Consider the following 72089-nt stretch of genomic DNA (forward strand, 5'->3'; position numbering starts at 1 on the left):
CTATTTCTTGGTCTCTGTACAGTAGGTTATCTGAAGGTTGGGGACTCTGATGATGGAGGACTCCTCATGAAGACCTACTTGTCCTCTTATTCAATATTTTCTCGTATAGTCATTTGTTCAAGCTATAGGACACAAACAGTTGTGAGACATTGTTCTCAGGCCCCAGGCCCCCAGCTACATTATCAGTAAGTCAGGGGCCTTAACAATGTGTTTCTTTGAATTAAAACAAAACAAAATTTGAAAAACTAATTTAATAAGTAATTCTGAAATGAATGTGATTAACTGTTACTCATTTGTGTCCTATACTTGATCACTATTTTGTATATTTTGTATGTCCTGATGTTTAAGATTCATACAGTATATATGCAAACATGTTGGGTTTGTGTTTACTATTGCTTGTTCCAATCACCACTCATTATTATAGCCAATCATAGTGGAAGCTAGTCTTTATAATGGTACACAGCCATTTCGCTGTATACTATTCCTAAAGAAGATCCAAATGGATCGAAACGTTGAAGCAATAAAACAGAGCTGAGTGTTGCGGACTCTATTCTTCTCCTTTTGATTCCTGACCGTCATTTAGCTGGGGACCCCTTGGTCTTCAAGGGTCCCTGGGGGTCCTCAAACCCCACTTTGAGAACCAATGACCTAGATGACCTTGTAAACAGGACCAAAGCAGGTTCAAGTCCAGCCTCTGTACAGAAGGAAGCGTGTTAATTAATGCCCTACTTCATCATATAAGAGTCATATAAAAGTAATGAAAATAACATTATATCTACAAGCTTGCAGCTCCATTGTGAGCTTATAGATCAGCTATTGTTACAATTTAAAACAATTTTGCACTTTTATTTTGGACATACAAGGTTTCCAGCTGACAGAAGGATATCCACTGCTACACGTGGACACCAGGGCTTCTCAAAGTGGGTGCCATGACACAAGTCCAGGGGTGCCTCAGAATACTTCGATGATATTTGTAGCTCATGTATTAACTCATTTGCGATGCCCGTAGCGCCCGTAAATTTTCCGCTGTACGGCCCTGCCATGCCCGTAAATCCCGTAAATGTGCTTTTAAATTATGTAATGCTAAATTACACTCTTCCCCAGCCCCTGAAAAAGTTTGGGCCTTCTATTATATACGGAACCCAAAATATCACACATCAAAGTTAGTGTGTTTGAAAACAAGAGTGTAATAAATGTATAAATCTCAATAAAAGTGTCTAATTCTCCCCATAACCTACAGTGAAGGTACAGTGAAGGCATATCGCACATACGCTGCAGCCTCCAGCACACAGAATGCGTCTTTTTTTTCCAAGCGTTTTTTTTTTTTTTTTTTTTTTTTTTTCAGGCGCTCACTCCAACATGCATGCCATTCACACACACCCCCATTCCAACACCAATGCCCTTGCCCTACTATGTTAGTGTCGCCAGAAGTCAATCTGAATGGCAGCACGTCAGAAGTTTTTTTTTTTTTTTTCAGGCGTGCATCCCCTCACTCCAACATGCATGCCATTCACACACACCCCCATTCCAACACCAATGCCCTTGCCCTACTATGCAAGTGTCGCCTGAAGTCAATCTGAATGACAGCATGTCAGAAGCCCCCCAAGCAGAGGCTAGCCTAACAGTTCAGCTCGATGAGACCGTTCTTCATAAATCAAACAAAATCCCGTGACATTTTCACTTCAAAAGCCATAATCTGCTATGTGCCTACACAAGACAAAGTCTCCACAACAAACTATTGTCCAGATTTGCAGCCAACAACCAAAATAAACCATCACAAACACAATATATAACACATCTAAACCTCACCTCACGTCAGCGGGGGTCCCCTCGACCAAATCCCGATCATAAGGCACTGCTCGCGGGAGAGAGTAGATGTCCCCGACTCCCCCCGTGCCCTGGTCAAGCGACCAATGTCCTCTGTGTCGTGTCCGGAGGCTGACCACAAACTCCTCCATTCTCCATTCGCGTCGGTAAAACTTATAAGACATCCTCGTCGTCAAGCGTTAGCCTTGTCTTCTCGGTGTCTGCTCCAGCTTTCCGAAACAAGTGGATCCCACCGGGAACAGTGGAGTAAGACTAAAGTTTTGTTTTCAACCATTCCATTCCTAAAGTTGTCCTTCCCCACACACAGCATGTCGGCTTATGTGCATGCAAGCGCAATCACGCACGCAACGCATGTGCATGTGTATGTGCACAGACTGAAAAGAAAGTGAATATCGATCCATCGCGCGCCTGCATCTCCCCATGTGTTGTGTGTTGTGATCAGCATGTTCGATCAGCTGTCTTGCGGATACCCAAACTTGTACAAGTTCCTGTCCCCCCCGAGCCCCCTGTGATTGGCTGAACCGGAGGTAGGGAGCGCTCCATTTTAGTCACTTGGACTCAGTGAGTAACGTGATCCCAAACGATTCAATTCGGTGGAGCTTTATTGGCATGAGAAAACGCAAAGTACAAAAGAACTGTTTGCTGGGTTCTCGCCAAAGCAAGTGTCACAAATAAAATAAAAACTGTTGAAAATGGGTAACATATAGGTCTAGATACAGTTGCTTTTACTACTTAGCAATATATATAGACCTATATTTAGACATATATATATATATATATATATATATATATATATATATAGATCTGCTATTATGTACATGTGTGTGTGTGTATAGCCTACAGTATAGTGTGTGTGTGTGTGTGTGTGTGTGTGTGTGTGTGTGTGTGTGTGTGTGTGTGTGTGTGTGTGTGTGTGTGTGTGTGTGTGTGTGTCCTTTTAGTAGACCTTGTACCAGTGAACTGTACCGTCATGAAACTGTACCTTTTCCTATGCAATCTTCTAATAAAGTCTTCAATCAATCAATCAATCAATCAATTAATCAATCAAATGTGTGTGTGTGTGTGTGTGTGTGTGTGTGTGTGTGTGTGTGTGTGTGTGTGTGTGTGTGTGTGTGTGTGTGTGTGTGTGTGTGTGAGGAGGTACTGCAGAGTAGACCATCGTGGGCCCGTCGGAGTCCAATATAAAAAGCGTATTTCTCTTAGTGTGAAGTAAGACGCCCTAAGGGCAAGAGGTGACCTATTACAGCACTATTACACAATTCCAGTTATACACAATTACACTTATTACACTCATCTGATAAGGCCTGAGGTCATAAAGACAGATATCAAGTGACTTATCTGCTTGAAAATAGACCATTCACAAAAACCTAAATAACTCCATTTCATTTGATTTTCAAGCTCGGAAAATCAAAAAACAAGGGTTTTGAAATGGCTATAACTATAGAATGGTACATCGTAAATACAAAATTATATTTTTTGGGTGAAACTAGAGCTTGTCTTCTTTCATTTTCATTACTGTATGACATTGTCATGCAAAAACAGAATTTAGGAAAAATGTAAATATAAAGAAAAATATCCATTATACAAAATGGCAGAAAAGCCTTACAGTACAATGTTAAAATGGCAGCAAATGAGTTAATATCACTTCAGTTCAACCACTTAAACCCTCTAGACCTGAGTTGCACTGTACTTGGTGTGATCTTTTTCAGCCTACAGTACACTAGGAGCTATATTTTTGTCCATGCCTTACCCCTTATCCCTAAACTTATTTGCCTTTTTTACTATTTTGAAAAACATTTGAAAATACTTCTAATAGCCGATCTACATCGACACATTGTGAGCTTGTAGATCAGCGATTTGAACTATTTAAATTTGTTTTTCGAAAAAAAAAAGAAAAAAAAAGAAGTGCAAAAGAGTTTAAGGGCATGGACGAAAGTGAAGTCTCTTCACCTATAAGCTACAAGCTCAAACGCGACCATGTAGATCGGCTATTTTTGGTGAATGTTCCCCCAAATAGGGATGCTGGGGTTCAAGTTTTTTAAACACCAAGTATAAAAGTTATTTTCTGTCCTATAATGGAAACAGATATTCTCTCCAGTTTTCCTTGTGACACATATGTTAGAGGGAAATATTGGTGTTTAAGATGTTGGACTTTCCTGCGGGAGACCTGAATATAAGATGAACATACCAAACAATTTGAGTTAATTAAAAAAAAACATTTAGTAGATGTTTGAATCCAGAGTGATTGACAAAGTCCAAGCATAGAGTCAATGACATGACATCTAGTCAACCAACAACATGCTCACAGTAGTATAGCAGACATGAAGTCTAGTCAACCAACAACATGCTCACAGTAGTATAGCAGACATGAGGTCTAGTCAATCAACAACATGCTCACAGCAGTAGGAGAGCAGAGAGTGAACACATCGAACTTACAGTCACTATTCTGTGTCATAATAGATGAGAATCCACTGAAAATAGCAGATGTACAAGCTCAAAATCACTGTTCATTTTGTCAACTAAAACTAGGACAGAAAAGTGTTCATCGACAACCTTTTTTCACTGATGATAGCTCAATAACAACTAGTATGACTAAATATATTGACAATTTTGTAAATAAGAACTTGACTAAAATGTCAAGGAGGGACTAGTGGAGAAGAGATCCAGTAGAACTGAAAGACAAGTCATTTTATGATTGGTTGGGGTTGGGGGCTATTTTCGGCACACAGCTAAGGATAAATCAGGCATTACGATGCCATTACAGCCGTCAACTGTAGATTTAATTGTTTAAAATCTACTAACTAAAACTAGACTAAAGCATTTCAGAATTACTCAAATGTGACACAAATGTTCTGTAGAAATTAGCACTGCTCACAATATGCTTTGTGACGTGTAGCTTAGCTTTTAGATAGCTTGTAGATCTGCTATTTTCACCCTATTTGATCCAGTCAATAAAGTATATGGGGTTCAAGTGGTTCAGTATAAAGGTTTATATACAAGAAACAATATTGATGCTGTGACAATTACATGATCAGAATACAGTTTTCCTCTGCCTGTTGTGTGAAAATATCAAAAATAGAATAATACAGTTTGTATCATCATCATCATTGATGGACAGTATTTATGATACATATTTATAAATGTGTGGAGTAAAGTAATCCGAGTAAATGTAATCCAAGCATGTCCTGTTTATCACGATAATGGTTTCTTTCAGTCAGGACTGTTTTTAAACAATTGCGGGCCGCAGTGATTTTGTAACGGCCGGTAGAAAAGGCTGCGTTTTGAACATGAAGGTGATTTAAAAAGCTAGATTAGGAGAAAAATGCACTTTTCTGCAGCAGCGTAACATGCATGTCTATGAGGGAGACAGCACTTCCCGGTCACGTGATCTCGCGCTGCATTTTGGGAAATGGAGTGTTTTTCGTCACCGCGGTAGCCTGGTACAGTGGCTACAGTACAGTATAGTTTACTGTACAACGCGTCGACCGCGTCAATGGGCCCCCAGAGACATCAAAGAGATTGGCGCGTTGCCACGTCGTGGACCTCTAATGAGTTAATAGCACCAAACTCAGTGTAACCACTTTATCCATATATTACTTTGGTATTGGAAAATACCAGATCGCACTGTGGGTATGTGAAAGTGAAATCATCATTTATATTAATAATTGCTTTATAATTTGTAACATTTTTAACTGCACAAATCTTGTCCTGGGACAAAGGTCAAACACATGGGGGTGTTGTCATGACAACGTCAGAGAAACACTGAATCTACAGGAGCTGTAATGTGTGATTGTCACTGTGCTGCTGATTACATCATCATGATGTCACTGTGATTCACTCATGCCCAAATATGTCCATGAGTCCATGAGTCAGTCCTGGCTAGTCTCAAAGTACCCTGGCAGCGGCGGTAACCATGACAACCTGCACTCACTCAAACATGTTGAGTGACTGTGGCAACCTCATGTCAACCTCAAATAGAGACTATCTCTGCTCACACAGACACACTGAAGAGGTGTCCTCGAATAACCAGAACCCAGCATAGAGAGGTTTAGTGAAGGTGTACTGGAAGGTGTACAGGTGTGTCAGTGAGTCAGAGGACACTGTGTAGAAGGACAGAGTCCCAGCAGGACAGTCCACATACACTGCTACTCTGTTGGAGCCCCTAGAGGCCCCGACAGGGAGGTCATTCCGCTTATTATTGTGTCTGACACTGTAATTGGTACCATCACGACCATCACAGAACAGACTCCAGGACATTTTATTGAATCCAAGCACACGGTCATCACCACTTTCTTTCCTGCTGATTCCTGTGTAAGTCAATGCTATCGCAACCCTTCCACTGCACTCTACCTCCCAGTAACTGCGCCCAGTCAGACCCTCTGTGCACAGAACCTGATGATATACCTCAAACCTGTCACGGTGTTCAGGATATGATTGAACCTTTCTCTCATATGTCACCTTCCTGTTGTTCTCAGACAGAGAGAGGTTTCTGTGTGCCGTGTTTGTGTCCAGAATGAGACACTGGAAATCTGATGAGAAAACAACACAGTAAACGTTAAATACATCATTCACTGACTGACACACAACACACACACACACACACACACACACACACACACACACACACACACACACACACACACACGCACATACACGCACACACACGCACACGCACACTTCAAATAACACCTGGAAGCACTTTAACTATTATGTTATGCTTTAACTATTGACAAATAGCAGATCTAGAAGCTCACAGCTTGTAGGTCTGCTATTTATTATTTTATTATTATTACCCTTACCCTAATACATCTTTTTAATAAAAGGACTGGAACAAGATATTTTGAGATGGGGGTCAACGGCCAAACACGTGTCATTTTGGGGGTCCTTGACTTGATAAAGTTTGGAAGACATTTATAGAATGGGGTGAAAATATTCACACCCTTTCAGGATTTTTCAAAACGAGCAGATCTACAAGCTTGCAGCGCACCGTGAGCTTGTGCGTCTGCTATTTTGGCCCCTGTGGGTGAAGCGGATGGATGGGGTTCCTCGCACCCTAGTCTGGCACCCAGTGACCAAATGACTCGCTCTGAGCTTGTAGATCTGTATTTTAAAATAGCCAATAGAGAGCAATATGGTTAAAGTGCAAAAAATGTGGCGTCAACTAGTTTAATGGGGACCCCCTGGTAAGCCCCCAAGGACCCCTGTGGGGTCCCCGGACGGGTATAAATCGCCACCCACTAGTCTGGCACCCAGTGACCAAATGACGCACTATGAGGTTGTAGATCTGCTATTTTTGAATAGCCAATAGAGAGCAATATGGCTAAAATGCATTAAATGTGGCGTGAACTAGTTTACTGGGGACCCCTTGGTAAGCCCCCAAGGACCCCTGTGGGGTCCCCGGACAGGTGAAGTTCGTCGCCCACTACTCTGGCACCCAGAGTAGCACCCAGTGACCAAATGACGCGCTATGAGCTTGTAGATCTGCTATTTTTTTAAAAGCTATGAACATTTGTGCAAAACTTGCATGGTGTATTTTTCAAAGCAACTTTGCTTCCGGGGGTTCCTGGAACAACACATTTTAAGATAGGGGTCCAAATCCATGTAATTTTTGGGGGTCCGTGACATGAAAAGGTTCGAGGACCACTGATTTGGAAGAACGGTTTAGAATGGAATAGGGTCAAAAATATACAAAGACCTGCACACATTTTTCAAAAATAGCAGATCTAGGGGGCACGGTGGCGCAGTGGTTAGCACTTCGCCTCACAGCTAGAAGGTCCTGGCTTCGATTCCCGCCGGGGGATGCTGTGGGCGCTGGGGGCGTGTTCCTCCACCCGCGTCATCAGTGCCCACACCCTAGGTGGGGTTGGCGATAGGGCCTTTCTGTTTGGAGTTTGTATGTTCTCCCCGTGTCTCCTTGGGTATATGCCCTCACAAAAACATGCAGTAGTCCTGGTTTCTATACTACCTCCCCCTAGCCAGCCAGGTGCTCCCCAACCTCCCTGGCGTGGCAGGGGGAGAGCGAGGGAACCAGGACTACAGGTTAGGTAGTTGGCACCGGGTGAGAAAAATGGGTTGCAAAAACCGTGGGATAAAAAAAAAGAAAAAAAAAAGAAAATAGCAGATCTACTCGCAGCGCGGCACCGCAAGCTTGTTGATCTGCTATTTTTCACACATGAATACGAATCCGTATTTTACAAGACGTGTGGAAACCATACTTGTAAACATCTTTTACAAGTTTATTTTAAATATAAATTGTCTTCAAGCTCACAACACGTTATGTGCTACACGTTGTGTGCTTTTAGATCGAGTACTTTTCAGACATCAAATTCAGAACCCGTCAGGATGTTACACATGGTGAGCTTGTAGATCAGCCAATCTACAAGCTAGAGCTGGGATCGGGCCCATTTTTTCTGTCCGTTCCGAACCCGTGTCCGACTGTTTTTTGTCCGACCCGAGTCGACGTCCGACCATTAATCATTAAAATGCGTCCGACCCGCGCCGAGGCCCAAACCTTATGTTTCCAACGCTTTTTCGCCTCGTTTCTTTTTCTTTGAGGAAGCCACTGATTTACACTCACTAGCAGCAAACTTGTTCTAATAATGTGCAGTGCATGCAGCGTGCCTGCTTGTTACCCTTAATGTGAATATTAAGCCACACTGTGGCTTGTGAAAGTTTCAATAGTAGGCTACGTTGATTATTAAATAATAAAAAATAATAACGTGCGCTGCGCTGAGCTGGACGTCTGACACAGTGACTCGATCGCTGCACACTCATTCATTCTGCAAGTTTCTGCGCCTGGAAAATAGCAGATCTACAAGCTCACAACGTGTCGCGGATGCGAAGCATTGTGAGCTTGTAGATCAAACACTTTTGTCACAGAACACGTGTTGAAGTGGCGTGCTGCTGAATGGAACTCCTAGCTTGTGTTTCCAGTACTGTCCCTTGCATTGGATGTTTATTTTTTATTATATAACAACGCGTTTACCTCAGCGTAGGACTTTTCTCCATGCTCAGTTGTCTCCGTTGCTGCAGCAGTGTTTAGCGCGAGCAGCACAGAGCACACACAAAGTGCGGAGTTGTACGCTGCGTGCAGCAGCATCAGAAAGAGTGCATGATGCATGTCAAAGGTAGGCAGAGGCTATATCAACGATTATGTCCTACCCGAATCGACGTCCGACAATTAATTATGAAAATGCGTCCAACCCAAGCCCGAGCCCGTCGGGCTTGTCGGGCCCGTGGGTTTTCAGTCGGGTATCCCAGCTCTACTACAAGCCATCTGGTCCATATAACTGAATCTCTGCGATCCTGGATTCCAGCATCAACATGTCAACTCAGTCAAATGTGAGCATTCTTTAAAAGAAAACATGTTTTATTAGCCGGGGACGGGCCTCCATTCCGAAACACCACCATTCCGAAACCCCACCATTCCGAAACACCACCATTCCGAAACACCTCCATTCCGAAACCCCACCATTCCGAAGATTGACTTCCATTATTCCGAATGGTGGGGTTTCCCATTGTTCTATAAGACCCCACCATTCCGAAAAGTGGGTGGAGGTGTGTGAAATTGGGTAGAGGTGGCTGGGTTAAAGTTGGTGGAGGTGGGTGAAATTGGGTAGAGGTGGCTAGGTTAAAGTTGGTGGAGGTGGGTGGGTGGAGGTGAGAGAAAGTGGGAGGAGGTGGGTGGGGGGTGAACGTGGTTGAGGTAAAGTGGGTGGAGGTGGGTGAAAGTTAAAATAATTAAAATTTCGGAATGGTGGGGTTTCGGAATGGAGGTGTTTCGGAATGGTGGTGTTTCGGAATGGTGGGGTTTCGGAATGGTGGTGTTTCGGAATGGAGGCCCGTCCCCCTGTGGACGCGTGCGTGTGTCAAAAGTGCCGACACGAAAAGCCGTCTCCTCTCCAGCGCCCGCTAGAGTCGGAAAACTGCGCCATTTGAGGACTTTTTTTGGCACCTGGCCCCACTGGACGGCCAGCAAATTTTGCAATGCCGTCTCTCCCGCTTAGCGGAGAGTGTGGTGCCGCCGTAACAAGAAATCTGGTGAAATAAAATGCCGTCAACCAATCATCAAGGACGATGATACACGAAAGAAGAAGTATTTCTATTTATTACTATTTCAGTCCTTGGGTGACATCATTCACCTCTAAGGCCCGCTATTTCACAGTGGCAGGCACATGCACACGTAGACATCAAAGGGGGCTTGAGCCCCTGCCCTTTTTATCCGTCTGTAAAAAGTGCCCTCTCCAGACCATGAATGCAGTTTTTACTACGGTGAAAGAAATGCAAACGCCCCCTCTTTCCATGCCATACCTGAAAGCAGCATTCAATAGTTGGTTCAGTGTGTGGTTATCAAGTACCCAATATAGCCGACCTCTAAGCTCACAACGCGTCGCAGCGTGACGCGGTGTGAGCTTGGAGGTCTGTGAGCTTTGAGCTTGGAGGTCTGGGACCTCTGTTGTTCCTAATATACGTGAACGACATGGCATCTGCTTGTGACTGCAACCTGTTCCTGTTCGCGGATGACTCGGCTCTCCTAGTCTCGGGCAAGGACCACTTGCAGGTTGAAAAGACACTTAACTCTGAACTAAGTAAGATCTGCACATGGCTTAATGACAACAAATTATCAATTCACCTGGGAAAAACTGAGTCCATCCTCTTTGGATCAAATCATAACCTCAAAAAAGTCGATAACTTCACAATCAAAGTGGGTGACAAGGTCATAACACGAAAAAACGAAATATCTTACTTGTATGTATCCTTGAAGCTAATCTTTCCAGTGAAAAGATGACTTCCAAAGTAATAAATAAAATCAACCAACGAACTCGTTTCCTACAGAGGATCGCCCCAATGGTCAATTTCAACACACTGAAGACCATAGCTGGTGCAATAATCCAGCCCCTCTTTGACTACGGAGTCCACGTATGGTATCGTGACGCCCCACAAGCCCTGAAAACTAAACTCCAAACAGCCCAAAATAAACTAATTAGGGTCCTGCTTAACCTTCCCTGTCAGACTCACCTCACCGCTACTCACCAGTTAAGAGTGGGGTGGCTCAGAGTAGATGACAGAGTACAGCAACTTGCAATGGGCCTGGTGTACAAGATACACTACACCACTATGATACCCAAATACCTGTCAAAATACTATATAAACAATAGTATTTATATAAACAATTAAGGATGTCCATAATTACAACACCAGAGGCAGCGCCACAGATCACTTTCAACCCAGAGTCAAAACCAACAAAGGGTCAAACTCTTTTTTCTGCTATACCACCAAAATGTGGAAAGCCTTACCGAAGGCCATAAAGGAGTGTGGATCACTAGCATCCTTTAAAATTGAAAAACCACTTACAGGCAGCAGCCGTTCGCAACTGGTAAAAAAAACTAACCTAGCCCAACCCTACCCTCCCCTGCCCCTTCTTTGTATATACTTACTTACTTACTGTTTAGACTCTTTTTTTTGTTCTCTCATTTTTCTTTTCTTTACATATCTACTGCATAGTACTGTGTTCTATTCGTCTGTCATTCAATGTTATATGAGATACTTAAATGGTTTCCTGTGGAAATAAGCTTAGTATTTTCATGGATCTCCTTTTAGTAGACCTTGTACCAGTGAACTGTACCGTCATGAAACTGTACCTTTTCCTATGCAAACTTCTAATAAAGTCTTCAATCAATCAATCAATGCCATTTCCGTTATTTTCACCAAAAGGCCCTTTTAGAAATGTCAGCCCCTGGGCTCTATTATGATCCAGGTCTTATGCCTTATCTTCTTTGCCTTTTTTACTATTTTGAAAAACATTTTTAAATACTTCAAATGCTGATCTACATCTGCACGTTGTGAGCTTGCAGATCAGCTATTTGAAATATTTAAAGTTGAAGTTAAGGCATAAGGCATAAGACCTGGGTCATAATAGAGCCCCCTGCCTCTCTAACATTCTCTGCACGTCCCTGTGGGCATGCACAACCTAGTCACCTAGCTCAGTAATAATAAAGTTCACATTTTTTCCTTAGTTTTTTGTGTGGAAAATATTTTATTAAAATATTTTTTTAAAGGTCCAAGGCACCAGTCTGTCGAAGACACAACAATAATAATGTACAAACGAGGACAAGGCAGCAGAAACTGCATCAGCATTTCTTTTTTTTTCTTCATTTAGGTGTTTCAGAGAGAGATGACAAACTCCAGTTATTATAACAGATAAAAAGACCCTGCATTTTTTTCAGAGCAATAATGTTCATGAATGATCAATAAATGGATGAATGAAGAAATACATTTGAACATACTGCAAGTGAAAGAGCAAAAACAGAAATCCATTAAAACTGAATCAATGTCAATTTCCACTCATTCATAATGACTGTCCTGCTGAGAAATCAGCTTCCCTGCCAGAAGATATCATACAATGTTTCGTATCAAAATATACTGGGTTTGAATTATACATCATTTAAAAAGAAATTTTCGTGGTCAACAGGATAGTGAATAATGTATGAAAAATGTACACACTTTGACATGATGACATTATAACAGGGACTAGGGTTGCTACCCGTTCTGTAAAATAAGGATTCGTCCCGTATTTGAGAATGAACCCTAACCCTAACCCTAACCCGGAAGACAGTTTGTTCCGTATTTCCCAAATGCCCCATGACGTCTGTCACACAAACACTGAATTTAACAATAATGAACAAAATAAAACACAGGAAATATTAAAGATGGGAGCGTTCGCTGTTTCTACATGTCATCTTTTCCACACCCAACCTTAACCCTTACCCTAACCCTAACCTCCGTGGGGTGAGTCGGCGTCGCCAACCCTCCCGGCGCTCCGCTGTCGAAATGTTGCGTTGTCGAAAGAGAGAGATTTCCCGATTAAAGCCAGCTCTGGCTGGACTCGCGGGAGGCAAACAGTCCATGGATGGAGTCCACTCACAGCCCGGCCGCTGCCTGTCAGTAGCGACCTTAAGCAACGCTACGGCAACGGCAGATGACAACGGTAACCGGAAATGATCCGCGCTCGATAGATAAACCTGCCGTCGCCGCAGCCGTCTCTACTACGGCAGAAGGTCCTTTCCCACGTAGCGCCTATACTCCGTCTGCTGCGTGTACGCGTCGCCATGGGAACCAAAGCGTTCAGTGAAACGGGTGGGAACCGGTCGCCGCAGAGGCTTTGCTTAACCATTTTGACTGCTATGGCGATTACGTCATAGCAGCCATAGTCCGCCTGGCATTGCCGTCCTGAAAATCATCGAGCTTAAGGTCGCTATTTACGCTGCGTTGTGGTGAGCATCTCATTTACCCCACTAGCGAGCCGCTCTACAAGCTCGAGTGTTTAGTATTTAAAAAACAACACTCATAGTTCACAGAAAAGATGTGTAAATTCAATAGGAGACGTTTAAAAACAGGCACAAGCACACCAAACTCTCTGCGTGCGCCTTTGTCAGGTTGGGTCCTGACACGGGAGTGGATTTTCACTCCTGTCCCGTCCCACTCCCGCAGAAAAAATCCTGTCCCATCCCAATCCTGGGCCAGAGTGAAAAAAATAAATCCCGTCCTGTCCCACTCCTGTACAATGACTCCTGGTCCCATCCCGCTCCTAGTCAAAATCACTCCCGTTCACATCCCGCTCCCGAAAATAAAAATAAATATAAAATCGCGCAGATGTTTTTCTATTTTGATCCATATTATATTTGATATCATGTTTATTATTATATAATGTATCATTTTATATTGTTCGCAGTATAAAAACCTCACTTTCCTGTGCAATTTATTTCTGCGATTTGATGAACTGGTCTGGGATGATTCCCACTCCTGCCCACTCCTGTTGATTTTCATTCCTGTCCCGTCCCAATCCTGGCATTAATACAAATGTGACTCCTGTCCTGCGGGAATCCCACGGGACCCACGGGAATTCCTGTCAAATGTCATCCTCTAGGAGGAACCAGCAGCCAGCAGCAACCCCTCTACCAGGTCAAGATAAGATACACTAAGGTGACATGAGATGAGATAAACCTCTATTGATCCCGGGAAGGAAATTCAGCTTTCATTCAGAAGTAGGACAACATAACACAGGAGAGGTATTTATAAGCTGGAAACATAAGCTGATAAACAGCCATAAAGGCCATGCACATCCAGAGCCATATAGGCTGGGTGCTAGACTAAAGGTAATCAACAATAAAAAGAGAAAAAAAGTCTGCACACCAATTTCGCTGTTCCCAGTATATGGTTTTTATTTTGGTAAAGTAAAAAACATATACTGGGAACAGCAAAATTGGTGTGCAGACTTTTTTCTCTTTATATTTCTCTTTTTATTGAGGTATTATAAGCTCACAACGTGTTGCAATGCGACACGTTGTGAGCTTGTAGATCTGCCATTCTTTGAATTTGAACATTTTATTTTTGAAACATTTTAGCAACATTTTAGCAACAAATCTTTAATGATCAGGAAAATATATATAAATGAGAAAAAAGTGCCGCTTCGGAGCACAGGTCTCCGCCAGGTCAGGTAGGATATTCATACAATTACATTTTCCATATTTTGGAAACAATTGCCGATTTCAAACTGCAAAACAGACATTGCTTACCCAATATTGTGTGTTAGTTATAACTATAACTATTGTATTTCAAGGGTTCGGGACACAAACGTATGGGGCACACAATTGACAGGTGCTTGTGATTGACGTGGGGTGATTAATCACACCACCTGCGTGATTGTGTGCCCCGTACATTTGTCCTTCTCAAAGGAAGTTTTGATATATTCAGTCCAGCAGATCATTCCGGGCCCCTCGCCCGGTCGGAAAGTCATCCGTGTTGGTTCGTGGATAAGTGGAGATATTTGACTAAATACACGTTTTCAGGCAGAACTTTCAAAGGGATATGACACTACAGGACAATATCTTTCTCCCAGGCTGAGGAATAAATTATTGGGTGAGTACACAAGTAACGCGCATCACTGCTAACAGCCGCGCAGATTAGCTGCTAACCGCCGCGCAATGGGGGCGTTCTATGGCTGTGATACAGGAATATTGACAAAGTCTATATGAATGATCACAGACATTCTAGGGCTAAAGTCAACTCATTCAATTCAACAATAAAAGTTAAATTATAATGCAGCGTTTAGATTATTCAATTGCTTTAAATAGCAAATGTAAACCAATCCATTTAACTGCAACATATTTCAACAACATTGCTTCAACAGTGTCTAAAGTTGCATTCAAATAAACATTTACCTGCCATGCAGCTTTCAAACAAATGGCTCTTCCTGCTCTCACTGTGGCCTTATGGGAAGTTAGTGGGCGTCAACTCTCCACTAGTCTTCTTCTTCTTCTTTTTGGTTTTTAACGGCGGCTGGCATCCAGTATATCCGGTGCATTACCGCCGCCTTCTGATCCAAATGGATCAGACAAACTTTTACTATAATCAATCCATATTCTCTTACTCTGTGCTGTACAAACTTAAAAAAAAAAGAAAAAAAAGAAGAAAAAAAAAGAAAGGTGCACCCCTTCCCTATTTTGTCCATTCCCTACATGCTTGAATCACACCACTGGTGTGAAATCCTCCCTTAATGTTGTTCAAGTCTTCTCCTGTCACATCCACTACATCCAAGAATCTCCTCGCCGCTTCCAACACCATCTTAATTCTTTCCGACTTTGTTTCGATGTCGATTGCACAATTAATGACCATAGCTATGAAGGCCAAAAAACTTTTCTTGTCCATTCCAATGATCTTGTCAGTCCCAGCCATTTGCCTTTCCCTCTCAGACTCTCGCTGTGCCTCCCTCTCAGGAACACAGCTAGTGTTGCTTGTCTCACTCCTTTCCACTTTCTTTAGCGCCTCAGCATATGAAATCCCCTTGCTTTCGGTCCTAACCCTGCTCACCTTCATCTCCTTCTGTCTCCAGGACACTGAGCCGACCCTGTGTGGTGCTCCCCTGCACAATGTACACACTTTGCTTTTTCTTTCCTTTCTTCACAATCCCCCTTGCATTTTTCCTCCCCACACCTCCCACATCTTCTGTTTTCCCTACACACAGCAGCTGCGTGTCCATACCTCTGGCAACAAAAACACCTTAGCGGTGCTCTTTCATAGGGCCGAACCCTGTAACACACATACTGCAGGTAGACTCTCTGAGGTAATACGCTCCCTTCAAACGTTAGACACATGGATTGGCTCTCCTCTCGTTTACCCTCTCTAAATCGATGCAACCTTTTTGCATCAATCACTCCGTCATCATTTCCAAACGCTTCTGGTTTCACCGACATTGGCACACCAGTAATGACTCCCTTAAAGGGGAATTTCGGTCAAAAACAACTTTCCTACCTTTGAAATGATGTTTTTGGAAGCCTTCAGGGTGATCCAGGAGTCGTTTTGGCCAAAGCAGCAATTTATTCCATTTTCGATTTTATGTCCAGCTCAAAACAGCACATATAGGATCAGTTATTATTCCGGTTATTTTTCTCGCTTCAAAGTCCATTTTTTCGCTTTGTATCAGTCTCTGGTGCTCTTGCTAGCTACAGGAGGTACTGTTTCCACGGGAGCATCCATGGACGAAACTGTGACCTTTCAACTCCGCCTAGTTGGTGCAATCCCGGCTCTCGCCACTAGGGCGCATACTAGACCAGCTCCCTTCTGCTGTTGTTTGCTTTGTGAAGAAAATCATTTGTAAAATAAACTGATGCAACCCTCAAGCTGTCTTTCGTATATGAAAAGTGTTGTCTTAGCCTCAACAAAGGGTATACAGAAATAACTCACACCTACAGTATGTAAATATCAGCCTATTGTATCCTTTTCAAAAGAAGAGGACATAGCTGGAGCTTTTTGATGGAATGCAAATTAGGGTCGTTGTCAACCCCAAAACAAAGGTGTCTTGAATAATGTAACAAATGCTGCGGTAGAGATACATTATAATGCAAGTTAAAATACTAGACAAGCTAGTCAGATTAGGTTTACAAAAGGAGGATCTTCTAAATACATGTGTCTTTATATTTGCAAACTAGTTGTAACTATGCATGTGTTTGACAAGCTCTGGCTAAACTTATTGCGACCGTCAGGTCGCACTTACTATCAAAACCTCCACAAACTGTGAGTCAGTCAGTCAGTCAGTCCGTCCGTCCGTCCGTCCGTCCGTCCGTCCGTCCGTCCGTCCGTCCGTCAGTCTGTCTGTCACACCTCACACGTCACACTATTGCCCTGCTCATATCTCCGCAACCGTTGCCCCGATCCATGCCAAATTTTGCACACACACTCCTTGCCTGCCAAACTACAACCTCCAAGGACCCCCAGAGCTCCAGGGACCCCCAGGTCCCTGGGGGACCCCCAGATGTAAAAAATGACCAAATGTGCAAAAAATTACCAAATGACCACCCCAACGGGGCTGCTCACGGGGAATTCCCGGGGACCACCGACTCCTGGTGCTCCAGAACGGATGCCAAAGTGGTGGCGCCCCCAGTGGAGGACCCCCTCCACTGCAGCTCACATAAAATGCCGTAACTCGGGCTAGGAGCGTCCGGGAGAGCCGGGGCCGGTACCTATACGTCCGCCAAGGCAACGCGGAGACCCCACCCCTCATTTCTCACATGGCCCTCTTCTAGCGCCACCATGAGGCCGATTCTTGCAAAACACATTTTTGGACACTGCTCCTACAGATTTTGCCCTAAAATCACACAAATCGGTACACACTATGTCTACACTCATGTCATCAACATGGATCTGTCCCATATAGCGCCACCATCAGGCCAATTTTTTCAAACACATTTTTGGACACTGCTCCTACAGATTTTGCCCTAAAATCACGCAAATCGGTACACAGTATGTCTACACTCATCTCATCAATATGGATGTCCCATATAGCGCCACCATCAGGCAGATCTTTTGAACCACATTTTTGGACACTGCTCCTACACATTTTGCCCTAAAATCACGCTGCGACCTGACGGTCGCTTATCTCCCGATTAGGGAGTCTTACTGGTAATAGAAGCTAACGATTGAAAAGGTTTGTGAATAAGGTCAATCAACAAATCTTATTATGTCTGAGCTTATTTCTTGATGAGAGATAAGGACATGTATTCATGTGAACGGAAATAACATATACTCCTTGTTACTTATTGCCCATTTATTTAAAAAAAATACACATTTAAAACAATACAATGAATATTTTTGGAAAAAATTAAAATAAAAAAATACATTTTAAAGGGTGGATATTCTATTGAGATCATGAGATGTATAGAAATATAGCATTACAGAGACAGGCTATCATGATACAAATAATTCAAATCTCTAATGTAATGTAATGATCCAATTGAAATAATAAAAAAAAAAAGTTGTGGGAGACTATAGGGCTAAATGACATTTACATACTGTGTAAATAGGACTACATTTTCAAGGGGTTTGCATTTTCACAGCTCTCTGAAGGAATGTTGACTGACAATAGACTTGAGATAGGCCATCAATGAGCCATCAGTGTTGTTTTATCCCGATATTCAAATTATTCAATAAGAGATAGAAAAGACCCAATGATACCGAAACAAAGCACCAGAGAAGTGGGGTGGAGAGAGTAGCAGCAGCATAGAATAGGCTATATGCATATACGCCATTGTGTTCTACTTCCGGGTGTCTTTTGACTTCCTTCACAGGTGTTACCAATGATACTAATGAAGGGTCTGTTCCATTCTGGTCAAACAGAGTCAGGGTGCTGATATTGTGCATGTTGGCTCACTATGGAAACACTCTGCTACACCAGTGGGTCTCAAAGTGTAATTGAGTGGGTTCCAAATGTCCCCATACAGGTGTATAACTCTGACAGTGCAAATGGAGGCAAATGGACCTGCAAGGGTCCATTTGATTCCATTTGTTGATTCCATTTGTACAGAGTTATGGGGGTCCTTGAAATTAAAGAACCACTGTACAATAAATCAAACAGACCCTTCATTAGTATCATCAGTAACACCTGTGAAGGAAGTCGAAAGACACCCGGAAGTAGAACAAAATGGCGTATATGCATAGAGCCTATTACTGTCAAGCCCCCAGAACCCAGGGCTAGATTTGAAGCAACCCCGATGGTGGCCAAAGTTGGAACTGCAGCCTAAAAGCGCATTTTGGCCCCGCCCCCTCCACTCCAGACAATCCTTCCTCTCTGCTTCCTCTGAGTGGAGAGCAGCGTGATGTCATTTTGGCCACACTAGGTAGTGGGGCCATCCCCCAGAATGCACCTGGATTAGCTACATGCTAGCACGTAGCCGTTGCTTCAAAACGCCACTGAGCACATGCATTGAAATGATAGTGGGGCGGGGCCGGTCCGCTCTCTATTGTTTATATACTCTATGATTACTGTATATCTGTGGTCTAGTCATAGACTGGGTCTAGTATGCGGCGCGCCCCTAGTGGCGAGAGCCGGGATTGCACCAACTAGGCGGAGTTGAAAGGTCACAGTTTCGTCAACAAACATGGATGCTCCCGTGGAAACAGTACCTCCTGTAGCTAGCAAGAGCACCAGAGACTGATACAAAGCAAAAAAATGGACTTTGAAGCGAGAAAAATAACCGGAATAATAACTGATCCTATATGTGCTGTTTTGAGCTGGACATACAATCGAAAATGGAATAAATTGCTGCTTTGGCCAAAACAACTCCTGGATCACCCTGAAGGCTTCCAAAACATCATTTCAAAGGTAGGAAAGTTGTTTTTGACCGAAATTCCCCTTTAACTTGTTTTTGTCCCAATCAAAACATGCTAACACGGCACCACTTCACATATGTCTTTATGCTCATGGCTTTGTCCAACTGATCTGCATTGCACTCAAATATAACAACCCCACTCCTGGTGACCCGCAGTGACTTAATTCGTCCCACTTTCTCAACAATAAACTTGGCAACATCATGTTGGTTACTGAAAATGCCATCGACCTGCGTCTCTGCTCGCATTCCAACAAGACACCTCTCTTCCTGGTCACTCTCTTAACAGTAACTGCCCGTTGTTTTCTTCCTTTTCCTTTCATTCCTGCTCTCACACTCTTGATTTTCCATCTCCTCTTCTGACTCAGCCATTTAGAAAAAAATGTGTCTCTCGACAACCACACATCTCCTCTCCACTACAGTGAAATCTTAAAGTGACGCCACCTGGTCTGAGGCCCTAAGGTAGATGCAGAATAGATAAGACCCACATTTAGAATGACCTGGTCTGAGGCCCTAAGGTAGATGCAGAATAGATAAGACCCGCATTTAGAATGACCTGGTCTGAGGCCCTAAGGTAGATGCAGAATAGATAAGACCCACATTTAGAATGACCTGGTCTGAGGCCCCAAGCTAGATGCAGAATAGATAAGACCCACATTTAGAATCAACATTTTTAACTCAAATCTTTGCTTCTGGGGGTCCCCGGAACAACATATTTTGAGATGAGGGGTCCGTGGTCAAATACATAACATTTTGGGGGTCCTTGACATGAAAAAGTTTGAGAACCACTGATATAGTATTTTTTTTTCTCGTTGTCTTCTGATTTAGAAGACATTTGTAGAATCGACCTATAGATAGTCAGTTATCAAACTTTGTGAAGTCAAGGACCCTCAAAAAGACATGTATTTGGCCACGGACCCCCATCTCAAAATATGTTGTTCCAGGGACCCCCAGAAGCAAAGATTTGAATTAAAACTGTTCACTCTGAATGTGGGTCTTGCCTTAAGCTAGATGTAGAATAGATACACGCATCTGTCATACAATGTGGACAAATAGCCGATCTACAAGCTCACAATGTGTCGCAACGTGACGCATTGTGAGCTTGTTGCTTGTAGATCTGCTATTTAAAAAAAATGTTTCTACATTATATTCATTGGAAAACCTGTGAAATGAGACATTCTGCATAATGAGTACTTTCTACTATTGGTACTTTAAGTACATTTTGATTTTGATACCAATACTTTTGTACTTTTACTACTGCGAACCGGATCCCATCGTTCATTTCAAAGAGGCGTTCAAAAGACTCGATTCATTCACAAACGTCTCACCTCTGGTTCCTTAGCTCAGTGTTTCTCAACCACTGTGCCTGGGGACCTTTGGTGTGCCCCTGTCAGATCTGCTGTTTTCACTACTGTTGTGCGACAGCCTTGTATGATGAAGCAGGGCTTTACTTTGCAAAGAAACGTACACATTTGAAACTTCGGAGATACAAGGTCCATATTTTTTACAGTCTATCAGTAACATGCAGATCTTTGTGTTGTTCTGTATCCAAGAAAACTTAGCTTTTTGTGTATAAAAATGTCCCCAGGATTATTAAACTATAGAAGCCAAAGTAGTTGAAAAATAATCATTATATTCATCCTGATTCATCAATCCTGATTGTGTGTGTGTGCGTATACATACGTGTGTAAGAACATGTAAAAACAACACACACTCAGTGTAGTTCCATGTAAAAGATTTTAATGATCAACGTTTTGGACAAGTTGTCTTCATCAGGGTGTTGATGTACAAATATTTACAGTGACTTTAACCTCATGAACCCTGGTCTCTGTTTAGGACAAGTTATCACACTGTTACTGTACATTCAGAAATAGTGGAAATAGCAGATCTACAAGCTCACAAGATGTAGAGCCGTGGTTCTCAATCTTTGTAATTTCAAGGAAACCCAATAACTCTGAGAGTGTCCATTTGGTTCCATTTGTACACTCTCAGAGTTACAAACCCGTAAGGGTCCATTTGGTTCCATTTGGACAATCTCAGAGTTACAGACCTGTAAGGGTCCATTTGGTTCCATTTGGACACTCAGAGTTCCAGACATTTAAAGGTCCATTTAGAACCTCCTCAAGGGATCCCTGGACCACACTTTGAGAACCACTGGTGTAGAACATGGGTCCATATATGGCCGTGTGTTTACAAACATTCAAAACTATTCCGAAATAGTGAAAATATCAGAGCTACAAGCTCACCAGGCGTAGAGCATTGGTCCATATGTCAGTGTGTTTTCAAAAATTTTAATTTGAAAGACATTTAAAAATAACAGATCTACAAGCTCACAACGCGTCACATCGTGCCGCGCTGTGAGCTTGTGTGTAATAGAATGAATATTTAACTGAATGGGCTAGTAATGCCTTGACGTGTCAGAAATCGATTGCTCATGCCTTCAGTTCTTCAGTCTGTCTGTAGGGGGAGCCACAGCCAACATTCTTCATTCAATACAACCACTTGAATGAGAAAAGACGTGTCTGTGTTGTTTCACACACACATATTATATTCTCCCCTGTTTCAGGGGTACAACATCATGGAGGCACTGCTGAGATGATGATGTGAGGACCACCTTCTATCTACAAGGACCCCTTCCATCAATATCTCCCCAAAACAACCCAGGCAGCAGAGGACAAAGTGGCTATAGCAGAGGGCGTAAAGTGAATGGTACGTGTGCATTCTGAGGTGAACGTACATTGACATTGTGAAAACTCTCTACGCCAGCACTGTTGTCCACCTACCTGTTTGAAAATGGAGTCACCATTGGAGACCCTCCACCTAGAGATTAAAGGAGCATTGTATAGACTCACCTCAGACCAATTGATAAAAGTCATTGACTTTCTGAAGATCTCAGGGCCAGGAAAAGAGAATGTGACCGGCAAAACACGCAATGCTCTTATCTCACATGTCATAAGATATGTTGAGAGCAGTGACTTGGAGAGTCTCGAAGATGAGGGAATGTCAGAGCTGCTAGTGTTAAGGGATATGATAAACAGTATTGACGTGATCAGTGAAATTAGTTCATCAGCCAAAAAAGAAGAGGAGCAGGAAAGATTACAAAGGGAGCTAGAGGCACTGAAGCTGGCTCTGCAGCAGAAGGAAGGCGAAATACAGGGTTTGGTGACCAAAAAGGTGGACTCTACTCTAGACCACAGCTTAACTCAAAATAACATGGCACAGGCTCATCCAGATCCCTGGCGCAAAGAGTACAAAGAGGTCAAATAGGAGAACTCGGACAGAAAGACAGGCTCACGTTTTCTAGTCTGGCGCGCCAAATCGAGAATGGGCTGAGTAAAGGTTATCCAGAACTGGAAATAGTGGATGCTGTGATCAGGGCTATCGTACCAGGTCTGCAACTGCGGAGTTACCTTGAGGGAAAAAAAGATCTGACCTTACCTACCTTACGAAGGATCCTCAGGTCTCATTATCAGGAGAGGAGCGCAACAGAGCTGTATAAACAACTCACCGCTGATGTCCAGGGCCAAAAGGAGACCCCGCAGAACTTTCTCCTGCGTGCAATGGACTTGAGGCAGAAAATACTGTTTGCCTCTCAGGAGGCAGAGTCTGGCCTTAAGTACGATCCTGTACTAGTACAGAGCCTTTTCATGCATACAGTACTCACTGGCCTACAAAGCGACAGTGTAAAGAGTGACCTACAACCTTACCTCCTACAGACATCTACCTCAGATGAGTTGCTCCTGGAGAAACTTAATGTTGCATGCTCTAATGAAAAAGAGAGGCATGATAAGAAGAGACTGAACTTACCTCCTCGTCCTGCTAATGTTCATGTAGTTCAGTCCAATGATATTTCTGGTGAAAAGAAATGTAACCCTCAACAGCAGGCAACCACGCCCTCACCTGATTTGTTAACAGAGCTTAAAGAGTTACGATCAGATATGGTGATGTTAAAGGATCTGAAAGCTGAGGTGGCCCACATCAGAGAAAGTATCCAGAAGACAACACAGGGGCCACAGCAATATCAGCCGGCTGGCAGAGAACAGGACAGCATGACAGCCTACCACCCAACGCATGTACAGTATCCTCCCATGACTAGAGAACATGAAAATATGCCAGCCCACAATCACCCGTCAGGGGCAGCACAGGGGCACTGGCCCGCTCAAGGATCGACACCGATGAGAGAAACTGCACAGTTCCAACAGCGATTTGCACCCCAACGGTTCTACCCAGCACCACGTGCCCGGCCTGTATGTTTCAACTGCAGACAGAATGGGGTGGAGTACTGCCAGCATTGCACCAACTGTGGAAGCAGTGAGCACTACCGGGCAGGCTGCAAAGTGTACAGAGATCCAAGAGCAACTCGTGAGAGTCCTTTAAACGAAGATCGGTCGCTTCCACGGGACCGGGAGTGACCAGTCAAATAAATGGGTCCCAATGCTGTCTGAATTGTGGAAGAAAAGAGGAAAACCAAACATTGAAACAGTGCTGTCTGTAAGAAAACATTTTACTGTTCAAAAGAATGTCAAGTTATGCACTGGTCAGAACATAAAAACAGCTGTACACCATCTAGCTGCTCAAGAGAAGAAAGACAAAGAACTTCCACATGTCACAAGGTTAATGAGGAAGGCAGGAACAGTCAAGGAAGAAATAACTCCACAGTGATTGATTTGGTGGGAAAGAAATGTCTCATTGAAGCATACTTACAAGGACAGAGAACTCGGATGCTATGGGATACAGGCTCACAGGTGTGCGTTATAGATGAACAATGGAAAACGGAACACTTACCTGGTGTAAAGCTGAAAGATATTGCAGAGATTATTGACCCACTTGACCCCTTACAGCTTGAAGCAGCAAATGGAACTGAAATGCCCTATGTTGGTTATATTGAAGTGACCTTCAGTCTGGCAGCTGATGCTAAAGAGCTCCTCATCCCAGTGTTGGTGTTGAAAGGTAACCAGCAGCCTCGCCCCATACTTGGGTTTAATGTTATTGAGTGCATTGTCCTAAACAGTCAACAGGATCAGGCAGAATACACTCACACAGAGAACTTGGTGAAGACAGTGGAGACGGCTTTTCCAGGGTTGAAAAAGAACCAAATAAGGGCTTTTATCAACGCAGTGAGTACAGAACAAACATGTGAGTACCCAGTAAAAACAACGATAGGGAGGATCAGTGTGCCAAAACATAGTGCTGTTCAGGTGGAATGTCGGGTGCATTCAAGGCCCTTTGAAGAGGACACAACGCTCATATTTGAGCCAGATGAGAAGCAGCAATGGCCAGAAGGGCTTGCATTTTGTGATACCCTCTTATTAGTCAGAAAAGGAGCTTTTCCATATGTCATCGTGGATGTGCAGAACCCCACCAACCACGATATCATCTTAGCAGGGAAAACCCTCATTGGCACCGCACAGCCCATCAAGTCAATATATCCAGCCAGTATACTCGAAAAGGCTTGCCCACCTGTTACTGTAAATCACATCCAGAATCAGGGGGTCAACAAGAATGATAGCAGTGAGGAGCTGTGGGACCCTCCTGTTGATCTGAGTCACATGGGTGAAGAACAGAGGGAAATAGTAAGTCAAATGCTACGAGAAGAATCCAGCTCATTCTCCAAATCTGATAGTGACATAGGCTGTATTGAACAGTTGCACTTGAAGATCTCGTTGAAAGACAGTGACCCAGTGGCACGAACGTATGTGTCTGTCCCGAAGCCTTTGTACCAGGAAATGAAAGAATATATACTTGATTTAATCGCACAAGGCTGGGTTGAGAAATCAAACTCATCCTATTCTTCTCCTGTGGTGTGCGTAAGAAAAAAAGATGGCACTTTGCGCTTATGTATTGACTACAGGGAGTTGAACAAAAAGACTCACCCTGACCGCCAACCCATCCCCAGGGTACAGGATATCATGGATAACTTGGGAGGCAACACCCTGTTTTCATTATTGGACCAAGGAAGAGCTTACCACCAGGGGTTCATGGCCAAAGAAAGCAAGCACCTGACAGCTTTCGTGACCCCTTGGCGCTTGTATGAGTGGGTTAGAATCCCATTCGGGCTCATGAATGCACCTGCAGCATTCCAACGCTGCATGGAGGAGTGTTTAGGTGATTTAAGGGATGAGATATGTGTTCCATATCTGGATGACACCATCGTCTTCAGTAAAACATTTGAAACCCATATCAACGATGTCAGAAGAGTGTTACAGCGCCTGCGACAGTATGGGATCAAACTTAAGCCGAGCAAGTGCGACCTATTCAAGACCCAGGTCCGGTACCTTGGGAGAATTGTGTCTGCAGCACTGGCGCCTATTCAATAGAGCCAAGGGGAGCAATGGCTCCCCCTATCTGCCAGTCGGGGGAGCCCGGCTCCCCCTCCCTCCTGTTATTTATTTACGATCATATAATCACAAAATGTGATTAAGAAGAAGAACGTCAGAAATTCGCCTTGTTTGACCCTTTGAAGCACCCATAGCATGGCTTCTAAACCAATCACAGCGAATGGGGGGCGGGAGGTAGAGGTCTACTGGTTTCTCAACCAATCACAGTGACTGTCTGAACCTCTGTCTGACAGCGCGCTGCACAACAAACAACATGGCATGGCTTTATCTAAATAACAGAATGAAACAGTTGTTTCACAGTGGAATATGCTACCTGGGGTTAACTACAGACATCCATAGGACATGTGGATAGCTTTTACATTTACCATACGTGAACTAAACTTTTTGACGCTGTTCAAAGAATCTGGATGACATGACACGTTGTGTTGTGTGCCTCTACTTTCTTCTGGGCACCTCAATATAAAATTGGATATTTTCTTGTCATTTTCTCAAGGTAAGACATGGCTTTATTTAACTAACTGTTCACTGTGTGTGGAGTTAGCCAGCGTCTTCTCTCCTCCTCCATGTGTGTGTGTGTGTGTGTGTGTGTGTGTGTGTGTGTGGGTGTGGGTGTGCGTGCGTGCGTGCGTGCGTGCGTGCGCGCGCGCGTGTGATGCGATGCGATGCTTGCTTGCTTGTAAATATTGGTAGCTGCTGGTTGCAGATCTTTGGTCATGGTTGACTTGTGGTCAGTGTGGTTGTGTTGTGCGCACATTGTGTGTTGGCTTGTTGGGTGCCCCGCGGACCGCGGTGCGTGTCCGAGCAGTGCTCGACTCGGGACTCCGAGAGGGGGGGGGGGGGTGTTTGGCTTTAACACAGAACACTTTAACAGAACGGGAACTTTTGGAATTTGAGTGGCTCAGAATCAGATGGAGGAGAAATTGGGACAACAATGAACAGAACTGACTGCCTGGAGTTAGCATAACATATCCAATGTGAAGCCCCAAAGACACCCGAAAATGACTTAATAAAGGAAACCCGTTTTAGTCGACTTTATACCCCAAAATACTCATTTTAGACGACTTTATAACCGCGAATAACCGATTTTTCGCGGCGCCGCTTTGCGGCGCCAAAAAGAAAAAAAAAAGAAAAAAAAGGATTTGTGCTCCCCCTAGTGGGGACAGAGTTAGGCGCCGGTGGTCTGCAGAAGGTAGCAGAATGGACCCTGCCGATACTGCATCAGTAAGGGCTCTGAAAGACACAAGGCCGAAGACTGTTGGTGAGCTGAGAGGAATTATGGGCCTCTTAAGCTATTATAGGCAATATATAAAAGACTTCTCACGCATCGCCAGCCCGCTCTATGACCTACTCAAAGGGCCAGAGGAAGGAAACAAGAGACAAGATAGGGGAAGAAAGCTGGACACAAAAGCAAAGTCCAGAGGGATACCATCAAACACACCAGTCAAGTGGACAGAAACGCACCAACAAATCCTAGAACAGCTGATTGACTGTTTAGTTCAGCCTCCAGTCCTTGGATTCCCAGACTTTTCTCAGCCTTTCATCCTTCACACGGACGCATCCAACAAAGGTTTAGGAGCTGTGTTATATCAGCGGCAGACTGGGAAACTCCGTGTCATTGCGTATGGATCACTAACCTTGACAGCACCAGAGAAGAACTACAATCTCCATTCACGGAAATTGGAGTTTCTGGCTCTTAAATGGGCGATCACAGAAAAGTTTCGTGATTATTTATACTACGCCTCTTTCTTCACAGTGTACAGTGATAATAACCCACTTACATATGTGTTATCCACTGCCAAATTAAATGCAACAGGAAGTCGGTGGGTCTCGGAACTTGCTGATTTCCATTTCAGCATTAAGTATCGCCCAGGGAAAGAGAATATAGATGCGGACAGTTTGTCAAGGATGCCCATAGACATGGAGACACTAATGCGACACTGTACGGAGGAGATGTCATTTGATGCAGTGGGAGCAACTGCACAGGCAGTAGAAGCACAGCAAGAATCTGACATATCATGGTCAATGGCTATCTCGGCTACGTGTGCAGTGACTACCAGAAATGCACCGATCATCTCATTTACCACAGCAGAGATACAACAGAGCCAGAGAGACGACCAGAATATAGCACCGGTGGTGCAGTACAAACTGTCAGGAACGAGACCAGTTGGGAGAGAACTGAGAAGTCTCAGCATGCAAAGTCGATGCCTGTTAAGGGAGTGGGATAAGCTTGAGCTATGTGAAGGGTGGTTATGAATATATACTTGTAATCATTGACCACTTCACTCGCTTTGCCCAGGCGTATGCTACCACAAATAAGTCCGGGAAAACGGTGGCTGATCGGATCTTTAATGACTATGCCCTCAAATATGGTTTTCCGGCGAGAATACATCATGATCAAGGTGGCGAGTTTGAGAACCAACTCTTCTCCCAACTGAGCAAGTACTGTGGTGTCGCTGGGTCGAGGACAACACCTTACCACCCACAGGGAAATGGACAAGTAGAGCGTTTTAATCGCTCTTTAATCCAGATGTTGAAGACGCTTACTGACCAACAAAAGACAAACTGGAAGGATTCTTTGAATAAGCTGATATACGCATACAATTGCACTCGATGTGAAGTAACCGGATACTCCCCATTCTACCTCCTCTTTGGGCGGTCCCCACGATTACCCATCGATATGCTATTCAACTTAAATCCTGAACCAAGGAGTGGCAGTCTCAGTGACTATGTGGAGAAATGGAAAAGGGGATGGAAGAGGCCTATAAGATCACCCAAGAAAACATGCATAAAGCTACAGTAAAGAGCAAGGGAGCTTATGATACCAAAGTGAGAAGCTCAGCATTGTACCCAGGGGACCGTGTTTTAGTGAGGAACATGACACCTCGCGGAGGCCCAGGCAAGTTAAGAAATCATTGGGAAGACTCTATCCATACTGTTGTTCGTCAAGTTGGAAAAGATGTACCAGTCTATGAGCTAAAACCAGAACAAGGAAAAGGGAGATCTAGGGTATTACATCGCAATCTTCTCTTGCCCTGTGACCACCTGCCACTGGAAGTTCCAGTACAACCGCACATGAAACTGAAACCACGAAGAAAAACATCAGAGACAAAGAAATACATGGTTGAAGAGGATGACGAGGATGATGAAGAGGAGGAATATTACTTTGTGGATTCACCACTTCAACAGCCATGCCAGTCACCGAATCAGCAGGGACATGTCCCAAGTGAGACTGAAGTAGAAGAGCCCGTTGACAATTGGCAGTCTCAGTCAGAAGGCATAGGTGATTGGGGGGAATCATTTGACTACTTACCTGAACACGAGGAGAACCCAGAGGAATACTTACCTGAGAGTGAAGGAAGCCAAGTGGAATATTTACCTGAGAATAATCAAATGGAGAACTTACCTGTGGGAGAATACATACCTGAGAACAATCAAATGGAGAACTTACCTATGGGAGAAGTACCCCAGTCATCAGTTCAAGATATCGAGGAGGAGCAACGATCTCACCGACCTCAGAGAGAGCGCAGATCACCAAAGATCTTCACGTATGACCAACTTGGAAATCCAACTTGTCATGACATAACAGCGCTGCCTTACTATGCAAATACCCAAGTGCCATGGACAGTTCCGATGCTGCCATACTACTACCGGCCTCCTTTCATATATGGGATATAGACTGTTGAATGCACACGTTTTCATCTACAATCCTTGTCATAAACTGTGACTCACTCGTGGACTTGTGACAAAGTCGGATGATAAATACAGCAAACCATTAACGAGGGTATAAAAAGAGTTCCAGAGTTGTGAGCACTGACACCGATAACAAGGGCATAAAAAGAGTTCCGGGGTGTCATGATGCATTGACATTTTGTGAGGTGTGAATTTCAGAATATGATACTTGCAAAAGAGTTCCAGAGTTGTGAGCACTGGCACCGATAACAAGGGCATAAAAAGAGTTCTGGGGTGCCAGGATGCATGTCATTTTGTGAAATGTGAATTTCAAAATGTAATATTTGTCAAAAGAGTTCCAGATTGTAAATGTGTACTAAGGGTCAAAAGATCACAATGTTGAAGACAACATTTATTTTTGAGGGGGAGTGTGTAATAGAATGAATATTTAACTGATGGGCTAGTAATGCCTTGACGTGTCAGAAATCGATTGCTCATGCCTTCAGTTCTTCAGTCTGTCCGTAGGGGGAGCCACAGCCAACAATCAATACAACCACTTGAATGAGAAAAGACGTGTCTGTGTTGTTTCACACACACATATTATATTCTCCCCTGTTTCAGGGGTACAACACTTGTAGATCTGATATTTTCAAAAGCCCAAACCATAAAATCATGCATAACAGGTTAATGATCAACAATAGTATTTTTAATTAATAACATGAAATACATTCTGCATAACGAGTACTTTTACTTTTGCTACTTGAGTATATTTTGACACTAATACTTTTGAACAAGTAGAATTCAGAACGCTGGTAACAGTTATTTCTACATTGTGGTATTTCTACTTTTACTCAAGTCCAAAATATATGAGTACTTCTACCAGCACTGCAGCACCTGACCCCCCCCCCCCCCCTCTCTCTCTGTCTGTCTGTCTGCCCCCCTCTCTCTCCCTCCCTCTCGTCCGTCCGTCCGTCCGTCGGTCCGTCCGCCCCTCCCTTCCTCCCTCCCTCCCCGTTCATCCGTTTGTTTGTTCGTCTCTCTCTCTCTCTCTCTCTTTCTCTCTCTCTCTCTCTCTCTCTCTCTACCACATCTTACACAGCTCTGCTGTATCTAAATAACTATAACACCCTATCCCTGCATACAGAGGTTGTGTGAAGGTGGTGTGAACTGTATGGAGGAGGGTCATGGTGTCAGTAACACTGTAAAATGACAGAGTCCCTGCACTGTGATCCAGGTACACCCCCACTCTGCCTCTGGAGGGACAATCTCCTGACACTGCAGTGTGAACATTGTTGTGTCTGAACGAGTAGCTTCCATCATCGCACTCTAAACGCCATGACTTGCTATTGTCTCCAAACAATGACTCAGCATAACCCTGTCTGTTGATGTCTTTATAACAGACTGCTATACGGACCCAATCTCCACTCCATTCCACTTCCCAGTAGGACCTCCCACCTTCACACAGACTCTCTTTACTCAACACCTGCTCCCTAGAGGTGAATCTCTCTGGATGATCAGGGTAACCTTGGTGTTGTCGTGTTCTAGTCACCTTTCTGTCCTCCTCTGACAGGGAGAGGTAGTTGCTCACTGTGTTCACATCCAGTGAGAGTGAACAGGAATCTGTGAGAAAACACATGACAAAACATCACAACTAATTAAAACCTCATCAATATTATTATTGTTGTTTATAGAGTTTACAGTTTTATTGTCACCGTTGCGGGGGGGGGGGGGGGGGGGGAGGGGGGGGGGAGTAACAGCCAGCTGTTTGTTTTGGACAGACAGACAGGGTACTTAGCATTAGCAACTTAATTCATTATAGACCCCCAAGAACAGATAATTATGGTCTTTAGGTGCTGTTTAGGCTCCAATAACATTTCGTTTTTATTTGTTTTTCAATCAGACTTTTTCACCATTTATCAGACGTTAGAATGCAGAGAGTATCCACAGGGTATCCACGGGGTATCCTGTTTCCGTGCACTTTGATGTACGCATGCACCGATATCTGTCGCCTCGAATATTATATTCCCCTCACGGGAATCGAACCCAAGCCGTGGGTTTGTTGCATCCGTGCTCTACTGACTGAGCTAATGAACGGATGATGTGACTCCTTTTTTGTGCATTTATCTTTGACGTGGATAGTGGGGTAGACGTGCAGTGGGGTAGACGTGGATAGTGAGGGACTGAATATTTACTATTCTGTCCATAACGGCACATATCTCGGTAGCGCGGCTGAGTGGGATTGGTCGCCGGTATTGGGCGGGTCATCGGCGCCCAATACCGCGCCGCTCCGTCGGGGTCTGTGGCGTGGAGCGTTACACCGGGGAACAGAGAATCCATGGCATCTAGTTCGATGCTGGAATTCAGCTCAGTTTTTATTATTGTGTACCTCTGAGGTTGACCACTAGATGTCGACATTTCACTACAAATCAAGCCACTGTTTCATTGTTTTTTTATCAACCGTCCACTGCGAGATACCGGGATACCCAGTATCCGGTATCTACGGATACCTCTGCATTGAAGCGTCTGAAAACATGTGAATATTTCGCATTAAGTGCGTTGATATCATCCAAAACAGGTGCACAGGTATGTGCAGTTGTGCATTAGATTTACACAGAATGCCACAACGCCACTAACCACAGTCATCAATGTGCCTAGAATGCCTGATTTCATTGTATTTGGACATCTTTGATCCAATGACAGCCAAAGCTAAAAAATTAGCGTATTAGCATCGCCTGTTTAAAGCGTCATTTATGCATGAATTAGTCATTTCTGACATAGGCAAACCAATCGTTTTGATGGCCAGGTAACCTGTTAATATATGGGGATTATAGAGGATTAGTTTTTAGATCATCTGATAACTGATTTGAATGTGTACAGGGCTGTACAGGGCTGACTGATAGTTAGCTAGCTGGAGCTAGCTAGCAGCTCCGTTTTTATATTTGTATTCATTACAACCTGACAGGACAGCTAGGCTATTTAACATGACAATGCTTGTTTATTGTCATGGATGAAGGCGTGAAGTTTACATCCATGTGTGTGATGGGGCTTGTCTGTATGTCTCAGTGAACATTGTTATGCAAATACTTCAAAACGTTCACTATTAGGCTATTCTATTTTAAACAGCCTATCTTCAAGCTTGTAGATCGGCTATTTTCAACCAGCTGATGTAAAGGTTTTAAAGTGTCTAAAATTCTAAAATGCTGCATTAACAAAACATGGAGTATCATAATATGAGCATAATGTCTAAAGCTACAGTATGACTGGGGGGAGTGGGACTGAGTTACTAGGGCCCAAGGTGGGAGGCCTTAATTTTTTTATACTTTAGCTATTGAAAAACAGCAGATATACAAGCTCACAGCGCGGCACCGAATATATGTATTTGTTATGCAAACATTTGCAAACAATTTTGCTTCTGGGGGGTCCTTGGAACTAAATATTGAGCCAAATACATATCATTTTGGGGGTCCTTCACATGAAAAGATTTGAGCACCACTGACAGTTTTGCACAAATGTTCACAATTATTATATGAGCTACTTCAATGGTTTACTGTGTAAATAAGCCAAGTGCTTTCCTAGGATCTCCTTTTAGTTGACCTTGTACCAGTGAACTGTACCGTCATGAAACTGTACTTTTTTCTATGCAAACTCCTAATAAAGTCTTCAATCAATCAATCAATCTACAAGCTCGCAGCGTGGCACTCGCCGTATTTAAGGTAGGTAGGTAGGTAGGTAAGTACTGTGATGTGTTTACATCTTTAGCACATACACTTTAATGGGCTTTGGGCTGATATTCACATGTTTTCTAATGTTTAATGCACTTGCAGTTGACTACATGGTGACGACAGGCAATACCAAAGAGCCGGTTTCGGAAAAGACTTGTTTTTGGGGTGCAGCGCCTCACTAACTTGTTATTGGGGTTCAACTCCTCACGGCTCTCTATGCAAAGTGTCACCTAAATGTCTCTGTTGTAAAAGGTTCATGTGAGATGTCAAATTCACAATTCTACATTTCATGACAGTCCAGTTCAGTCCATCATACTACAGTGTTAGTGTGATATTGCTTTACTCTGCAACCATACTGTGGTTAAATTATTTCACACATTATGCAGTATGTAAAAAATATTTCCAATTAAATCGTTTTGTATTAAAGTATCAAATCACAAGTTGTCACTTGATCTCTTTTTGTAGGTGTTGCAGATTTTCCAGCTAGCCCCACACCCAAACTCCACCCAAACTCCACCATCCTCAGAGGTGTGAAACTAGACAACAAAGCACCTCTTAAGATGGTCCTCCACCGTGTCCTCACCTCACTACTAGAGCAGTGGTTCTCAACCTTTTCAGGCCGCGACCCCCAAAATAATCATATTTTAACTGTGGACCCCCCCCCCACCCTGATAAGCAATAAGAGTTGAGGCATTACATTTTGTTCAATTGTGAAAATAGCAGACCTACATTGTGAGGCGCTGTGAGCATGTAGATCAGCTATTTTCACAACTTCTAATATTTGACAATTTGACCAATATATAATTCATCATTTTAGAGGTATTAAAAAGTCCTTAAATTGTCACTTTATAAATGTGCAGATACCCTCTATACACTTTAACTTTATGTTGGTTTGTTTACTGGTGAGTGAGAAAACAATGTTGTACATTAAGCTGGGGACCCCCCAAAATAATCTGGTGTGTCCCCAGGCCTGACCCACAGGTTGAGAACCACTGTACTAGAGGGTGTCAGGGAGGGTGAGGTGAGCCAGAGTCCCTGCAAAGGAGAAGGCTTGTCATTAGGAGGGCTGCCTTGTTTGTTTTTACCTTTAATTACAATAGACAATCTAAAAGTGCTATGTGACACGTGTGCTTGCAGATTTTATATTTTCACTACTTTGTGGTGAAGCAGGGCATTATGTGCATATTTGCACTATAGGTGCTCTTACAAAGGCTGCTGTAATTGTTTTTTCTTTTTATTCATTATTGTATTATATTGTTGTTGTTTGCACAGTAAACTGACTTAATGTCATTGTTCTCATTCTCATTCATATTATTATAAATGTACATTTTTGAAGATTATAAAACGAAAAGTAGGACCATCAGCATCCCTACAGTTGTGTCAGTTAAGTTTAGCTAAACTGGATCTCAGGTGATCTGAACACAGGTGCCATCAGCCTCTTTGATATCACTGAAACAACAGTGACGTTGTGAATTTGTTAACTTGACGTGACATTCATGCCATGGTGGCTTGTGGTGGGAATTCCTTTATTTTTGCCATGGACATGCAAATGAGTGGACAATATTGCAAGAAATACTTAAAGAGCTAGCCTTGAATGACCTATTACAGGTCTATAACTCTAGAGTCTCCCTTTTTACACTCTCAGAGTTATGGTTGTCCTTAGAAATGAAAGGGCTTGAGAAACGATTCAGTGGACTCCTAATGTGCCATAGGTACTGTTACAATGTTGTTTTCCAAGTCCGATGACACCTGTCCAGTACAGGCCTCAGACGCGCCTCTATTGGCTGCTATATCGTTGCTGTCCGGTGGAAACCTTGTATGTCCAAAACCTTTCCTTATATTGTTACTTAATAGCACCTTACATTTATGACATATTATGCTACATAATTATGTAAATTATTCCCCCTTAAGATACAGTAGCCTATGTCACGAGGTTGAGAGCTTAACGTTATTTAACTTTGTTTAACCACTTTAACTCCAGCATTACTATTCTGGGTGGAACATTCACCAAAAATAGCCGATCTACAAGCTCAAAACGCATCCCAATGGGACATTTTGTGAGCTTGTAGATCAGCTATCTTTGATGAAGAGATTTGATTTAGATAAAATACATCAATGAGTATACATACAAGTGTGTATGTCACATTTAATTTGGGTCAAACCCATGACCTTGTGGGCCAAAGTGACAGAAACTCAACACAAACACATGGCTACTAGACATGCAAATCATATGCAGACATGCAAACAAGTGACCCTCCCCCATTTGAGACCTGTCAATCACCCTAGGGCTCAGCCAATGGCGTCCACACGTTTACACACACATTTACATTCGGAAACCTCCACGGTACGCCTCACCCCCGAGGAGAGGAGAGGAGAGGAGAGGAGAGGACTTCCGGTCCTCACACAGCAGCGCTCACATATCAACTCTCACATGGTCTGTGAGTCTGCAGCTGGATGCTATTGGACAAGCTCACAGAGCAGTACGTACGCTGTGAGCTTGTAGATCTGATACCTTAAGTTCAGGGTGGAGCACTTTTTTCTGCATCTTCATCACAGAAGAATCTTTAAGGCCATTCAGTTTCAGGTGGAAAAAATAAATAAACTACCTTTTTTTTTTCAAATGAAAATGTAAACGGCTGAAAATGACCTGAACCGAACTTAAAGGAGTAGTTCACCTCCAATATACTTTTTTTCTATTGATTACTCACACCATGGAGACTTGAGTTGTCGCATTCCTAAGAGTGTGCGTGCGTGTGTGAATGGGTGTGAGTGTGCATTCCTAAGACAACAAATGTATTGTAGTAAATTTACCCCATTGATTCCGGATGAAATCTGGGTCTCCATACGGAATCAATGGGGGTAAATGTATTTATTTTTTATATTTGAATCTATTATTTTGGGAAAATTATCAACATTTGTCAACATTGTTACAATTTCATTTTTGAATCAAAAATAGTGAACAACCCTAACCCTAACCCTAACCGATGATTGAAAACATTTGACAGAGAAAAAAACACAAATTAAATCCAGGCCATTCATTATGAGTACTTTTACTTTTCTACCATAAGTATATTTTGGTGCAATACCTTTGTACTGTTACTCAAGTATAATGTTGAATAAAGGCCTTCCTGTTAATTTAACAGTGTATAAATGAACCCTTACTGTTCCATTTGGTTACATTAATACATTGTAGAGTATAAATTAACACTAAGGTAGCAGATGATCTCACAGTGAAAGTAGCAGATCTCACAATGCTTTGCATCGCAATGTGCTGTGAGCTTGTAGATCTGCTATTTTCAATATTGTTTTACAGTATATGTATAGGACTGAAATGGTCAGTGGTGTTAAGTAACGAAGTACATCTTACAGCGGCGTTCAAATGGGGGGCCAGCGGGGCAGATGCCCAGGGTGGCAAGTTGGCGAGGGCGGCAAGCAACGCCGATGAGAAAAGAAAATTCTCCCATAGCGTGACGCAGAGCCCTCTAGGCTCTGACATCAGTGGCATGAAGTAGGGGCTATCTGGCTACTTCTATTTCCAGTACAATTTCAAAATAAACATGTGTTGAATGATCGATAGTATAGATGAAAAAAAAGAAAGGCTCTTGTTTTGAAATGCGCTTCTGCGCACAGTTTAGAGAAGAAATGGCTTTCAATGGACGCCCCCATTTGACGGTCATCCGTCTCTCTCTCCCTGTGCGTCACGATGGTGCGTCGTGGACTCCTGATCAAAACAACGCAAGCATAAGGAATATACAACAAAACACCAAGACAAGACAACGTAGGCTATAAAGGCATTAAACAGCGTCCTCTCATCTTCAGCAGGACAGCAGCTGGTGAGTTGTGACTATATTAGAGTGATGATAAGATAATGCTGCTGGTTATTGTGCTAATGTTGCACTTTTGTGATGCCTTATTGGGTAGTAGTGGCTACAGAAGACCACTGTTTCCAAACACTGACCCATGCGTGGGTCGAGTCGCGGACACATTGTATGGGTCCTGACAATAGCCGATCTAGAAGTTTACAACGCCGCTTGAAGTGACTCGTTGTGAGCTTGTAGATCTGCATATATATGTTTTTTATTGATTTTTTCCCATTATTAAATACAGGACATAAGCCATGTTTCCATAAACCTATTCGAATTAGGGAAGCGAATTATCAGAAATACCCATTAAGACAAAGCGAATTTAGCATGTTTCCATTTGCGGGTGTCATTCGAATTAACGACGGTCGCATGAGTTGATCAGGATGATTTTTTTCAGACCGAACCGAGACGTGAGCACTGCACGTCTGACTACTGTGACTCGGTTGCTGTCTAGTAGTGGGAAGAAGGGGTTATCAGTCATCATCATGGTCCCAAATAACTTTTAAATATATTACAATTGGCGACGAGTCTCTTACGAAATTGGCAAGAGTTCCTCTCAATACATAAAGCTATATAACCTCTCCATCATCATCGGCAATAGTCAGTGGTGTCTGGTGTGTGTTCCCCACACTCCCGTGCCCCCACTGTTGCGCTCAGGTTCACCGGGAAGACCGCGGTCGCGTCACTGCACAGTGCTCATCCTGCAAGTCTCAGCGTCCTCTGGAAGGTGGCCGATCTGCAAGCTCACAACGCGACTCGGATGCGAGCTGCTGTGATCTTGTAGATCGGCGACTTTTGGCAGGCAACACAACAAGGGTTAGCCACGGATGTCTTGACTCCGGGAGGTGAAAGCGGGAGGAATTTACACACGGTCCGTGTCACTCTGTGTGTAACAAACAACCGGTTTGTTTTGTGGGCTAACGGACGTTAAGCGGCATTGGAAAGTGTTAAATTGGAGGACGATATGGACCCAGAACGTCATAATCTATTCGCATTTATTGTCTGACCCGTTTACATTCACAAATGCGCATTTAGTTTATTCGATAAAGCCTCAAAATCCACCTCCTCCAAGCGGATATATATATTTTTTTCGGATAATGAAAGTTTTTTGAAGTGTTTCCATAAAAAGATTTTGCGAATAAGCCGCTAATGCGCATTAAGTGGCTTTATGGAAACGCCACTATACAGGGATACTGTAAGACAACACATCAAAGAACAGAACACCACATACAACAAAATACAAGACAAAGCAAACCCTAACATGTACCCATCCACCCGCCCACCTGCCAGCCCTGGGGGGGAGTAATTAAAAATGTAAAGAATATATAATATGGGGAAAAAGAGAGGAAATATGTATATATGTTTTTGGTCTGATTTTTAACTATTACTAGTTTGGGTTTGGGTTACATTAAATTTCTCTTGGGTCACGGGCTAAAAGTTTTGGAACCATGCTTGCTGTAGACAGTGGCACCTGATACATGTGTTATCATATCCTTGGGATGGGACTGTTATCAAAATTGTCATACCTTAGCCAAGGCTCAGTAGTCAGACTACCAACTACCAGCAGCTGGGTAGTCCCAATATCAGCCTTAATATCAGCCTTGGTCCTGTCATTGCAATGCGCATGCGCCAACACACGAGGGGAAAAAAAAGTCACGCTGGGATTCGAGACTACAGGGTTGGGAATTCTAGCCATGCGTTCTTACTGAGGACGCTACTGAGATGGATGCGCTGCCCCGACATTTTTTTTTACAATTAGGTTTAGCCATAGTTTTACTGAGGTAAAGGTTAGGGTTAGGGTTAGGGTTAGGTTTAGAGTTAGGGTTAGGGTTAGGGTTAGGGTTTAGGGTTAGGCATAGTATTTTTCACCGCCGCGTCGCGTTCCGTTACCGAGTCATGTGTAAAACCAAGCAAAAAAAACAAAGACCGCCAGCTGCCTGGTTAGCTCAGTCGGTAGCGTCGGGGACTAGTAATCCGACGGCCGGGGTTCGATTCTCACTGACGGAGCGACCAGTATACTGTTCCTGTGAACGTGCGTTGGCGCATGTGCATTGCAATGACAAGTCTATGGGCGATAACACGGATCTACCAGCTCCTGGTAGTTAGTTGTCCGACTACTGAGCCTTGGCCAAGGCATGACAGGGGTGATAACAGACCCATCCAAGGGGAGGATAACACGGGAATCGGCTGACAGTGGTGTAAAGTAACTAAGTACTCAAGTATGTACTTTCGAGGTATTCGTAGGCTACTTTACTTGAGTATGTCCTATTTCCAATACATTTACTTCTACTCCACAGGGGAGTAAACCCCATTATATTAAGCGGTTCTGCCGCCATGTAGAACCGCTTTTAACCGTTCTTTTTTTTTTTTACTTTAAAAATGAATAATTTCCTGTGAAAAAATATATTTTTCTGCCCTGCGCCAAAGGGCGGCGCTCTACTGGTTCGCCCAGGGTGCCATATAGGCTGGGATCGCTACTGACATCTTATCTGTTTAGTACTGTTTGAGTCACTTTTACTGTACATGACTACTGTGTTTCCATTTATCAATCATTTGTACTTTTACTCCATTACATCTCAGAAGCAAATATTGTACTTTTTACTCCACTACAATTATTTGAAAACTGTACAGTATTATGTATGTTTAGATTACTATTAATACCTAAGATTAAGCCCTGCTTCATACTGTTATTCAAAAATATAAATATTTTTGAAAATAGTAGATCCACAAGCTCACAACATGTTACAATGCAATGAGTTGTGAGCTTGTAGATCTGCTATTTTTGACATTTGACAAATCAGAGGCAAATATATATAAATACTATACTTTTTACTCCACTACAATTAACACCCTTCAAGCACCAAGTCCTATTTGAAAATAGGTGATATACAAGCTCACATTGTGTCACATTGCGTTGTAAGCTTGTAGATCAGCTATTTTTGAAAATGTGTGAGGGAGTTAAAGAGGCTGTTCATTATGCAGTATGTTTGACTTTTGTGCCTTAAAGGGATATTTACTTAAAAAAAAAACGTTTGGTCCTTTTATCGTCTACTCAGACTTTTGGAAACACCCGGGACAGTTGTTGCTTGATTCAATATTTAGATGTTATCAGACACACCCCCTTCTTATACAAACCCATGGTAATTTCAAACTCCATTTTAACCATGATGGAGTTTTTATTTTTATCAAAAATACCGTCCTTTTTTCTGGGGACTCAGACTTCCCTCCGGGTACGTGAGCTGGCCGTGTTTTAATAAAAGTATTATTAGAAATAAATGAAAACAATTAATGAAAAAACACGTCCAACCAGGGACGTGCTGGGCCCTTGATTCAGCCCGGGAAAAAGAGTTGAGAGGCCCTCATTGCACGCTATAGAGAGAGATCTCTCTCTATAGCGCTGCTGCTGCTGCTACTTTGCCATTTCAGTTCGGGAGTTGTCCAGCTTTTCCCAATGGCCAGCACGTCCCTGCGGCCAACTCATGTATCCGGAGGGAAGTATGAGTCCCCAGAAAAAAATAATGGGTGTTTTCCATAGAGTATATATATAATAGAGAGCGGATCAGCCCCGCCCCCAGCTATCATTTCAATGCAAGTGCTCAGTGGCGTTTTGAAGCATGCGGAAGTAGCTAATCCAGGTGCATTCTGGGGGAAATTGGTCTCTACCTAGAGACTAAAATATTTGACGTTGAGACGTAATGACGTCACGAACGACGTCGCCGTCCATTGAACCCTATTGTAGACCCCAGCGGCACGCTCTTATGCTCGTGCATGTATGTTTCACCCCACCTGAAATTCCAGCTTTGGCCAGTAGACGCTTCAATGTTTACAAGCCGTTCTGGGGGCTTGGTGTTTTCAATGAATCTATCATGGTCAAAATGGAGTTTGAAGTTACAATGAATTGGTATAGGAAGGGGGCGTGTCTGATGAAATCAATAACAAAAATATCTAAATACTGAATCAAGCAACTTAAAGTGAGAGTAGCACAATGGCATCTACTTTGTCCCAATTTAATTGTTGCGACCGTAGGTCGCATTTACTACCAAAACCTCCACCGGCTGTCCGTCTGTCTGTGAGTGAGTCAGTCACACTTTTGCCCTGCTCATATCTCCACAACCGTTGCCCCCATCCATGCCAAATTTTGCACACACACTCCTTACCTGCCAAACTACAACCTCCAAGGACCCCCGGAGCTCCAGGGACCCCCAGGTGTAAAAGAATGTCCGTCCGACGTCCGTGAGGCACACGTCACACGTCACACTTTTGCCCTGCTCATATCTCCACAACCGTTGCCCCGATCCATGCCACATTTTGCACACACACTCCTTACCTGCCAAACTACAACCTCCAAGGACCCCCGGAGCTTCAGGGACCCACAGGTCCCTGGGGGACCTCCAGGTGTAAAAAATGACCAAATGTGCAAAAATGACCAAATGACCACCCCAACGGGGCTGCTCACGGGGAATTCCTGGGGACCACCCACTCCTGCTGCTCCAGAACGGATGCAAAAGTGGTGACGCCCCCAGTGGAGGACCCCCTCCACTGCAGCTCACATAAAATGCCGTAACTCGGCCTAGGAGCGTCCGGGAGAGCCGGGGCCGGTACCTATTCGTCCGCCAAGGCAACGCGGAGACCCCACCCCTCATTTCTCACATGGCCCTCTTCTAGCGCCACCTTCAGGCCGATTTTTAAAACACATTTTTGGCCACTGCTCCTACAGTTTTGGCCCTAAAATCACGCAAATTGCTACACAGTATGTCGACACTCATCCCATCAACATGAATCTGTCCCATATAGCGCCACCTTCAGGCCGATTTTTAAAAACACATTTTTGGACACTGCTCCTACAGATTTTGCCCTAAAATCACGAAAATCACTACACAGTATGTCTACACTCATGTCATCAACATGGATCAGGAAGATTTTGGAAAAACACATTTTTGCCCTATTTGTGGAGATAAGTGACCTACGGTCGCTTATCTCCCGATTAGGGAGTCTTACTGGTTAGGTAGTTGTGAAAATATTTTCCAATGCAACCATATAGTTATGGTGCCTACTTTCTCAAAACTCCTCCTCCACCAGCTCGGGAATGGCCGAGCAAAATCATGACGTCTGACGTTTGATCTACATCACGTGATTCTGTAAAATCCCATTGAAACTCATTGGGAACAATGTGTGCACGTGCACAGGGCACTGAGCCAATAGGGGCACTCGGATTTAATATTAGTTTTATTTATTTATGATTGTATAAACACGCAATATGATTAAGGAGAAGAAAATCTGAAATTCGACTGTTTTTACCCTTTGAAGCATCCATAGCATGGCTTCTAAACCAATCACAGCAAATGGGGGGCGGGAGGTATAGAACTACTGGTTTCTCAACCAATCACAGTGACTGTCTGAAACTCTCTGACAGCACGCTGATGAACAAACATGGCACCGGGCTTTATCTGAATACACAAATTAAACATGTGTTTCCGCAGTGGAATATGCTACTTAGAGTTAACTACAGACATCCATAGGACATGTGGATAGCTTTTACATTTACCATACGTGAACTAAAGTTTTCGGCGCTGTTCAAAGAAGCTGGATGACTCGTTGTGTGCCTCCAAGGAATAGCACTTTAGGACATCTGGCCACCTCAATATAAAATTGGATATCTTCTTAAGGTACGAACGACATGGCTTTATTTAACTAACTGTTTGTGTTCACTATGGAGTTAGCCAGCCTTTCTCTCTCTTTGTCCTGTAACCAATAACCCCATGCAAATCTATGGTGTTTAGTGCCGCCATAGTAAAACTAGACCAGGTCACCTGGTCGTGCCAGACCCGCAATGAAAACTAGTATGGCACTGAACTAACACATGAACACACAGGATTTTATAGTCTCAGCAACAAAGCGTAGTGAGCTTGTAGATCGGCTGTTTTCACTAGTATGGCACTGAACTAACACATGAACACACAGGATTGTATAGGCTGAGCAGCTGGAAATGTTTGTGAGCTTGTAGATGGGCTGAGGAATTTATAGTGTCAGCAGCTCGTCAGCCAACTCAACTCAGCTGGTCCTGTACAGGTGACGGCACTCAAGGCAATCAGCCGAGCAAGGGAAGGGAGGGGCAGATGAGCAGGCACACTGAGGAAAAGGGGGACAGGCACACTGAGGAAAAGAGGGACCGACAGACCGACAGACCGACCGACAGACCGACAAAGCCTTATGTAGGCCGACCCCCTGGGTCTGGCAATAAATACATTTTTAGCTTGTAGATCGTCTATTTTCTAATTCAAAGTTTCAACATTGGCTGAGGTATGCGCACATTGGCCCTCATTAATTTATCAACGTGGTGCATATCAAAATGTAGGCATGCGCCAAAATGTAGGCAAGTGTCGGCATTTTGCGGCGCTGCTTCTTTTCGTGCACTGTGAGGGAGGGAGGTCTGCAATTGTGAAGTGTGTCCTTTATGGATTAATGTCTTAAGGATACAATCCAACGCTCAAAACCTTCATGGCTGTCGCACAGGGCCTGTCTTCCCTTTGATCCGTCCCTGCCAGAGACGGGCGCTCGTCTGGGGGGTAAAATCCCGTTGTTGCCTCGGTGCTTGTCGATGATTTTATTTATTTATTTTTCCTCCTCTCCTCCTGTTTTCCCCTGCCTCTCGATTTATGTGTGTTCTCTACATGTGGACCAAACAATGACACGATATTGGATTAACTCACCCAAAAGAAGGTAGCCTAATGTTTTCCTTCTGAATTAAAGTTAAAAGTTCCTTCACAAACGCAAGTGACGTCTCTCTTCTGCTGCCCAGCCAGTGTACTTAACTTACTAACGTATTAAACACAAACAGATGCACACACGCGCATGCGATTGCACACACGCGCGTGCCGTAGCAGATCTACAAGAGATTGTAGATCAGATCTTTTGGAACAGCTAAAGTATCAAATAGGGCTTAACCCTTAAGTTCTGTTCGGGTCATTTTGACCCGTTTTACATTTTCATTTGATAAAAAAAGGTAGAAGTTTAAATTTTTTCCACCTGAAACTCACTGGCCTTAAAGATGCTTCTGAGATGAACGTGTAAAAAAAATATTTTTGCACTACACCCATGCTACACCCCTCTCATATTTTTTGAACCTTAAGTGCTGTTCGGGTCATTTTGACCCGGAAGCACACAATTATGCACAGAAATACACAGTATTGTGCCAAAACACAGACACACAGCCCCCCCCCCCCTTCTCACACCCCCTTCCGAAGCCCCCCTGTCTGATTTTTATTTTTTCCTATAAGCATGAGCAATATTGCCCAGTATTAAATAAAGTATTTTTTTTACATGAATTCCAGCTAAATCAGTAAAAACGCCTAGCTCGTTCAGTGTTTAATGTGATATAGCAAAGCAGAAATGCAAACATTTACCATATATATCATATGAATTGTTTGGTATTGAGACAAAGTCAATGTATCATGATGATTTGTTAAGTTAAAATTTATATTAGTGTTGTTTTTTTTAAACCAAATATCTCCCGGGTCAAAATGACCCGAACAGAACGAAGGTGTAGTGAATCTGAACAGAACTTAAGGGTTAAGTGATTAATGTTTGTTTTGTAATAATAAATCTGCAAGCTGATTAATAATTGTAGTGGAGTAAAAAGTACAAAATGGGCCATGGAAGGCAGAATCAAAACTCCAGAATGGATCTGAGTGGAACTGTTACAACTTTACCCGTTTACATGGGCTCTTGGGAATTAAAACACTTTACATATAGTGAGTATCATCTTCATTCACAGAAGGATGTGAATGAGTGAATGTCACATGCTGCTATCCAAACTGTTAATTTACATAGCTGGATGTGTGATACTTTGATATAATGAATGAAACAGAATTCACACTTACACTTCTTCAGACCTGGTTGCAGCATGCGCTCGCCATCATGTTCAACACTGGGGGTGGAGGAAATGCAACGTAAGGTCTACTTATTCCATTCAATAATAGAAACAATTAAACAATATTCTACAGCATCACCATATGATTTTCATTCAGTGGTCGACACCAGCCCCGGACTGGCCGGTCTGGCACTTCTGGCAGAAGCCGACAGTCTCTGGGGCCGCGGCCGAGCCCTCCCCAAAAAGATTTAACGAATAATTATAAAAGCACGCAGTCACCACCCATCGGCCCTAATAGAGACAAATGGGCCAGCCCGGTCCATTATACATTGTCATTAAGGGGGGGGGGGGGGTGGTGAAGTGATTGTGACTGGTAGAGGGAGGTAGAGACTCCATTCCCCCTGCTCAAGTTGTTTGCTCCGTACGTCAACGTAACTAGTAAAACAAATGGTGGCGGAATTTACGTTATATATAGAAGATGGGACCAGCGTTCAACCGTGCGTGTAAATTGCGGAGAAAGTAAGAGATAAAAAACGAAAATATCTGGAGGCAGATGCAGCCCAGCAGCAGCCTGCTGAAAATAATGTTTTTGTCAGCGAGGGCGAGGAGGCGTCGCTACCGGCCAGTAGTTCTGTCTACATCGGATGATTTACCCACAGCCAAGTCACCTATTGTCGGGGACATGGAGCTATCAGAGCCCGGCGCTGGACAGACTGGAGGTGGAGGACAGTGCATTATTATTATTATCCCAGAGGAGGAGTCGCCGGCGCTGACAGTGACAGATTAAAACAACAACGTGGAAGTGGATGATGGCATTGGAACGGCCAGGGCCCAAGAAGGAATAGTTGGTGATGATGATGATGAACACAGAGCTTTATGGCAATGGAAAAAGAGACTCTTGTGTGTTTGGATAAGGACTGCATCATCGACCTGGTCCGCTGGTCGCGGAGAATAGCGTACTGATGCGACGGATGCTCATTCAATATGGTAGGATATACCGGTATAAACAAGTAGTTTATTATTCTATTCTATTTCATTGTGCTTTGGTCAATCTGTTGGGCACTTGGGCTTGTCTAAGCAGCTCTCCACTGTGCGTCTTTACGCACAGTGCCAGCACTGTGTTGGTGTGTGCGTTGTGTTACAGTGATAGTGCTTTTGGCTGCATGGTCTTTTCGTGTGAATTTGATGTATGAATGTGAGTAATGCAGTGGTCAGTTATTACCGGCTGGTTTTGAACGTTTGTGGAGTGTGAGGCTGTTGTGTGTTAAGTGTAACAACTGTATGCATGTAGGCAATGAGTAGATCATTTGATTGATGGATGAAATGAGCGCTGTATTTAACATTGACTGAGACTAGATCGCTGTAAAAATTGAGTTAGGCTATTAACACATTGACCGCCATTTTAACATACCTCCGTACTCCCACCTGCCATTCGTCTCCATAGACTTCCATGTAATTGGGTGTGCACGGATCATGCACACCCATGCCTAGATAATGCACCACGTGTGTCCACATTGCTCACAGCTTTCAAACAAAAAAATCCGAATGGAAATCCGTTCAGGCATTCATGAGATAACAGCCACTATGTTTAACAAAGATGGCTGCCAAAATGGCTGCCATGCTTGAAAGATGGGGTTGCTATGGGGGTTAAACATGCAATTTCGCGATTGCTATCATGCCTACTCCATTTTTGGGGGTCAAAAAAAATTTTTGAAAAAAATTTTTTTTGATTTTTTTTTTTTTTTTTTTTTTTTTTTTTTTAATTCTCGGGACTATCGGGCCTGGCGGGGAAAGACATTGGAATAATCTCGGGACTATCGGGCCTGGCAGGGAATGAGTTAACGTGGCCTATACATGGAAAATAGTGTCCTATGTGTATGTTGGTGAAATATAAACTTGTACAATGGTGCAATAATAATTAGCATGGACTATTAAGAACATCTACTATTTTAAAGTTATACCATGTAACTTTTTTTATAAAACAAATCTTAAAATTGTCCTAACTGTTAAATCGCTAAAGTTTTAGAACACCCACTCCGTTATTTTCAGCTTCTAAAGCCTTCTCTTTATATGTTTTCTATGATCCTGGCCGGGGACCGGATTTCGCGGAAAAATGATGTCATCTGCATCATCTGTATACGTTGTGTATACGTTGGCCAATCACATCGCGGATCATACACACATGATACACTACCGGCCAATCTACAGCGTATCTGCCGTGTCTTCAGGAAGTAGCTTCCCTCAGCTACAGTGTTTACCATGGTGAAGGATTCTTAACCTCTTAATCCCCAAATCCTGGCCAGAAAATTAGTTCTACCCCTCCACGGATTTGTATCGGTCGCGGTGGTTTGCGGCGCCGCTCCGGTGGTCCGCGGCGGTGGTCCGCGATGACTCCGGGCGAAAAACGGCAGAAAAAAGCAATACCGCTACTGACCACTAGTTTAGCAACTTACACAGTATAGCTTTAAATTGATCTAATTAGGATGCAGTCATGCAGACGCTTGGCAATGCAAGGATGACATTGTTTCGTTCTATATATATTTAGAACACTATTATTACTTTTGTTTTTTTTAAACAGTAAAACTATATGGCCAAAATGTGGATATTGCTGCACAACCTGACAGTCGCATCTCAACCTTAGGCCGTGTTACTTGTTTCATTACTCGTCTAAACCAACTAGAACACATTTACAGTGAGTGGCAGCAGTTCTGTCCATACCTCAGACTCTCCAGTGGTAGAGCAGAGAGGAGCTCCACTCCGTCTCCTGGATGGTTGTAGTCCAAGTCCAGTACTTTGAGATGGGAGTTTGATCTCAGAGCTGTGGCCAGATAAGAACAGCCTTCCTCTGAGACCATACAGCCAGACAACCTGCACACACACGCACACACGCACGCACACATGCGCATGCACACGCACACACAGGTTATTTCAATACAATGTTTCTGCTGGTTTGGACATTTTTGTCATAACAAAAGGACCTCTGCTATGTGAAACTAAGGAATGACACGATCGGTTTGGTCAATTTGTCTGAAGAATTAAAGGGGAAAACCACCCATTTTCAACACTGAAGTACAACTAAGTATATCTCATCAAGATGTACTCTTTTTCTTATTCCCCACAACTCCTCTAAGGTACAGTATATCATGACATAGTTCAATGTTGAAAAGACATGTTTTTTTCCCTTTAAGTTACCAGCAGCGAATAATTCAACGTTTATCTCCAACATTTTTATGTTTCAATAACAACAATGTGGAGGATACTCCCCACCCCCGACTTACACTAGTCCTTGAAGTTACATAGTATATCCCATTCATCCCCTTTGACTGTTTTACATACATTCTCATTCAGTCACTCCCACTCCATTTTAATTGGGTAAACACAGTTTAAATCCTGATCAAAGGCCTGCCCCCAAGAAAAGCTCCTATCAAAGTATTTTGTGAGATCTGAAGACACTCAGGCAGAATCGAATATTCATTTGGTAGCAGGTCAAACAGGTCAATGAGTGAAGTGATGGAAGTAGTAGCTGGATGGCTGGGATCCCTTTTACCTAATATGTGGCCACTTAAGCTGCTACAGTTAGCAGATTAACTGTGGGGTTAAGATCGTCATGGCAGCCATTGAATCATAACAGAAAGAAATGCCTGGACTAACCCTCATAGGGAGGAGCTTATTATATGAGATAGAAAGAGGAAGCAGCTGCTCATACAGCATACATAACTATTGGAAGAACAATTCAATGCATGTATTGAGTTGGTGGAGGTGTGCACTAGTGATTTAGTCATAATAAAATTCATTTTCATCACTTTGGTTCTTTGTTTTAAAACTTTTACACATGCACCAGGATTTAAATGGGTTGAAACGGTTCAGGAATACTGACCTGAGGATCTCCAGTAAACAGTGTGGACTCCCCTGTCCAACAGAGAGTTGCTGGACTCCCACATCCTGTAGATTGTTGTTACTGAGGTCCAATTCCCTCAGGCTGGAGGAGTTGGCACTTATGACGGATGATAACACCTCACAGCATCTCTCTGATAGGTTACAGCCACTCAGCCTGAAGACACATAAGTTTAAAAAAAATGTATGCATTTACTTTCATGAAATATAAGCTTATTATTATGTTAAAAGTATCCAGGTATCAGTTCACCTACAGAGCTGTATCAGAGGAGCCTCCTGCAGCCTGTGCATTAAAGTCATACTAAGTAGTTTCGGGTATCAGTTGCCACTTTGGACACAAGAACAAACATGGCAGCCAACGTCTGTGCCTAAATTACCCAAGTTTATCTACGTTCCTGCTCACTAGTGCTATTCATAGACATAGAAAGGTTGAAGCCTCCTTCAGCTTCCACGTGCGTCACACAAAGGGACGTTGGTAGGCAAATCAGAGGCAGGAGGGGGCGGGTCTTTATGTACGCAGTCTGTAAGAACAGCTGAGCCGCGCAGCCGTGCAACATCAGGAAATGGATGAATTGATAAATCCCGGAAAAGACGCAATGTGATTGGCCAGTAGTCACTCGACTGGCAGAAGTTCCTTAGTTTTTCAAGGAAGTCCAGACTACAATTGTTGCACGTAATTCTGTCTGAGTGTCTGTGGATCTCACAAAATACTTTGATAGGAGCTTTTCTTGGGGGCAGGCCTTTCATCAGGATTAAAACTGTTTACCCAATTTGGAGTGTTTTTGACGGAATGATAATGTATGTAATAAAATAACTACTCCCGCCCCTCTGCCGGCACTCGTGACTGTTATTCCGCGGACGGCAGAAACATCCGCGTATGGCTGCAAATTCGGTGGGACGCCGATAAATCCGCGATAATTTCCGCTATCGCAGAATCGTGGATTCCTGGGGGGACTATCTAATACATTGTTATCACTTTGGTTCTTTGTTTTAAAACTTTTACACATGCTTATATGCACATGCACCACGATTTAAATGGGTTGAAAGGGTTCAGGAATACTGACCTGAGGATCTCTAGTAAACAGTGTGGACTCCTCAGTCCAACAGAGAGTTGCTGGACTCCCAAATCCTGTAGATTGTTGTTACTGAGGTCCAGTTCCCTCAGGCTGGAGGAGTTGGCACTGATGACGGATGATAACACCTCACAGCATCTCTCTGATAGGTTACAGCCACTCAGCCTGAAGACACATAAGTAAAAAAATGTATGCATTTACTTTCATGAAATATAAGCTCATTATTATGTTAAAAGTATCCAGGTATCAGTTCAATTACAGAGCTCTAAGGTTTTGGCCACTGGCAGCAGCCTCAGAAGAGCCTCCTGCAGCGTGTGCATTAAAGTCATACACAAGAACAAACATGGCAGCCAACGTCTGTGCCTACATTACCCAAGTTTATCTACATTCCTGCTCACTAGGCCTAGTCATAGGCATAGAAAGGTTGACGCCTCCTTCAGCTCTGGTGCATATGCATTGGGGAAAAATGGAATCCGTGTGCATCGCTTCCACGTGCGTCACACAAGGGGATGTTGGTAGGCCAATCAGAGGCAGGTGGGGGCGGGTCTTTACGTACACAGCCTGTAAGAACAGCTGAGCCACGCAGCCGTGCAAATACTGCGGGTAGCTGAGAAATCCGCGATTATTTCCGCAATCGCGTAATCGCGGATTCCTGGGGGGACTATCTAATACATTGTCATCACTTTGATTCTTTGTTTTAAAACTTTGACACATGCTTATATGCACCAGAATTTAAATTGGTTGAAACTACTGACCTTAGGATCTCCAGTAAACAGTGTGGACTCCCCAGTCCAACAGAGAGTTGCTGGACTCCCAAATCCTGTAAATCATTGTTATTGAGGACCAATTCCCTCAGGCTGGAGGAGTTGGAACTGATTGCGGATGATAATCTCTCACAGCATCTCTCTGATAGGTTACAACCACTCAGCCTGAAGACACATACGTTATACAATCATAAATACTGTATACTTTCATGTAATACAAAGATGATCTATTATGTTAAATGTATCCAGGTATCATTTCACCTACAGAGCTCTATTTGAGGCTTTGGCCAGTGGCAGCAGTATCAGAAGAGCCTCCTCTGTAGCAGAGTATTTATTCAGGTCAAACACGCCCAGCTCCTTTCCTGATGACAGCAACACGAAGACCAGAGCTGAACACTGAGCAGGAGAGAGTGTCTTCTTGGTGAGACTTTCTGACCTCAGGTACTGTTGGATCTCTACCTCTAGAGAATGATCATTCAGCTCATTCAGACAGTGGAACAGATTGATTGTTCTCTCTGCAGAGGGATTCTCCCTGATCTTCTTCTTGATGTATGCAACTGTTTCCTGGTTGGTCTGTGATCTTTTTCCTGGATGTTTCAACAGTCTTTTTAAGAACACCCGATTGGACTCCAATGAGAGGCCCAACAGGAAACGAAGGAACAAGTCAAGGTGTCCATTTGAACTCCGCAGGGCATTGTCTACAGCAGTCTGGTGTAAGTCATTCAAATTGGATGTATCTCTAAACAGACCACGGAACGCAGGCCTCGGGACAGGAGTTGACAGTAGGTTGACACCAGTGTCTTTGTATTTCAGGAGGACATAAAGAGCAGCCAGAAACTCTTGAACACTCAGATGGACAAAGCAGAACACTGTGTCCTTGTACATCCCACGCTCCACTTTGAAGATCTGAGTGAACACTCCCGAGTACACTGCTGCATCTCTGATATCAATGCCACACTCTGTCAGGTCGTCTTCATAGAAGATCAGGTTTCCTTTCTGCAGCTGTTTAAAAGCCAGTTTTCCAAGAGACCGAATGGCCTTATCTGGATTCGAATGAAACTTCCCATGAGTTCTGTCATGATACTTGGCCTCCTTTTGTATGTAATGGAGCACAATGAAGTGGATGTACATCTCACACTGGGTCTTTGGCAGCACTACGTTCTCCTCTTTACACAACATGTCCTCCAGAACGTTAGCAGTGATCCAACAGAAGACTGGAATGTGGCACATGATCTTGAGGCTTCGTGATTTCTCGATGTGTGAGATGATTGTTCTGGCCTGGCTCTCATCACTGAATCTCTTGAGGAAGTACTGCTCCTTCTGTGGGTCAGAGAACCCTCTAACCTCTGTCACCCTGTCAAAATCACAAGGGATCAGACCAGCTGCTGCAGGTCGTGTGGTTATCCAGATGCGAGCAGAGGGAAGCAGGTTTCCCCTGATGAGGTTTATTAGCAACACATCCACTGAAGTTGGCTTTGCGACATCAGTCCAGATTTTCGTGTTCTCAAAGTGTAGAGAAAACCTACATTCATCAAGGCCATCAAAGATGAACAAAACATTGTACTTGTTAAGGCTGCAGATTATTGCTTCTGTGGTTTCACCAAAGAATGGATGAAGAAGTTCCATTAAGCTGTGATTCTTCTTCTTCTCCAAGTTCAGCTTTCGGAAAGTGAATGGAAACATGAAATCGATATCCTGGTTGGTTTTGTTTTCTGCCCAGTCCAGAATGTACTTCTGAGTTAAGACTGTTTTCCCAATGCCGGCCACTCCCTTCATCATCACTGTTCTGATCTCATCTTCTCCAGGTAAAGGTTTAAAGATGTTGTTGAATTTGATTGGTGTTTCTGGTCTGGGTGGTTTCCTGGATGCCAGTTCAATCTGTCTGACCTCATGTTGTCTATCGACCTCCCCACTAAATCCCTCTGTGATGTAGACTTCTGTGAAAATCTGATTCAATCGTGTTTTTTTCCCTACTTTTGTCCACTCAAACACACACAGAAGATTCTTCTTCAGTTTAGCCTTGAGTTGTTGTTGGGGTTCTAAAATACAAAAGACAGACAACATTGATAATTGCATGTTTGGGTAAATGTCGTCCTCAGAGGTCTTGGTAATTGTAACGTTAAAAGAGTATCATGTGTCTGCTGCTGTAGCTGCTGAGCTACTGTATACAGTCCATTTTATGTTTAATTAATTACTGTCAACTGTTGCCAACAGCACAGTTCAACTGTCAAGTAGCATTACATTTTATGTCATGTGAAATTTGATCCAATTCCATAAAGATGTCATTAAGTCCTGGTGACATTTGTTTAATACAATTACAAAAGTAATATTTACTGACCAAGATTCCTTCATAACTCACCAATGGCTTTACATTGCAGAGCAGCAGATGGGACCTCTGCATGAATTTCAGTTGAGTCTTCTACTGGAAGATCAGGTCCTGAGAGGAGGATAATGAAAATTCATGCAATGGAACTCCTGTCATTATCTAGGGAGAGTGACATTCATATCTTGCCTGCAGAACGACCACACTAGTCTGGTAACCAATGTGTACCTCGGCCTGTAGAGCTGACACTGATGCTTAAGTTGAATGGGCCACAAAAGTGAACACATTACTAAAGAATGAGTTGTTTTGTATATATAGATTTGAGAACAAAGACTACTAACAACCTTAATTAACAGGTTTGTTAAGTTTACTGTATTTATACAGTCTAATGTTGGGGAAATTGTTTAGAACAGTGGTTCTCAAACCTTCTCCTGTCAAGGAGCCCCACATTATTATGTATTTGTCTGAAAATGTTTTTTGGCAGAGACCCCCATACAAGATTTGTGTTGTTATAATGTTTCAAAAATATAAAAACATTTTCAAGATCTACAAGCTCATGTGACCTTTTATAGTAGATCGCCTGTTTTCAATGTGTTTTAACTGATATTGATGCTATATTAACATTCTCCTCTAAAATTAAAGTGAAAACTTCAAAAAATTGAAAACGCAAATAGTCTTCTGCCGTTCTGGCCTGGCGTAGACTATAAGAATAACAGTAAATCTGATCTTACCAAAGCTCTTCAGCAGGTCAGGTTGGTGTTGTTTAAGAGCATCATAAAATGCTTCTCCAATGGCTCTTCCACCTGGAGTTAGAACCTCGGTGTACAGTCTCCTCATTTGCTTCATGCTTGTCGTCTCAGCTTGAATCCCAGCATAGATCTCAGGATGGACCATGGACTGTCCTAGAGTGTCTACTATAGGCATGACTGCGGTGACCTTTTGAATCAACTGTGCCTTGTGCTGGGTCACAAAATGTGCTGTTTGCAAGAGAAAAAAAGAGTGGTTGAGATAAATTGTGATTATGTGAAAGCAAAAATAAATCTCTCTGCATCTTTACATCCCCACAAGAATAGTAGTGGAACAACTGATACGCGCATAGTTTGGGAATAAGATGTATGTTCCTCCTGGTCATAGGCTAAGGAAGGCTAGGGATGGCTATGCCTTCCCAAATGCTATGCTGGGTATTTTACAAATTATATATAATATATGTGTGCAGCATTATATGGCAGAGTGTCTTTTGCAGGTATTTTAATCCGAGTGTATCAAAAAAAGCAACTTGGTTAAGGCAGTTGAAGCTTGTGATTGACTGCAGCCCCCTAGTGATGAATTCAATAAGTAAAAAGCATCCCAAGAACCAAGTAGCCAATCACATCCTGATACCTTGCACGGCAAAGAATTAGAGACTTTTACTTGTAACAGAGGATTTCTATAATAAAGTATTGATACTTTTACTTAGGTACAATTGTGGGTACCTTTTCCATCACTGCAGACGCAGAGAACGACGCGCCCACTACTGATTTCCAAATGAAATAGAACTATTATAGCAATATTATTTCATAATAACCTACACAAAGTCTGGTCTTAATAAATGTCCTCCCTTTTCATTTTGAAACAGAAACCTTGTTGTTGTTATTATTATGATATCTTTTGTGATAGGGTACGAGAGGAGACCCCCAACATGTAGCTTCATCAAACGTTTGGCTCACCGCCGCCTATGGTAAAGAAAGGGTAGAACCAGAAAAAGCTCACCTTTTCCTGCATTCATCAAGCTGTCACCAGCAAGGTCAGGGGGAGGTATGGGTAGTCTTTGACTTTGTCCTTTTACCAGTTTCGAGTTGTAGCCACCTGTAAGTGATTTGTCTGTAATGAGAGTGTCGTCAGATATAATGTTGATGTCGTGGTATTTGGTTTTCAGTTTCTGACTGCAGCCTTGTTGGTTGTTCAGTAGGCCTAACTTCCAAGCTCATGTGGTTTGTTTATGTTTTCGGCAACTTTATCATGTATAGGCTTTTTTGGGGCAGATTTGGTGTTGGGCGTTTGCCTGGTTTTGTAGTCTTTTACCATCTTTTAACAAGTTTCCCAAGGTGGGTTTGGAGGTCATTGTTGAAGCATTTGGTGAAGTCAAAATTCACCAGTTTGTGATTAAGGGCTTCGCTAGAGTACAGCCAGCCAATTGTCTCCCAGCCTTGGATTTATGTTTTGTACGGGTACAACAAATCATATGGACTTGTACCAAATTGAGATCTATGACGTTTTGAGAAAGTGTACCCTCATTCTAGTGCGTTGAGTAATTAGCTGACTGAGGCCGTGCAGATCACAAAGCTTACTGAAGGATTTGAAGACCCAATAAGATGTTTTTCTTCACCATCCAACTTCACTAAGCCCTCCTCAAGCAAATCATAGAATCACTCTGTTCGGGAGTTCTGTATACTGTGCTATTAGTAGGCCTACATATACTGTACATGCAAACACTACTTCCACACCTATTTCTATCATTCCTGATGACTGAATAGTTTTCTATTTCAATCTAAGAGTCTGTTGTTGAGTCATCAAGCTTGGTCTCTGAGAAGGTCAAAAAGTGAATCTTACCGTGTTCTGCCGTGGGGCACTCTGGATCTCCACTCCCGGCCTCGTTGTGTCCCTCGGTCGGACTCAATGTTTCCTTACGTCGCGTCCCGATGTAGCTGGGTTTGACAGAGATTTGCGGGATTTGTGGACGACTGCGGACGGGTGCGTTGATCACTTGGAGTTCACTGGTTAGCCGTGAAGGTGCTGCGGGGGGCCCTGGAACCTCGTACTCTGCCGCGTTTTGTCCCTCGGTCGGACAAAATGTTTCCTTCCCTCGCGTCCCGATGTAGCTGGGTTTGACAGGGATTTGAGGATGAGTCGTTATCTGAGGATCCATTGTTGTTGTTGTCGCGGTAGCGTTAGCAACATTAGCTTGGGGTGGGATCGGCTGATCCCTGGCCAAACTGGCATCTTCTTGCCTGGTAGTGTTTGGACCAGGGTTTTGTGGTACGTCTCCCGATCGTAGCAGGTAAAGGAAGATCAATGTCCTTCTATCAAACTTGCCTGACAGGGGTTTATTCTTCCGATCCGGGTTTGATGTTAACGTGGAGTAGATAGTAGCTGTACCGAAACCAAGATGTTTGCGTTCGGTCCCGTCATGCAGGTAGAAGGCGTTGTGGGACTCCTTCTGTTCTCGAACATAATTCTCAGACTCTATTTGGTGGAGGTTCCGTGGTGAGTTAAGGTACGAATCCATGCACCACAGAACGAAGAGGAGAAAGTAAGCAAAAATCCTAGCCGATGGTGCTGATTTAGCCCAAGGAGAGCGAGCAGGTATGTTTAAGAAACACACGATAAGATGATGATTTCCTTTGCGTGAGCGTGTGTGTGTGCGTGTCATCTTGGTGGTGAATGATGGATGCAAGGGAGAGGGAGGGGGGGAGGGACCACTCATCTTGCCTGGACTGGAGGAACAGCAGGTAGAACAGAACCTGCACAATAGCATCATGTCACTGTTAAGTTAAACTCAACAATAACAACAACATTCAATTTAAAACAAAAAGGCTTGTCTATCATCTGAATACCGGCCTGGTAGCCCAACACAGGCTACTGTGGCCCAGGAGTCAGACCCAAACTGCAGATACAAGCCCACAAAGCCTTTGTATGTTTGTTTGTTTACCCCTTATGCCAGCCCCCCCCCCCCCCCCCCCCCCCCCCCAGCTAGTGAATGATAGCGACATGCAGGCAAGTCCTGGGAAAGCTCTGATTGGCCAGAGCCACTTTGAGTGACAGTACACCCCCAAACATTATTTACTATTCTGGCCCCCTGGTTTACAACTTCTAACGGCACTGAGTCGGCTCATGCGACCTTCACAGCACTCGACACGGCAACTTGCTCGCTACCGCTCGCTAGGCGGTGTCTCACGTGGCTCAAGGTCGCCTTGAAGACGTGGGTGTATCAGTCAAACAGAGAGCTCTGAGAATTGATTTATGACTCACCGATGGAATGATCTTCAGTAACTTCTGTTGTTTTCTGGTGATTATATCTGGAAAGCAAAGACAATAAATTATTATACAGAGACCAGACATCACTGTTATAACAATTATCTCAATGTGATCTCAATGAGTGTACACACATGCACAATGCACATCACACACACCACATGCGTGCAGGTGCACACACGCACACAGGATGGATGGATGGATGGATGTGCGGACAGGGGCGAAAACATTGCGTCTGGCTCTTGGCATCTGGCCTGCCAGATACTGGTCCAACCTTATTGACACGTTGTGAGCTTGTAGATCTGCTATTTCTGGTGAATGTTCACATCCCCCAGAATAGGGATGCTGGGGTTCAACTGCTTATGTCAAGTATGAAGTTATTTTCAATCTGTCATATAATGGAAATACATTTTTCCTCGTGACATGTTGTGTAATCTGACGATTCTAGGAAGGAGGTCAGTTTGTTTACAACTGACTGAACTGAAACTAAAATCCTAACCATCACAGAAGAGTGTCGCCGGGGGGCACGGTGGCGCAGTGGTTAGCGCTTCGCCTCACAGCTAGAAGGTCCTGGTTTCGATTCCCGCCGGGGGACGCTGTGGGTACTGGGGGCGTGTTTCTCCCTCCGCGTCATCAGCGCCCACACCCTAGGAGGGGTCGGCGATAGGGCCTTTCTGTGTGGAGTTTGCATGTTCTCCCCGTGTCTCCTAGGGTTGATACCCTCACAAAAACATGCAGTAATCCTGGTCTCAATAATGCCTCCCCCTGGCCAGCCGGGGCGCTTGACGGAGGGGAAAGGAACTGGTTGGAATAACGTGTTCCTTCCACGCGCTACGTCCATCCCGGTGAAATCCCTCCTGTCAGGTGAAAAGAAACAACTTGGACTCCTAATGCATTGAAGGAAGCATGAGGTCAGTCCGTTGTCTCCCCAGGCACGGCAGAGGGAGAGCAGAGCCCAGGATTACATAGGCAATTGGCACTGGGTGAAAAAGGGTTGCAAAATCGTGGGATAAAAATAAATAAAAAAATTAAAAAGAAGAGTGTCGCCGTGAAAAAGAGCGGTTTTCGGCCTTTCCGGCGTTATTTGCACCTTATTGAGAGATACAGACGATTTTATGCATCAACATAGAACTGTAGTCAATGGAACATAGACGCTCCATGTTGCTACTGGCTGCGTTGCGTCATGACGTAGGGCGAAGGCCTATGGGTTTTTTGTATGTATGTAACAATGTAATTCAGGGTGCTGTGGTTATTATTGCGACCGAAGGTCGCATATACTCTGAAAAACCGTGTCGCTTGAGTGTCCTTCCTTTCTTCCTTCCTTCCTTCCTTCCTTCCTTCCTTCCTTCCGTAACCTCTGTGATGTCAGTGTGATGTCAGCGAGTTGTGACATCACTTCCTGTACGGGGCGGCTACACGAAATGTGGATAACACTATATATGGAGATAGTCCAGTCCATCATGTCATATGGGACTACCGTCATAGACAGTAGCCAAAAGAGAAGGATACACAAGACTAAGAAAGACAAAAAAAGGAGGAGGAGGATAAAGATACCAAAAGGAGAGAGAAGAAAGGGTGGATGAGGTACAATGTGTCTCAGAATAGAAAAGGAGGTGGCAACGGGGGCGGCTAGATAAAGTTATTAGGCCTGGATCCGACTTTAAGTCGACGCACAGGATTCCAGAAGTGTAGCGCTTATTCGCTCTTGTATCAAACCGGTACTCGAAACGTTCTTAGAATTTAATATATATTTTCTAAAGTAAATATGGGGGCGGCTGTGAAAAAAAGGGAAGCATAAAAAAGAAAAAAAGGAGGAGGAGGATAAAGATACCAAAAGGAGAGAGAAGAAAGGGTGGATGAGGTACAATGTGCGGTATCCTCCTTGTCAAGCTCAACGTTGGTCATTTGGACCTATACATGGAGAAATGGAGCGAACCTGTTTGGCCTAAACATGGAGATGTGGTACAGAATGACTCATATATGGGCATAAAAAGTATGTCATGTGACATCACTTCCTGTACAGACAGTCAGACAGACAGCCATTGACTCCGGCCTAACAATGGCTACTGTCTATGACGGTAGTCCCATATGACATGATGGACTGGACTATCTCCATATATAGTGTTCTCCACATCTCCATGTTTAGGCCCTATCGCTCACACCCTAGGTGGGGTTGGCGATAGGGCCTATCTGTGTGGAGTTTGCATGTTCTCCCCGTGTCTCCTAGGGTTGATACCCTCACAAAAACATGAACAAACTCCCCCCAGAATGATAACAACTAGAATCGTCAGAGAAACGCTGTGGTTGGCCAGATAGTCAAGAATTGGCGCGACCTCGCCCTTTAGGTCGAGGTCGCATGTCACCCTGAGGTCGCATTCCACCCTGAGGTCGCATTCCACCCTCAGGTGTCTTACTAGTATAGGTTATTTACAGGAGTGACCGGAGACAGAACAGTTTGAAAACCACTGCCCTAGAGTTTCACATTTAACCATGAAAATAAAGTTAACTCAGTTAGCGTCGGTAGACTTTCAGATCAACTATCTCACTATGGACTTCCCTGCCAAGCGACTTTAATCGACTTTTATATAAAAGCATTGTTTAAGCTTTTATTTGGGTTAATAGACGGAGCGAAATGGTTAGCTTAGCTTCGGATGGTATCAACACGTGAACCGTGAAAAAAAAAGGATATGATTATGACATCACCTTTAAACCAGGGCTTCCTGTTTATATCAGCCTCTGCTAGCTGCTAGGCTCAATGCAAACCATCCGACCCTTTCGCAGCTTCACTAGGTCGGATTTTGATTCGGAAACTTTCTGTGTGGCATCTGTATACATGGGGGCTTGTACAGTCTATCGTTTTAGTGTTACGATGGCTCGCTCTAGTGGTCATTTTGTGGTATGGTATATCAACCTGGCTTTGAACATAATTTGAACATGATGATAAAATATAGCTATTTCCTGGCGTTATAAGCGCACATTCATATTTAAATTTGGCTGGTAATGGGTTTTAATTATGTATGTATGTATCAGTGGTGTAAAGTAAAGTACATTTACTTGAGTAATGTACTTAAGTACAATTTTGAGGTATTTGTACTTAATACTTGAGTATTTCCATTTTCCAATACTTTTACTTCTACTCCACTACATCTCAGATCCAAATATTGTACTTTTACTCCACTACATTTATTTGAAAACGTTAGTTACTGGATACTTTGCAGATATAAATTATAATATTATAAAATACACATTAATCCACTTATACCTAGGCTATTTGAGAATAGCCAATCTACAAGCTCACAAGAAACAGGCATCGCTCTTCACATGGCCAACAGCATCCCTACAGGAAAGCGTAGTGGTCACAACATCATGCTATGGGAATATTCTTCAGCAGCAGGAACTGTGGGTCTAGTCAGGAGCAAGTGAAAAATGTATGCATCAAATTACAGAGAAATTCATGATGAAAACCTGATGCGCTCTGGACCGACCGACCGAGGCAGAGGTTAACTTTCCAACAGGACAAGCAGGCTCAACACACAGACAAGATAACAAAGGACCTGCTGGACCCTGATCTCTGGAGAAATATGAAAATGGCTGAACCGAAGCAACCTGATGCAGCTTGAGAAGATCTGAAAAGAAGAATGGGAGAAACTGCCCCAAAATATGTGTATATAGGTTGTAGCATCATAGTCAAGAAGAATTGAGGCTCTAAATAAGGGAGCGTGGCGCTATTTCTACAAGTCATATTTTCGACAACCAAATCTAAACCTAACCCTAACCTCCGTGGAGTGAGTAGATAACCTGCTGACGCTCCGCTGTCGAAATATTGAGGTGTCGAAAGAGAAAGATTTCCCCCTAATTCAATTGCTGCCAATTTCTGCCAATTGCTGTTTGTAATGTTATTGCAAACAACAAGAGACTTAAAGGGATTTTACTTTCAAAATATATTTTTGTCATTTTATCATCTAATGAGGCTTTTGGGGGCCCCAGCACAGCTTTTGATCATGAGCTGGATTAATTTTAGAACAGAAATATTTCAGGGTGGAAAATAGATCGGATGAGAGACAGCTATAGGGTTAAAAATGCACTGTTTAATGTATTTGCAATAAAACCATGAGCTGAATTAATATTCTTCTAGGTTAAATCAGGGCCATGGCACTTAATGCCATGGCACTTAAATTAACTTAATTAAAATAAACCAATCGATCAACAATTTAACTAGGGGGTTCCCTGCCGATCAACTTTGGTCAACTTTTATATAAAAAGTGATTTTTTTTTAGATATTTTTTGCGGAAAGAACTCCCCTTGACTACTTTATAAGGAAAGCGTAGATTTTGCTGACAGGAGCTGGATTATTTATGTATTTACTCTGGCAGTGAATGAGTTTAATCTGTATCTGTCTGTCTGCGTCCATTTTATGCCCATATGGAGATCTCTGCAGACACAGTGCCGGTTCTGGAAAACACTGATGTCAGACATTAGCTCCACATACGGAGATTCCGAACCTTTCACGCCGGTTCTGTGAAACCGTGTCGGGTCGGGCCGAGGCCGGGCACTACACTCCCTGCTTCGGCAGGGAACACGTGTGCCGAAGTGTGTGTAATGCAAACCCCATGATACCTGTTGCCATAGGACCCGTTTTGACCATCTGTTTGCCTGTGTCCATTTATGCCCATATATGGAGATATCTGCAGACACCGTGCCGGTTACGGAAAACCCTGATGTCAGACATCAGCTCTGCATACGGAGAATCCCAACCTTTCGCGCCGTCTTCCGGGAAATCACGTATCAGGTCGGGTCGAGGCCGGGCACTGCACTATCTGCTGTGGCGGGTAACGTGCGTGCCAAATTTGAAGCCGGTGGGACGAACGCTTCCCGAGATACGCGGATTACATACATACATACGTACATATAGGCCTGGGGCCAATTCTGATATCTTCACACTTTGGTACCACCCAAGGTGACCGTACATTTTTTACATTTTTGACTTCCTACATGTCTCTAGTTTACATTTTGGTATGATAACCCTTTCTGAGACCCAGCTTAATTGATGTTATCAGCCGCTAGAGTCGGTCTCCCATCGACCTTCTATACAGAAGGAAAAAAATATATATATAGGTATTTCAGTAGGATGTGAGGGGTCTAACTACGGGTTTGTCATGATGTTGAATCCATTGCAAGCATTGGTTTTGCACAAGACAAACCCCTAGTTAGACCCCTCACATCCTACTGAAATACCTATATATATTTTTTTTTCCTTCTGTATAGAAGGTCGATGGGAGACCGACTCTAGCGGCTGATAACATCAATTAAGCTGGGTCTCAGAAAGGGTTATCATACCAAAATGTAAACTAGAGACATGTAGGAAGTCAAAAATTAAAAAAAATGTACGGTCACCTTGGGTGGTACCAATTTGTGAAGATATCAGAATTGGCCCTAGGCCTAATACATTACATACACACTCAGGGAGATTTTTTGTTGAGTCATATAGCGTACGTGATGTCAGAGCCTTTTATGAAGTGATGTCACAATGAGTCAGTGCTTGCTCCGGAACAGCCCGATGTCAGACATCATCTCTGCATACGGAGATTCCGAACCTTTCGCGTGGGTTCCGGAAAACCGCATATCGGGTCGGGTCGAGGCCTAGCTAAGAACATGGGCAAAAATCGGAGCTATCTGCGTGCGAAATTTTGAGGCTGTAGGCCACAATAGGACTTCCGGTTGGTTCTAGCGGAAGTGGCGGAAGTGCTGTGTTTAACGGAAGTTACGTCATGCGTTGTAGTCTTCCGTTGAAATTCTCACGGCGGAAGTTGAACAGTCTCTGCCTGATATTGTCACCAGGCTTTTCTCTTTGCGGATGAGTAAGCCTGGCTACGCGAGGCTAACCATGTGCTGTCAGGGCTCTTTCGTGCGATTGGCCCAATTCGATCTCTGCTTCAATTAGTAGTCAGGAAGGATGATGATGATGTCTGCCTCGCCATGACTAAATGTAGGATCCACTGTCAATACTGAAGGTGTACAGTATGCTCACCAGCCTCTACTTAATGCTCTTATGGCCCTAACATAGTACAGTCTGTGGTGATAAGTCATCACCGCGGTGTAGTTTTCTAGCTATCACCTAGGCTTTGTTATTGATTTTAGTTGATAGCTAGAAAACGACATCACGGTGAGGTGATAGCTCTTCACCTTAGACTATGATAGAGGCATTACTCTCCATGGTGTCCTCATTTGGGTGAAGGACATTATTCACAACTGAGTGGGGTGGGGGAGGGGGAAATTTAGCCAATGATGCGATTGCAGAGATGAGGGTGGTGATCTTTCAGTATGTACGGACGGACACCAATTAGTAGGGCAGGAGAGAGGGGTCTACCAGCACCCCAATGACATTTTTCGAAACCTGTTTTTTTAGGACCGTTATGATGTCTAGTTATGATTTCTGCTTGTTGCCGTGGTCAACTAATGTCCCATGGGGTTCATTTTTAACCTTTTCTCACAACTATTCCCAATCTGAACCATACAATGGTCATAACAGAAAATGCCATAACTCTTGATGTAAACAACCTACAGGGACAAATGAACACACTTTACTATATGATTTTGACCCAGGGAATTCATTAATGTGGTTATTTTTTAACATTTAAGCACATCTTGACCCTATTTCAGGACAGAAACGGCTAAAAAATAACCCAAAAATGTTCAAAACACGTCTATACTTCTCTTTGTACAGATAAATTAAGGTGTATTCTTTTTATACCACAGGTTTTTTAGGACCCTTATGATGTCTAGTTATGATTTCTGCTTGTTGCCGTGGTCAACTAATGTCCCATGGGGTTCATTTTTAACCTTTTCTCACAACTATCCCCAATCTCAACCATACAATGGACATAACAGAAAATGGACAAAAAAAAGGGGACAAATGAACACACTTTTCTATATGATTTTGACACAAGGAATTCATTTCCGGCATAATTTTTTACATTAAAGCACATCTTGACCCTATTTCAGGACAGAAACAGCGAAAAACGACCAGAAATGTTCAAAACACATCTATATTTCTCTTTGTACAAATACATTAACGTGTATTCTTTTTATACCACATGTTTTTAGGACCCTTATGGTGTCTAGTTATGATTTCTTCTTGTTGCCGTGGTCAACTAATGTCCCATGGGGTTCATTTTTAACCTTTTCTTACATCTATCCCCAATCTGGACCATACAATGGACATACCGGTAACAAAATGCCTTAACTCTTGAAGTAAACAACCTACAGGGACAAATGAACACATTTTCTATATGATTTTGACACAAGGAATTTATTTACGTCATCATTTTTAACATTCAAGCACATCTTGACCCTATTTCAGGACAGAAACAGCTAAAAAACTACCAGAAAATATTCAAAAACATCTATATTTCTCTTTGTACAACATTTCTAAGGTCACACGTCATGTTTCTTAGTACCCTAATGGTGTCTAGTGTCAAGATTTAGTAGTGTTGCCCAACTCATGTCCCATGGGGTTCATGTTTTTTTCCACAGATATGTTTTTGGGCTTTTATGCCTTTATTGACAGGACAGTAGACTGACAGGAAACGGGGAGAGAGAGTGACACGCAGCAAATCTGGACGGGCTCGGGGATCGAAACAGTAGGCTTTGTGCAGGCTACACAAAGCCTACTGTACAGTGGTTCACAGAAAATTGAGTCGCCTCAGGTATCTGTAGGTACCTCTGGACACCCACCGGTCTCTCTGGAGATGGGAGTGTCTAAAAATAGGAGGCCGTCCTTTCAGCTTATCTTCTGCAATACAGTCAAGTGACACTAGATGGCATAGCAGAGCAATTAGTTTAACTATTTTGCTGGGGATTGAAATGAATTGAAATGAACCACAGAAGAGACTACTGTAGATACTAGAGAGTAATTATACTTTAAATGGTGTAAAAATACATTTTGGCATAGGACTTTTTCATTAAATGTTAATTAAATGTCTCATTTGTATTTGTAAGGGTCCATTTAAAACTGGCTATGGGACTAAAACGGATAATTATAAAGTTAACAGTTCACATGACAATGAGCTTATTACCAGCACTTACAGTAATAACAGTTCCACTGTTTCAGAGAGAGCATGTTTCATTATGGAAAAGCTCTGCTGTTCGCTTGTCTGTCTTTGTTTCCTTGTTGGTTTGAAAACATGTGTCTACCCATGTTTTTCTTAGATTAGCCAACTAATTCTACTATTTCTTTGCATTTGATGTAATTGGTGTTGGTGTAATGATGTATTACCTAAGTTCTAAGAATTACTTGAGTTCAATGTTGAGGTATTTGTATTTTACTTTAGTATTTACAAATTCAATTTGGTGGTCATTACTTCACAGTGTCTATATATCATTGATTACTGCACCTCTCAGTTCTCAATTATAAACATTTATAATCATGTAGTCCAGGGGGCGCCTGAGGGATTGAGCATACAGTTATGAGAGCACTGGCCAAACTGCATTCCTGGCACTCAGCCGATATCACACGTCGGCTTTGTCCCTTTCAATGTGAGCAGGGCGTCACCCAGCGTCAAAGCCCGCCTCCACATCCTGGCTGTCTGCAAAGGCTGTATGTCTACTCGTGATGTAGCTCTACTGTAGCCTATACAGTATTCTACCCCCACCTCCAAAATAATAAAAAAAAATCTCAACTGAACTGTGTCATGTTCCCAGCCTACATAGGCCTATACTGTGTATTTACCCTTCAACTATAAAATATATATTGTTTTTAATGAGACATGCTTTGTAATTAGGCTATGCTCCCAAATCCATATTATTATCGTCTGTTCGCATATTTCAATGAGTCCCGCAAAAGGAGGTTTTTAGCGAGGTGAAGTGAAACACCAACAAAAGTCACCTGGAAGATGAAGGTCGGAACATTTATAGCCTATGGAGCATATTTCTGGACATTATCTACGGGGATGGGCTATTTCTCTATCAAAATAACAACTTTTCTAGTGTTATTTCTTATCCTGGTAAACATCATGGGTCTGTCTGACAGACAGCGTTCCTTGTTCGGCCATGTCAGATATATGCGCTTTCTCTAATTATCCAACAGAAGAGAGAGAGAGAGAGAGAAATGGTCAAGCCTATAATATATTCAATAGAAATATATTTGTTATGCCAAATTACAAAACCAAACCCGAGTGGCCCCGTAATGGTCTTGTCCAGTTCCGTCCCGTTCGGATTCTTTTTTTGTTTTTTTTTAGACCTGTGACATTGTCCTGAAATCCGTTTATTTCCGAGGTTCAGAGAGACCCGAGCATTTAGCTTATGATTAGGCTATTAAAAGTCCATGCGTGCCTCTGCCTTTCATGTGGTGAGGTCTACTCAATCTAACATACTGCAGCTGTGTGAACTGATTGACAGGCACTGTCAGAAGTCAGAGCGGTGTAAACTTTATCATGTAATGTAGACTTTATTGTCCAATGCTGCTGGTTGGTTGCCTAGGAATCTAAATCTATAATATTAACATTGAAACAAAAGCCAGGGAGAAAGGAATGCTTTTAAACAAATGTCAAGTTTAGGCTACTGAGTCTGATGTTGATTAGCAAATACATTTGTTTAATTTCGCTGTTTTAATATTTAAATGGTATGATGATGATGAAAGCAACATGCGTGCCTTAAGAGGAGGCTGGACGCACTGGAGAAAAAAAGCGAAATAGCCGATCTGCAAGCTCATAATGGGGGGGAGGGGGGTCATGCTACTTTAATTTGTTGAATTTTGTATTAAAAAATGTTTTCTTTTGTTATTTTTCATACGTGTTTACTCCCATATATTTATCAAGTTCCCCCTGATTAACTTGGTATATTCCGCTTCTGTAAATCTCCCCACAAGAAACGCGCACTATAGGCTAAAATACCCTATAGCCTATAACGTTCTCTACAATAAGTAATTGTAGATGATAGTTATATCTATCAAATATGGTTTTATATAGCAAATCAATGTCGCACTGTAGATCAGCCAACGTTTTTTTTCATAATTAGGACGGTGCTTGCTACAATGTCTTTTATAAAGACAGTTGGAAAATGGTAGAATGACACTGTTCTTAACAAATCACCAATATTGTATGAGGAAAAAAAGGCTGCTGCCGTCTGCATTATATAAGCTTGTTTAGAATGTCGGTCTTCGGGCCGAGCCGGTCTCCAATTGTCAATTATGTATCGGGTTTGGGCTCTGTCCGGGCTGAAATTCTGTCGGGCTGGGTTGGGCCGGGCTCACTTTTTTAGGCCCGATTTAAGCTCTACGGGAAGAGGTGACGTTTTATTTGTTTTAATGGCTTCATAATTGACCGAGCCATGATGAACTTAAACCAGAAGAACAAAACGTAATCCTCGCTCGCTCGCTTTCTCTCTCCATCTCTCTGTCGCTCTGTTCCAAATCATGTCCAAATGGAATACCACGGCCCCATAATGAGGAAATGTATTTGGCGTGGGAGAGTGTCGTCAGGGTCCCTGCACTGTTATTATTATTATTATAGGAAAGGTCTCGTTTTGGTTAAGTTGTGTCTTTTTCGTTTCCTTATATTTAGCTTATTATTATTATGTCACGTTTGTGTTATTTTTGGGACAGTGTGTGAACCAATTATTTTGTAATTGTTTGTGAGTAATGACGATTGGCTGGTGACTCTTGAGGTAACTTCTTTAGATACAAACCAGGAACTTTCAAATGTAAATGTCACAATAGTCTACTTGTTATCCTGCTGTTCTTATTTCAATATTAATTATTAGTGAAAGTTAGATGAAGTTAGAACTCAACTGCTCTGCTGCTGAGTGAGCAAGCCGATCGAGGCGCGATCGTCTATGGGCGGGATCAGCAAGGCCGTCAGTGATGAAAAAAAGTACTCACATGTTTTCCTTAAGTAAAAGTAGAAATACTCTTTTAGAAATCCCATGTTCAAAATATAAGCCTTAATTGGCTTGAGTAATGACGTTTTGGTATCAAAATGTAGGCTGTATAAAGAAAACGGAGCCTATAGTCTAGTCATTTCACAAATGTAGCCTACCATTTGTAGATTATACAAATATTTGAGCAGATTAAGCAATATTGTGAGCTTGTATTTTCAAATGGCCTAAATGTAGGGCTGAAGTGGTTGTATGCCTTTATAGCCTAATAATCGAAATTTGCAAAGTATCTAACTGTTTTCAAAAGATTGTAGTGGAATAAAAATAGCCTACTCGAGTAAATGTACTCAGTACACCAATGAAGCCTGCGTGTGCCGTCAATTCAACACGGGCGGACAATAGAACTGGTTCAACATGTTTGGCACAGATACTTGTGTATTGGAAGCAATTAGCTTGTCTAGAGGGTCGCCTATATGGTCAGCTGCTCCCCCTCCAACCGTCCTACTGTATATGTTCCATGTGATGTTCTCCCTTATAGACTGTTTTTATTTAATTTTTTGACACTTGCTTTGGCAATGTAAACGTATGTTTTCTCACAAAATGTCATGATTACCGAAAAGTATTGAAAAACAGTGTGGTAAATAATAGTTTGACATTTTAACTTGACCTTTCACTCTGTAATTAGAAAGGGACCCTTTCACAAAAGCAAAAGCGATTGGTCATGTCAGAGGCTTGGTTCTCAAAAACCTCCTCGCTGTCACATCTTCTTCTGAGACGTTGACATTTACCAGAAGAGGAGGAATGGAGAAGGATTTCTACAGGCATTAGGCCTACATTTATGACCATGATGGCATTACATTATTATTATTAAACCACAATCAAATGTTTGTCCAGGTGTCTGGGACAACTAATACATCTTTATGAACAACTTTATGAGGCTATTGGAAAAATGTTGCCTACTGCCTTGTTTCCAAATAAAGAACAATTTCAATTGAACATGTGAACAAAAGTTGTGTCTTTTTCGTTTCCTTATATTTAGCTTATTATTATTATGTCACGTTTATGTTGTTTTGGGACAGTGTGTGAACCAATTATTTTGTAATTGTTTGTGTCACAACGTTCTGTCATTTGATGACTTCTCCGCCTCTCTCTCTCTCTCTCTCTCTCTCTCTCTCTCTCTCTCTCTCTCTCTCTCTCTCTCTCTCTCTCTCTCTCTCAGCCCTAGAATATATATATACATACAGTATATAGTATCAAAATCAGCTTACAGTTTTTTTTCGATTGCTAAAACACATTTTTTTTAAATTTGGCACAATTTTCACAACCTTTACTTCTGTCCCCAATCGCTTGACTCAATTTGTTACTACTTTAGATTTCCTTATCATATTAGACTCTGACTTTCCTTCTTTACACTCTGATGTAAATTTCACATCACCTTGTTGTCAAAACACAAGACACACTTTTCAGGTTTGCACACACTTCTCACATAAAATCTCATAGCATCAATCCACAACACACAAATATTCAAATCTCTAAACTTTCGGGTCAGGCGAGCAATTCAGAGCCAGGTCCCACTGCTTCAGGCCATGGAGGAGGCTTATGGAGATGTGGGCTTTGAGGCCTGTCAGGGCTTCATGCGGCACTCTAGGCCAGGGGTTTTCAAAGTGGGTGATGGGGCACCCTGGGGTGCCACGACGGCAGTCCAGGGGTGCCGCGAGATCATTTGATAATATTTTGAATTTATTTGGACACTTGAAAAAATATTATTTATTATATAAAGTACAAAGTTATTTTCAGTCAGTTCTAACCAAAATGGCTATTATGTAATGGCTCAACGTTTTCCTCGCAACATAATCACTAAAATATCGTCACTGTCGGGCAGAAAACTTGTATCTCCAAGTTTCAAATGTGTACGGCTTTTGGTAAAGAAAAGCCATGCTACATCATACAAGACTGTCGCACAAAACTATTGAAAACAGCCGATCTACAAGCACACAACGCGTTGTGGGCTTGTTTGGAGTGTTTGGGGGTAAACGTTTAGACCTACAGTCAATAAAATGTTTTGTCTGCATATTTGTGTGCTGTTTTATGTTTGTCTATGAGAGAAGTGGGCATACACTGGGTCATTTTACAAAAAGGGAATTGGTTCATTTACCAGAGTAATTGACATTCATTCAGTGTGTTCCATTTCGACAATTGTGTTTTCAATTTTGCTCTTCAGTGTTCTGTTCATGCTTGGTAGTGTTCAGCCAAAAGCTAGTTGTGTTTATTCAATGAATGCATGTGTGTGTCATGTGAAAATATGGCTGTGTTTACCAAATGAAAACACGAGTTCCATTTTGTGAACATGTTAAGAGATTTGATGGCAAAGAGTTGTTTTGCAAAGGGATCTTCAACGTTTTCAGATCAAGGACCCCTTAGTTGAGAGAGAGATGAAGCAGGGACCCCCACAACCCTTTGTACCTCAACCTCTGTGCTTACTGCTTAGTATGCTCTTTTTTCCCCTCCACACCTAAAGTATTTGCCGAAAATAGCCAATCTGCAAGCTCACAACACTTTGCAGTGTGAGGTGTTGTGAGCTTGTAGATCTGCTATTTTTGAAAAATTGTGAAAATGAGTGCAAGTCTTTGAATATCTTTGACCCGATCTTTGACCCGACTTCTAAATCCTTCCTCTAAAATCGAAATCATGCTGTTCTCAAACCTTTTCATGTGAAGGACCCCCAAAATTACAGGTATTTGGCCACGGACCCCCCATCTCAAAATATGTTATTCCAGGGACCCCCCAGAAGCAAATATTTGAGTTACAAATGTTCGCTTTTAAGTAGATATATTCAAAGACTTGCAAAAAAAAACATGATTTAAAAAAAATAGCAGATCTACATGTGCTTGTATATTTGCTATTTTTCAATAGTTAAAGCAGTCAATAATCCTAGGCCTAAATGGGTTAAACAAATAATTACAATTTGAGTGCAAAAATAACTTGAAAAGAAACTATTTACAAGCTCACAATGCAGGTAGAGATAACAAGTAACCAACAAGTAATAGACTCGAATAGTCGACTCATATTGAAGAATCGCCACCCCGTGGCTGAACAGCCACACTACACGTTGAAATAAAATATCACATTTCTAGGGGGCGCGGCTAAGAATTTGGAGGCGTGTTTGACAGAGGTACCTCTAGGCACCTCTTGACACCTCTAGGTGTCATTTTAGACTTGGCGACGCTAAATGTTGTAACCCACTGTATGTGGGATGCGCCCAGACCATTTTGAATCGATGTCCGTAAGTTATCAAAGAACAATTTCACTGGTCAGTGTCTTCCATCTCATCAAACTCCACCTCATCCTCTTCCTTATCATCATCATTATCATCACTGAGGACAGCCAACAGGTCAATGAGAGATTGGGGAAGAATTGGCCCACAAGACCAGACAGGCTCCAAAGTCCATCCTTCTGTCTTCTGCCACCCCTGACCTTCGTCATAGGTTTAGGCCCCCACAAGATTGGCTCAGCTGCTGGCTTGTAACAGGCCACTCACTCTATAGTTCACCCGCTGGATGTGGGGGATGAGCATATTGGCAGAGGGGCAGGCAGGCAAAATGCACTCTAGACCTGCTGCAGAGGGTCTCGTCTTCACCCACCAGTTCATTCAGCATCTTGCTCCTAGCCTGGTCGACTGATGTCTCACGTGCTTGATTTTACATTACACACGTGAAAGCTTCCAGCTGTTCCTGCACTTCCGGCTTCAACTTACCGGTACACTCATTGCCCAGCTGGCTGTAGAATGATTGTTACGATTATTGCTAAATTTGGTCTCTCAAAATGTTCCATTATACATAATGCAACATTTTGAGAGAAATGCTTGGCAAAGAGTGTAAGTTGAAGCCGGAAGTGCAGGAGCAGCTGGAAGTCTTCCCATGTGTGATGTAAAATCAAGCACGTGATACATCAGTGAACTATGGTAGGAGCAAGATGCTGAATAAACTGGTGGGAGAAGACGAGACCCTCTGCAGCAGGTCTAGAGTGCATTTTGCCTGCCTGCCCCTCTGCCAATATGCTCATCCCCCACATCCAGCGGGTGAACTATAGAGTGAGTGGCCTGTTACAAGCCAGCAGCTGAGCCAATCTTGCGGGGGCCTAAACCTATGACGAAGGTCAGGGGTGGCAGAAGACGGAAGGATGGACTTTGGAGCCTGTCTGGTC

At 43.0% G+C, this 72089-nt stretch overlaps 1 protein-coding gene across 1 annotated transcript; it reads right to left on the bottom strand.

Annotated features, from left to right (window-relative positions):
* Positions 1–26990: 26990 nt before the first annotated feature.
* LOC308300354 (NLR family CARD domain-containing protein 3-like) lies at positions 26991–55908 on the bottom strand (the record flags this gene model as incomplete). Its single annotated transcript, XM_080744171.1, has 9 exons — positions 26991–27055; positions 29136–29168; positions 31044–31114; positions 47668–47817; positions 48827–48928; positions 49908–50081; positions 50946–52719; positions 53735–53980; positions 55593–55908. 9 exons carry the CDS (start codon positions 55906–55908, stop codon positions 26991–26993), a joined length of 2931 nt encoding a protein of 976 aa, XP_080600297.1.
* Between the last annotated feature and the right edge of the window lie 16181 nt (positions 55909–72089).

Source organism: Nannobrachium achirus (genome assembly GCF_963921795.1).
Source record: "Nannobrachium achirus genome assembly, chromosome: 16".
Lineage (NCBI taxonomy): Eukaryota > Metazoa > Chordata > Actinopteri > Myctophiformes > Myctophidae > Nannobrachium > Nannobrachium achirus.